Below are 72,089 nucleotides of genomic sequence, written 5' to 3' on the forward strand. Positions count from 1 at the left end.
CTTTAGCAAGGTACTTTACCTAGATTGCTCCAGTAAAAACCCAACTGTATAAATGGGTAATTGTATGTAAAAATAATGTGATATCTTTTAACAATTGTATGTTGCCCTGGATAAGGGTGTCTGCTAAGAAAGAAAGAAAGAAAGAATAATAATAATAATAATAATAATAATAATAATAATAATAATAATAATAATAATAATAATAATAATAATAGGATTCAATTGATCTAAAACAGTGGCAGTACCAGCATTCAAAAAAATACCTGGGTATCCAGATACCTAGAATAAAATGAGTTGTGTTCTTTCTGTGGAGGATTCCAGAGAGTGTTGCATTTGCTCTGCCGCTACAACAAACCCTACTGACCAGGCACCTGGTGAGCTCAAGTGGACACCTTCAGGGCTGGTCTTTGTCCTCCAGAAGCCAGTAGCTCGCTGACATCCACTCCTGAGTTGCTGGGTGTAAAGAGGCGATTCATTGTGTGATCGTTGTGGGGTTATTGGAGTGACAGAACATAATTAGACATTCCAAATTGGAGAGAAAATTGGGGGCAAAATAACTGGGTAATTGTAGCTAATAAAATAAAATGTTCTCTTCCATGCACATCCATTAATTATGTAGCTCTCAAATTTGCTGTTTAGCAAACATGTATTTTCATTTTAAATCAGTGTATGTGGTACTACACTAGGTTAAAGAAATCTCTGTTTGCAAGCTATGCTTTAGTCCCCACCATTTCACTGTCTTCCTTCCTGTATATAACCAGTCAGCTGCTTCCCCTAATGACTGACATGCTTTCAAACAGTAATATTATTCAGAAGACACTGCTGTTGTGAAAACCAAGGAAGTAAAGCAGGAACAGACTTCCTGGAAAGCAAGGCAAGCAAAGCAAAGCGAGAACCTAGAGTAGTGCCAGAAAATACCATGAACTCAAACCCCAAGATATTTTAAACCCCAATGAGTAAGCCAAGTTATAACTGGCAACATCATACATACGGCTTATTTCTTTGAGGAAAGGCTTGCTACAGCAGTTGCTAAGGCACAGATGATAGCAGAGTATGACACTTAACAACACATTATGTCCATTGCTCCATTGACAGGACCCTTTCCCAATGGCTTGCCATGTTAGAACTGTGATGCACAAAAGCTGCAGGCAGAAATCCAGAGGATTACAACACGCTACATCCAATCAGTAGTTAGTCGCATATATATTTATATATTTTTTCTTTGTAGCTGAGCTACCTCTATAAAACAACAGCCATATACCACACATCCTTGAGATTAGGAGAGTATAGGAAGCTAGAATAAGAACATAGAACATCCCAAACTGGCTGAAAAAGTGGATAGTGAATTTGGGGGGGGGGGGGGGGGGGGGGAAGAGAATACAGCTGAAACAATTAAATTCCAGATCGATTTTTCATGGAGAATTGTTTCTTTCCTTTTCTCATTCCCGTTGCCATAGAGGTCCAGAGGGGTGACAGAGAGGGGCAGCAGGCCCTGGAGAAGGTGAGGTCCAGTTGACGGCCAGCTTTGTGGGTAGTAGGGGATGGAGAGAGAGAAGTTGAAGGAGTGAAGAAGAGGAAGGAATCCGGCAGAGTGGGTGACGGATATTGATATCACCTAACAGGAAAGCTGGTAGACAGAGAGGGGAGGGAGGAGAGGAGATAGTTGAGTTCATCAAGAAAGTGAGTGAGAGGTCCAGGGGGACGGTACAGTACAATTAGCAGGAGTTGACAGGGAAAGGTTAGTTGGACAGCATGAAATTCAAAGGTGTTAACAGAGTGAGGAGGTCAGAGGGGACAGAAAAGAGTAAGGAGGGAGAGAGAAGACCAGTCCCACCTCCCCGTCCAGTGAGACGCAGATTATGGGACAGGACGTACAGAGAGGACAGGGCAGCAGGAGTTAGTGTTATCAGGAGACAGCCAGGTTTCAGTGAGAGCAAGGAAATCGAGAGGTGGGAGGCAAAGGCAGATATGAAATCAACTTTGTTAGCAGAGGAGTGACAGTTCCAGAGGGCACCAGAGAGAGGGCAGAAGGGGAGAGAGTTCAGATTGGTTCAGATTTTCTCCAACAGCCTCTCCTCACAGCTCTTTGGTAGAGAGGCTGTTCGGTTGGCTGGCGTACAAATAGGCAAGCTGTCTATTATACTAACTAGATGGATAAAAGCTGTGTGTAAACCAATCCAATTGCAAATCAACCTCTATGCAATTAAACCACACTCACCTGGTACTAATCACAAACTGTAAAGCACCTAATTAAACCACCACCTTTATAATGTTACTTAAATACAGCTAATGTTAATTACTTGAAGCAGGATCACTTACCTATCTGCCTCTGATTCTGGTTACCTGTAGACTGTATATCGCAGTCCATCTTCTACTGATGAAGATCAGTCATTTACCTGAGAGAAAAACTGTGGTGCTTTTTACTGTCCCTGAATGGTACTGCATGTAGATTGCACACAGTGATTACACACATTTGGGATATTCCCAAGCCTTGTGTTTCAGACATTTTGTGTTTTCAAATTCCAAGGGAGAAATATGCATTAAAAACAGCATGTTGGATCTATCAGGCCACGTGTATCGCTAGTCCCACCTGCAGACCAGATGTGGAAATGGGAGCCTTCTTCATCAGCAAGGCCCCTGAAGGGTTAAAGTGCCTGCCTGCACAGATGGTTAGGTTAAACGTTGAGAGCAGGAAAGGTGGGGGTATGGAAGCTGACCCTTTCCTATGGAAATTGCTTATCCAATCAATGTTAATAAAACTTGTAAATGTTTACTTATTGAAAGTATCACAGTCTAATGATGCTCCAATCCGTCCATTTGTTTAAGTGCCTACATCTTGATATCTAACTTTTGCATGAGTTCTGAAAACTATTCAACGGTTCTCTGGAATTTGGCCAGTTATCTGTTATACCTGGAGAGAGCAACCTGTGCTGATCTTAGGACCCACTTAATACGGTTACAAGAAGTTATTATTTATTATTATTATTATTATTATTATTATTTCTTTCTTAGCAGACACTCTTATCCAGGGCGACTTACAATTGTTAAAATATATCACATTATTTTTACATACAATTACCCATTTATACAGTTGGGTTTTTACTGGAGCAATCTAGGTAAAGTACCTTGCTAAAGGGTACAGCAGCAGTGTCCCCCACCTGGGACTGAACCCACGACACTCTGGTCAAGAGTCCAGAGCCCTAACCACTACAAGTTGAATTCTTTATCAAATCAGCCGGACTGTTCTAGTTTAAGTATCTCAATGCAGTTGATCTGGCCTGTGTTTTTCTTATCTAACACATAAATTAAACATTTTTTCTTTCCTTGCATGGTGGGTGTATATGCATGGGGCTTTATGTTGTCCAATTAAATAACTACTAAACTTGGGGGGGGGGGGGGGGGGAAACACATTTTGCACATATTTATTAAAAAATCACTTTAACTGGAAAAAACTGAAGATACATTTAAGTTGAAATATAAAAAAGCAGATTTTTACTTTGAAAATTGGAAAATGTATAAATGTACTTTAAAAAAAAAAAAATACACATCTAAAATGTACAAATGTCAAGCAGACAAATGTTTGTCAACTTGAGTTTCTTAATAGTTTTACCTTTGCACATTTATCTCAGTCCTGTAAACAGGCAGGGGACCCTTGGGCAATTCAGGAGCCCTATTTTCATATATTTGTGGATCAAAATCATTACACATGTATTGTGACATTGTGAAATTAGCAGTATGGAGCAGCGATCCCGGAACCCAACACACCTGAAAATTATCCTGGGGTCAAACATTTTAAATACAACTTAAGATGGATATATTATTTACAATAAGTTGTTTTAAATAAATATCTGTCTACCCTACCATTGTATTTACAGCTTTGGCAGGAGATATGTACACCACTGATCTGTTTGACACAGTGGATCATTTTACTTATTTTTTTAGACCTTATAGCAATACTAAACAAAATACATGCCACAAGGTAACAAATAAAAATACAGCAGAGCTACACTTGCATTGCAACTGTGATTGTAACTGTGTGGACAACAAGCCATCGACTTGGATCCCAGTAATAATAATAATAATAATTATAATAATAATTTCTTTCTTAGCAGACGCCCTTATCCAGGGCGACTTACAAGATATCACATTATTTTTACATACAATTACCCATTTATACAGTTGGGTTTTTACTGGAGCAATCTAGGTAAAGTACCTTGCTCAAGGGTACAGCAGCAGTGTCCCCACCGGGGATTGAACCCATGACCCTCCGGTCAAGAGTCCAGAGCCCTAACCACTACTCCACACTGCTGCCCTGTAGTTACAGTTTTGGCATCAGAATTCCGCATGGCTTCATATTGAGGTGTTGCAGTCATGTGAACCCAGCAGGCTACGCCACCATACTGGCGGTCAAAACAACCATGGTGGCTAATGCAAAAACGGTATCAGTGTTTCAGGGGTTCCTTTGAGCCAACACCCCCCCACCCCACCCCACCCCCCCAGTGTGAGAAATGAAACTATTAACATCTATCTTTCCACTACTGTTAGTTTACGCTTACACCTTAAGCGATGGCTATAGTTTAAACAAATATATTTGCAATTTGTATGAATGGATTGTAATGCTGTTCATTGTCACAGCTCTGCATTTTCTTTGTTTCTCTAGGACTCTGATGGTACAGAGGGAATAAAGAAATCTCGGAAAAGCAGCCTAACTTTCAACAAACTGGTGGTGGCTGGCTGAAAAAAAAAAAAATCTAGTCAGGCTCTCTGGCATTTAGTTACACTGGCTAGGATACAGTAGTATATATGCCAGTATCTCCTATCTAAAATGATTTGAATCATTGCTGTGTTTTTAAAAAGTTTGAGCACAGCAAGGTTCATATAAATATGTTCCCTACTAAAAACCATTTCAACTACTACTATGATGGCTTCCGACTTTTGCGAATCATTTTGTAGTTTCTTTTATTACATGATGTTAACTAAAAGATCTAGATTATGTTCATATAGTTTTTTTTTTGTGGGTGTGTTTAATTATGTCTCAATTTTAACATTCTAAGTGATGCTAAACTAATTTGATTTGTGAAGCTGCTGCTAACAAGATGCAAATTAAGTCTTATTTTATTTTTTCTTTATAAGGAAGCCTACCCAGGTGTTGGAGGTGATACTTAGAAACAAATTAGTCTTACTTTTACCTCTGGTCTTATATTGAAAAAGCCATTGCAGGGAACTAACTACAAGAAAGTTGAAATGGACTTGAGTCGAGAATATATTACTATGAACCTTGCTGAGTGCAAACCTTTTAAAAATAAGTTTCAAGGATGTAATGAAATATAGAAACAAAATAAGAAATGGAAACCAAATCCCATGATGTTTAAATCTGTACTCTATTTATTCTACCTTCACTAGTGGGCATGTATTAAAAAAATAAACAGGAGTAAACGAATAGCTAGCAGCAACTATTTTACAGGACCACTAAGGCTACACAAACATCTGTAAATATATTGCTGGGATAGAGTTCTTTTAGAAAATATTTCAAGATTCATTTTATTGCCTGTGTAGAATCACTACGATCAGTGAGTTATTGCTCTTGGGTCATTAAGAAGTCAGTAACAGCGTGCAGTCATGCCTTAACTGGATGTCTGCTAGTACTTTTCAATTCACTCCTGTAAACTATGCAGCAAGGGTCTGAACATGGACTAAAATGACAGCTTTTTTTGTTAGCATAAAAATTACAGCTACAGTGTTTCGACCGCTTAGCAAACTCGTTGAGAAGATTTGCCATGATCAATTAATCAATTCTTTTACCAATGCTTTTACCACGACCATATTATTTCCCTTGCATTGTTATTTTACATTACAAATACTGTGTGCCAATGTGAAATGCTGACAAGCCAAAGCTAAGACAGAACATTTAGTTAAAAACTTGACATCAAATATATCACTGTCCATGAATTAGGAAATAATTTGTATGTACGGGTACAGTACCCCTGCTGATATGCTTGGTATGATATGCTTTGATTCTCAAACTTTGAAGCCGCCATTTTCACTGAATAGTTACTGTATAGTAAGTTTGCCCACAAAGTTGCCAGCATTTTAATTAGCAAAATAACTGCCTCATAAAATGCATCTACTGTTGATGCTCCATGACAATTCCATAAAAGGTCTGTGAACTTAAAGACTTAATACATATCTGGTACTATATATAATGGTACACACAGGAAACGTACCTCTGCATGAATTCTCTTTATATGCCATCAGGCAGCAATAGAAGAATACCAACAATAATAATTGTGTCATATTTTTTAAGTGGCCTAATTGGGACCCTGGTCTGCGTTAGAATAATTTTTATTACATAATGGTACGTCGCGTGTGAGCTCAACGTGGTCTATTGCGCAGGTGTATATTTTTTTTACTAAAAACCTCAAGATTTACACCTACAGACTTGTGAAAAGGCCATTAATTTTAGAAAGCAATTGGAATAAGTTGAAAACATGGATCTCTTTCAATATTATTTAATGGTTTATACGCATTACCCCCCACCCCACCCCCCTTAATTAAAATCCAGCCCCAAATTCAAAACATGTGGCTCTTTATACATTAAAAGGCCAGTTTCCAGTTTGGTTTCTGTTAAAACAGAATTGATAAACGCAATCCACAAAGTGTAACCTGTTCACTTCAGGAGTCAGCCCCTACCTCCCCTTAAAAAAATAATACAAGGGATTAAAAAAAAATAAAACTCACTAATTCTAAAACCACCAACGGGTAGTCGCAAACTTTCAAAGGCAAGGGAGTAAAATGCAATTGTTCCCAAGCCTAACACTTGTGCTTAGATTTCTGAGAAACAAAAGATGTTGACTAACAACTTTTATGAAAGAAACAAACTAAATCAACATCTCAACTTCAGTTCCAGAGGAGTTCAATTGAAGATGATCATAAATAGATCTGTTTCAGTCTTTCAACCATCTTAAGCTGTTCTGATTGAAGTAATCCATCAGAATGATGGTATCTAGTTTTTCACCAGCAGCCACAGCTTCTTGATAATAAACCTCATCCTCTCTCTTTTCCTCTCTGTCTTGCACCCTAATGGATACATTTGTCTTGTCGAGAGTGGATGTTTTCATGCTGAAGGAAATGATAAACACCTGGTCGACAACTCGTTTTCTCAGCCATTTCCAACTAGAGTTTCTTTCTTTCCCCCCCCCTTCTCCTTTTTAAATTTTACTTGGACTTGAATCTTCTTTGCCAACACTGTTCAGAGCAGCAGCTCAGTTTGAAGCACTGCTATTGGAGGAGCCAGATGTCGAAGGGATGGCAGTTCCAGGGGCACCTGTGGTGGAGACAGATTTTCGGATGTGAGGCATCAAGTACGGATCGCTAGCCAACTGGTGGACGGCTATCCGATCCTCTTTCCGGTATGCCAGGCAGCGGCGGATGAATGCCTGAAAAAACAAAACAAAAAAAAAAAAAAACAATAATTTAAAAACAAATACAAGTGCTAGAGAAATGGCATTATGGGGCAAAAAGGAGCCACAACCATAACACTTTATAACTGGTTCCGCAGTATAAAGGGTCACCTAATTAAGGAGCAATGTATGGTTTTAGATACCCAAATAAAATGTAAGGGCTAAACATTGCATTCATTTTCTTTGCAAAAGGGAAATAAAACTGTTAATGTTAAACAACTTAAGTTAAATTACTTTCTGGGGTGTTAGTTGTTTTGTTACAATAAAAGCTTCATTTTTCTTTTGCAAAAAAAAAATAAAAAATACCCGTATTCACTTGACTTTTACTGGTAGATTTTAACACATATATGGAATGAAAAATGTCAATTTGTTTTTCTAAACTGTTTTTTTTAAATTGTTCTCTTCCTTAAATTGACAGGAAACAGTCTCTCTCTCTCTCAGTCTCTCTCTCTCTCTCTCTCTCTCTCTTGGAGCTTGGCAAATGAGCCAGGTGTAGAACTGCTCAATCTGCAATGTTTCTCAAAAGGTTGGCAGCCACTACACATCATTAGGTCATACTGAAATGCCTTTATACAACAGCACCACCTTCTGAATTGAATTTGTAATGCAGCCATTTTGCATTCTCATGCACGGACAATGTTAGGTCATAGACGGAATAAGGTCTGCACACAACAACTTGCTTAAATACAATTAGTATCTATTAATCTTACAAAACAAGTAACAAAACAACTTGTAAGGTTAATTTAGGGACTCAAATCTCAAACGCGTGCCTCCATTGTTTGATAGTATGTAACATTAGCAGTATTTTTCTGTTTACCAAAAATGTTATTTATTGTTAGTTTGCATTACTCAAATGAGTGACAATAAAATTACAATCTGGGTTCAGATTTAGCATGGCATGATGATGTTGAAAAAGTTTTGTGCAAACAAGAAAAAATATCTCAGTCCAAAAAAAACTCTGCTCTTATTACATTTCTTTTACCTCACCTTCTCCGATCAGCGGCTATGGACAAGCCAAACTCCACTGATCTTTGCCAAGAAGCCTAGAGGCCATAGTAGTTGTGGTGGTAGTAGTAGCAGTAGTTATAATAGTAATTATAATAATAAGAAGAATAATAACAATAATAATAGTAATAATAGTAACAACAACAACAACAACAACAACAACAACAACAATATAACTGTATAAGCAAGGCTGAAGTTTTAAACTCCAGATTTTAAAATTCCATAAAATCTTTATTAAAATAGGATGTTGGACGTGGTTAGATATCCTGGATACAGAGACACTCAGATTGGTGGATTGGCCTTTTAACCCTTTGCGGTCCATTTATTCAGCGTGTCTCAGGCTCGTCAGGTCCAATTTATTTTCACACACGCAGTTTATTTTAGAGTATTTTTTTCACAGTAAAACAGGTTTAAAAGGCACTGCATATCAACAGGACACTCAGTACTGCATCTCCAGCCCCGCCCCACCCCTTGTTCGCTGTATTTTTCACATACCTCTTCATAGTCGTGCATACCGACAAATCATCTCCTGATCACTCGTTTTATCACCAAACTCCTCAATAATGAGATCCAAGTCATTATTTTATTACTATAACATATCAAAAAGCTCTGTCCATGATATTCTTTGAGCGCTGGATGCAGAAGCAGCAATCTTGTTTGTTTATATCCGTCCGTGTTATCTCTGTGGTGCCGGGGCTATGTGTAGTGCTCAGATACGCCCCCCTTTTTTTTCAACTTCTCTCGGCTCCTATCGGACTGACTCGGCCATTGAATGGTTTTCTCGGCTTTTTCCGGAGAAAAAAACGACTAGAGACCTGTGTTTTACGTCTTTTTGATGATGTCGTACAGGGTCCGACATTGGACCGGAAAGGGAAAATTGTAATGTCGGACCTGGTCCGACTAGGACCGCAAAGGGTTAATCCCAGAACGCAGTAACCAGGGCCTGCTTGTTACCTTTGCTTCTGGGGACACAACTGGCTTTGGAGGAAACTGCACTTCTGTAGCTTTCAGGATGGTGTTCTCCTGGAGTATGTCCTGTTGGGACTGGTTGTGACCAAAAGGCTTAACAGGGAGGAGAAGAGAGAATGAACTCAGCATGCTCGAAAAATACACACTTGCAAGAAAAACAGAGAACGATCTAGTATCACATTTCCCCCTTTCCCCCTTTTGATTTATCTCAATTTCAATCTAGTTTTGGTTTGAGATATAGAGACATAAACTGAAAGCAAAACGCACCACAGGACATCTTCCTACAGTTAAAGAGTCCATAAGAATAAACACGATAAAAAGATGAAATCCTGCAATAATTCCTTCTAATTGTACCTGTTGTGCACTTCCATTTCTGATATTGATCTGAAATGTGCAGTTTTGAAATAAACATGCTATTGTAAACATGTACTTTTATCTTAAAACATGATATCTGGTACTACACTAGATTTAAGAAAGTGTGGTTGATATCAATGCTTTCAGATAGTGTTGCACTTGCTTGGACATTTCACCTGGAGGGTGTTCCCACCCCTTCAATGGCTTCTGTCCTGTCAATAACCAATCATCTGCTTTCTCTACTGATTGACATGCGTTCAGTCAGAAACATGCGATGACCTAGAAGATACTGCTGAGATGCAATGATCCTGGTAGTGCAGGTATAAGAGATTTCCTCTGAATAATGCAGAGAAAATTTTAACTTCCTTTAACCTAAAGTAGTTACAGATGTTTTAAAATGAATATGCAGGTTTGCTACAACATGTCTCTTTCAAACGTGCACACTTGAGACCTATATAGCTAATGGAATTATTACTCAGAAACAATGACTACAGATTATCTGTATGTATATCCAGGATGAAAAAAATAAATCTACTTGATCTAAAAACTTCCAACATTACGATGTACAAATTCAGACTAGGCCCAACACAACTTAACTACTGGATCCTGTGAAAAATCAGAATTACAACGGCTGTTGCTCTAGATACAATATCTAGATACAAAGCAGTATCCCCACATGTTTAAGGTTTGTAAAGCACTTCACATATCAGGCTGGACTGTCATTTACCTTCCTTCCATACAGGCCCTGGTAGAAGATTACTCCCACCGACCACACGTCCACCTTGTTGGAGATCTTCGGAGGCTCTTTCCCAACCACAAAACACTCTGGTGGAAGGTACCTGGTAGACACAGGAAGGGCACAGTTCAGGAAAATGAAACACACCCAGAATCAGTTAAGAACATCATGGGACCTTTACAACCCAAGGCAGCAGTAACAAACAGTTATACAGAGAATAGTGTATGTAGTGTGCGAAAGGGGAATACAATAACTGGTGCGCAATTTTTTTCGATGGGCTCATCCAATTGATATATTCCCCGTATTACACGGTCGTGTGATACAGGAAACATGCGCTCATTAATACCAGCAACAGAGTGCTACCACAGTGTGAGCTGTCAAACAGCAACACATCTCCACACTTCTCTAGTGTGTACTTGATAAGGTAAACACTCCAGAGCCCTCCACGTCCATTTCAATCGGCTCTACAGGCTCTCTGTATTCAATCTTGGGGCCGATTCTGAACTGCATTTTCCATGAGGGAGTCACCATAAACATCTATAAAATCTCCCAGGCTATTGCATGTGCAGAGCCAGCATCCTGCAGTGAACAGAATCAGCTTATAGTATTACACAGGCAGTCAAATTCATTATTTGCACACCCCAAACAATTAAAAGGTACAATACATTAACACAATATACTGATTTAGTATTTAAATAATGATTATTTTAGAAGCACAGGCGCTGCAAAAGGCCTTCGCGTGACTGAAGGGATGTTTAGTCTATCTGTCTGTCAAATCTCTGTGGTATTCGAGTTATGTGCCTGCCCACCTGATCGCCAAGGGTTCAATTTGAACGTGACCCCCGAGGCTCTGTTTGGGGTCAGCAAAACATTACACAGTCATCCCTTATGGAAATATTTACAATTTCTGGAGGTGAGATGCTTAAAATAAATTTTCATGCTAAAAGCCTAAAGAATGTGAATAGTAAACAAAATGAAGACAAGCTCTGTTTTGTTAAAACATCCATGCCTATAAAAACACTAACTTAAAGTCAACTTAGTACAAGACTAAAAACTAATAATACGATACTGGATTACCTCACCTCATTGTAAAACATGTCTGGTACATACACAGTAAAACTTCCTTGACTCAAACGTCTACAGCTCAAAATTCTCATCATCTTACAGTTGTATAAAATATCACGTTGTTGAAATGGGATTTTAATTTGCTCAGTCTGGGTCTGTTTCCTTTGCATTTGTGTTAAGGAATTCTTACGCCACTGTGTTTACCAGTAAGTGCCAGCTCCTTGTGATGTCAGTTCCATTCCGTCCACAGAATTATAGCTGTCATCGTCCATGATTTTAGATAATCCAAAATCTGTGATTTTAATCTCGCCACATGCTGTCCCGTTCACTAGAAGAATATTACCTGCAAATAAGGTATGTGGAGTCAGTAAACAGCATGAATATCACCTAAAACGACTGGAGACTTTATTGTTTTCAGTGGAAAACTGACTAGGCAGAGTTGCCTGATTACTCCCCCCTTTGTTTTAATTGTTTCAATGCAATCCCAGATAATGTTAGGTTATTATCATAATCCTGGGTCCCTGAAATAGAAATGTAACCAATAACGAATGGGTATTTACCTCCTCAAGACACCTGAACACTTTATAGCAAAGCTGCTCTTTGGGCCTGTGATGCAGTCATAACCCTGCCCCCGAGGGATCAAAGCACTGCAGTCACAGATCTCAGCATCATTTTTCCTTCAAGCCTGCTGTAAATGATGGACCAGCGACCTTGAAGGTTAATGGTTATATTTCTATTTCAGGGAACCAGGGTTATGATAATAACCTAAACGTAAAGTACAAAATGTAACCATTACCGAATGGGTGAGTATACTTAAGCAGTCACAAGGGCATGACTGCAAAACGACCAGAATGTTACAAGGCTAAGTCGAGAGGCTGCCTTCTGCGTTACCATACGGAACCCCAGTAACCAGTAGCTAGGGCTAAAAAACTGAGGGAGAAACTCACCTCTTTGTTTATGTTGTAAGGGTCAACTGGGAAGCTGTCCTTAACACTCTAGTTTCAAAGCCAGGGTTTTGAGGATCCATGACATTTAGCCTGTAGAATCTAGTGAAGGTATGGGGGGTAGCCCACTTTGCCGCATTGCATAAAGTCCATGAAGTTGCAAGGCTCCTGGTGGAATGGGCAGTCTTGCATGTGTCCGCTATCCATTTGGACAGCCTCTGGGACCATTGGGACCAAACGTATGCCCTGGAGTGACCAGGGCGTCCAACAGCGATGCTTTGTCCCCATCAGGAACCCATTCCTGGGAAAGCCAAAGCTGCCTGTGGGCGACTACCAGTGCAACCAGTTTTCTGCCTACAACCTGTCCATTAAGCTTGGACAAACAAAGCAGGTTTTTGTTCACTAGGTGCAGCTCATCTAGCTGTTGTGGCAAGGGCCTGTGGTTTGTGGAGAGGGGCCACAGCAAATGTGACTGGTAGGCTAATTCCCTAGCTGTGCAGCGAATGCCCCGGCTGCATAGGCCTTCTTGAGGATTATCTCAAAAACACAGCACTGTTTATTTGGGCAGGCGGTGTCCTTGGATAGCAGCACCAAATTAGGTGCCTGGACCAAGGCAGCAATGGAAGCCTCAACTGGCGGAAAATGGGCCATGCCCAGCTTTTCCTCATCATATATCCTATACCGTGCGTCTATCATACAGGAAACAGCAGGAGCTGTTGTCAGATGGTCCCAGGAGGATTGGATCTGGGGGGGGGTTACGGGAGAGGCGGTAGGCTACTTATCAAAGATGGAGTGCCTTGTTTCCCTTGCTGTAGGCCAGGGCACTTGCAAGGTTGTAGTGGCCCTCTTGATTAGCGGTATAAAGGTAGAGCTTTACCTCTGGGGATGTGCCATCCGACTGAACATCAGCTCCTGTTCGCCCACCTCCTCAAAGGCGGCGATGGATAATAGGTCTTCCTGAGGCCAGTCTGGGTTGCTCGCAGCCCCGTGGGGCCACAAGGGGGCAGGCGGGGCAGGTGGCGCTGAGCATTCCTGCAGCAATTCAGCAAGAATAGTTCCCAGATATTTCCCATTTGCTCAGTCTGGCAATCGACCTGGAAAGGGGGCACTCCTCTTCCTCCTCCGCTGGGAGGGAATGGAGAGGCAGAGCTTGAGGAGGATAAGGAAGACTGTGAAGACGGTTTCCTGGTTGGGCTATTTTCCCAGGTGCGTCATCTGCTCCTTCTTGGCGCAGAGCCATGGGATGAGGACTAGCAACCTCTCTAAAAGAGGGTGATGGGAAAGAATGCTGAGCAGGAGTATGGCATGGCAACGCTCCCTTGAGCTGTGGGATAACCTCTTCTCAAGCTTGTGCTTGGAGTAAGGGGCACAAAATTTGCAGAAGCTGCGATTAGTCAGTGCCTCCTTGCCATGCTTTGGCCCCGGGCAGGAAGAGCACCTGTTGGGCTGTAGTGCACACAATACTCGTAATAGAAAAACTATTTCAGCGATTCGGGATATACAGATATAAGCAATAATGTTCTTATCTGAAGAAGGCTCTCCGATCAGGTCAGTCTTGAAAGGAAAAATGGTGCAGAGATTTATGACTGCGGTGGGGTCACAACTGCATCACAGGCTCAAAGAGCAGCTTTGGTATAAAATATTCAGGATTCAGGGGTCTTTAGGAGGTAAATACCCATTCGGTCATGGTTACATTTCGTATTTGAAAAGGAACCACCACGAACATTACATCTCATTACTATCACAACACTTCCTCAATGGCAAATTGCAAACAAGAACACACTGTACTGCAGTGCAAGTAAATGTTTAAGTAGAATACTGTCTGTATCAGAAAGCCTGTCTCTCCCCACAACAGCCACAAACTTATTTTCATACAATAAAGGAAAACACCAAATTCAAGTAGCTGTTTTATGTACAGTATATTGTCTGCAAGTACCACAAAGTCTGTCTTGTCGCAACAGTGAACATGTACAAAAGAAGTTTCTAGAAATTTATAGAATTTCCTGGGACCCCCCCGGGCAACCTTTGCAGAGCCGTTTGAGAGCTGTTGCTCTAAGTAAACGTTGATTTTCTGTCAAGTGAATATATTTATATGTTCCTAGGTGATCTACAGCAGCCACACGCCATGATTCTAATCAGATACCTGAGAGGTCAGAATCAGATCCCTGAGAGGTCAGAATCAGATCTCTCCTTCAAAAGGTTTGGCAATATATTCTTGAACCATCTATCAATTTGCCTTCATTCAAACAATTCTTTGTTCAGACAAAAATCAGTCCAGGTATGTGAAGGACCTTCCATAACATCACACGCAGATGGCTGCGACTTCTACATGATAATTAAGGTAAAATACAAATCAAATGGACCAGCAAATGCCAAACATTGCATTGCGAGCGGTGGGAAGGCAAGACAGTGGGTCGATTCCTGGGAGGCAAAGAGATCTATCTCTGCTCTCCTGAACCTCTCCCAAATGAGGCTCACCACCTCTGCAATGTGCTTTGCCTGCTCGTGTGTAACCTGGTTCCTGCTCATACCTGGCTTCAAGTCGTAATGGATGATGGGGGGCTTGATCTCATTGAGATACTTGAGCGCATTGACGATCTGCATGATGATGGAGCGAGCCTCCTTCTCTGACATCAGCTTGTGCTGTTTCAGGTAGAAATCCAGGTCGTTCCCCTCGCAGTATTCCAGAACTGTACAAAACCTGCACAACAAGCACAATGCTGTTAGTGTAGAAGAGTTCAACTTTCATTTATCACTGAAGTATTTTAAAGCAGTGGTTCTCAACAAGAAAAACACTGAATCCATCCTCCTTGCAATCTCTTATTACCAAAAAACAATAAAAAGGGAAGCTGTGAGAGGAATCAGAATTACAGCCTCCCAAACCTTAACAGCAATGACATGTACTAAATGAAAACTGCATTTCAGTTACCGTTACCCAATTAGTTTTAAGGTATGTGGCACTTACAAGGTAGTCGGGGAAATTGTATTATAGTTTCAAAAAAACCAACTACGTTTTAATAAAAAAAAAATCCTTAAAAAGAGAAAACTTAAGTAGTAAATATTTATTTTAAGCCATGTCATTTAGCTTTAACTGAAACCTATTTAACAAATTTAATAACTAAAAGTAGAAGCTATAGTGTAAATGAAATTAAGAACAGTCTATTCCTTAATTACCTTTTTATACGGGATTGTACATATGACTGTAGCAATAATATGTGTTATTTATTCTGCCAGTTCATGTGTCTGTTGCGGGAGCTAGCAAAACTTACAGGGTTTCAATACCCCTTTTATTAATATCATTGACGTGTGTTTGCATACTTACGTTTTTAGGTTATCCCATTAGTCTTTCTACTTTCAAACAAATCAGTTAAGTCGAATGAAAAAAGACTACCATTAAAAAAAAATTTAAAATTTTTTTTATATATAGATATATATAAAAAAAAAAATAATTTTTTTATATATATATATATATATATATATATATATATATATATATATATATATATATATATATTTATACACACACACACACACACATACATACAGTGCCTTGCAAAAGTATTCAGACCCCTGACCAATTCTCTCATATTACTGAATTACAAATGGTACATTGAAATTTCGTTCTGTTTGATATTTTATTTTAAAACACAAACTCAAAATCAATTATTGTAAGGTGACATTGGTTTTATGTTGGGAAATATTTTTAAGAAAAATAAAAAAAAAACTGAAATATCTTGCTTGCATAAGTATTCAACCCCCACACATTAATATTTGGTAGCGCCAACTTTCGCTGCAATGACAGCTTTAAGTCTTTTGGGGTAAGTATGTACCAGCTTTGCACACAGTGTCGGAGTGATTTTGGCCCATTCTTCTTGGCAGATTTGCTCCAGGTTGTTCAGGTTGGTTGGACGACGCTTGTGGACCGCAATTTTCAAATAGTGACACAGATTCTCAATGGGATTGAGATCAGGACTTTGACTGGGCCACTGTAGGACATTCACCTTTTTGTTCTTGAGCCACTCCAGTGTTGCTTTGGCCTTGTGCTTGGGATCATTGTCATGCTGAAAGGTGAATTTCCTCCCAAGCTTCAGTTTTTAGCGGACTGAAGCAGGTTCTCTTGCAGTATTTCCCTGTATTTTGCTCCATCCATTCTTCCTTCAATTTTAACAAGATGCCCAGTCCCTGCTGATGAGAAGCATCCCCACAGCATGATGCTGCCACCACCATACTTCACTTTAGGGATGGTGTGTCTTGAGGCATGGGCAGTGTTAGGTTTGCGCCACACATAGCGCTTTGAGTTTTGGCCAAAAAGCTCTATCTTGGTCTCATCTGACCACAAAACCTTTTCCCACATCGCAGCTGGGTCACTCTCATGCTTTCTGGCAAACTCCAGACGTGCTTTCAGATGGTACTTTTTGAGTAACGGCTTCTTTCTTGCCACCCTCCCATACAGGCCAGTGTTATGCAGAGCTCTTGATATGGTTGACTGGTGCACCATTACTCCACTCCCAGCCACTGAACTCTGTAGCTCCTTCAAAGTGATTGTTGGCCTCTCTGTGGCTGCTCTCAAGTCTCCTTCTTGTTTGAGCGCTGAGTTTTGAGGGACGGCCTTTTCTTGGTAGTGCCTGGGTGGTGTGATGCAGCTTCCACTTCCTGATTATTGATCCAACTGTGCTCACTGGGATATCCAAACACTTGGATATTATTTTGTACCCTTTCCCTAATCTATGCATTTGTATTACTTTATCTAACTTATATAGAATGCTCTTTGGTCTTCATTTTCCTTTAGATTCACAGCCTGACCAATGATCCTTTAACAGTGGGGTTTTTATCCAGAAAATGTGACAGCAACTTTAATGGTTCACAGGTGGAGGCCAATGGTAAGGTAATTGTGTCCTTGTTAGGGCAATTTCTTTCATCGGTGTAAACTGGGAGCTTCCACAGCACAGGGGTTGAATACTTATGCAAGCAAGATATTTCAGTTTTTTTTTATTTTTCTTAAAAATATTTCCCAACATAAAACCAATGCCACCTTACAATAATTGATTTTGAGTTTCAGTGTTTTAAAATAAAATATCAAACAGAACGAAATTTCAATGTACCATTTGTAATTCAGTAATATGAGAGAATTGGTCAGGGGTCTGAATACTTTTGCAAGGCACTGTATATATATATATATATATATATATATATATATATATATATATACGCAATGTAATCGATGTAGTTATAAAAAATAAAATAAAGCAAATAAAACAAAAAATGATAGTTAAGTAATCAGTAGTCGAGATTATGAAACTGACACCATTGTGGCTCCAACATAGAGAGTCATAGAGAGTGCAACATGTACTAAACTGGAGCACTAAACTAGAGCCAACATGGCAGATTTGGGATTAAGTTTCATAACTTTCTCAACAATACGATCTAAACCCACCCGGTTGCCCAGTTACAATGAATCAGAGACGAGAAAAGCAACTGTCTATGAAACCCCGACTATGAAATTTGCAGCACTCAGCACACACCATGCACGCTTCAAAATAATACATAAACATCTGACAAATAGACATGTACATTTAAACAAATACAATTTGGGTTTTTCAGTTAGCTAGATGGCACATATGAAAGAATGCAGCTCATGTCCCCAGCTGCTCTAATACTAATAAATAAATAATAATATGAAGTACAATATTACACATTTGCACTAAATCTTGGAAAACCACAACATTTGTCTGGTGATAAGAGGTTAGTTTATTGGTACTCGTGTATAATAATTATAACGAAAGTGTTATTTATTTATGTGGGCTCTGTGTAGAGTTGAGTTGGAAATTTCAGAATGATCAGTAGATTCAAGAGTAATTTCCGAATCATTTCATGAGTTGTTGGCTGGTAACTCAACTCATTTCATGTAGTGTGTTTGATACGGTGAATCAAATGAACTGATTCCTATGAGTCGTTCAAAAAGAACGTATTGTTCAAGGGATGTCGCCCTTACAAGGTAGTAAGGGGCACCGACCTCATTGTGAGCATAGTGCCGATGGGGGTGTCCCCTCTCCCACTGGGACATTTTTGAAAAAAGGGATTAATATGGTGCATTCTAGCGCAATTTTGGATGGTTTAAGAATGTGCTAGACTAGTTGTGGTCTGCTTGTAGTGTCTGACAAAGTACTCCATTAGTGCAATGAAGGAGCTTTATTTCAGCACTGCTCACAGCAAGGCAAAAGCAAAACAAGAGCAACAACTGACTTTTGGAGCATCAAGGCCCCTGCAATACGAGACTGGCTGAAAATGTGTGTGGAATTGGTAACCGCACCTTTGTGTACAGTAATATAGAAAACAGCATGCTGCAGCTCCCATGCTCAGTGTTATGTCAAGTCCTTATCTGACAGCATCTAACACTGACAGCTCACATAAGGTCTACACACACCAGACGCGATGCGATTTTTTAATTGACAACAAGATACTTTGGCAGCGACATGACCACACACACCAGAAGAAACACAGGCGATGTGACAGGTTTGAAAACTGCCAGATATATACAACTGTTCAAAATTGCTGATGGCAAAACTATGATCAAGACCGGTACATATTCGTAAACATGATGCAGAAAGTGTCTTCTCTGATGGTATTTCCATATATATAGCAATAAATCATACACATCAGGCTTATTCAGTTCCTTCGAATGGACTCGCATATATTATCTTTCAAATCTGTGTTTTTATAATTGCGATGACCTTTCTCATAAAGCTCTGGGTATTTTTTTCAATGACAAGTATTATTGTTTCCTCCGTCATTTTCAAGAGTATCTAGCTGCAGAACGAAGGCTCGCACAGCATACCGCTCACAGGGAGCATACATAGGGTAGTGCTGCGTGCGCAACTCGTAATTTATGTTGCGCTTCATTCACCCTCAACAACCCTACCATGTGACCATGAACAGGGTGTGGGAGGGGGAGAACACTGAACATAGTGATTACCCTGTGACAATTCATTGGTGATCCACGGCCATTACCCCACGAACCTTAGGTTTAGGGTTAGGTTATTGTTATGAAATAAACTTAGTTTTAGTACCTAAATTCATCACCCTTATCATGTGATCGTGCTGTAGCATATAATGATGAAGTCTATTACGAGTTGCGCACACAGCACTACCCTGTGAGAGCTGCCTGTGAGAGCTACGCTGTGCGAGTCTGCGTTCTGCAGCAATACCCCTCTCCTCATTTTGGTGCTGCTTCACCCTGCTGGACCACGTGCATTGAAGCTGTTCTCCGATTGCTCAATGCCCTAGTTGACGTGCGTCAAATCGCAAAAAATAGGATTCAATCCTATTTATTTTGCGTCGCTCCAGTGCTGCTCCTGTGTCACCTGTCGCGTTGTCTGTGGTGTGAAAAATACTTATCAAAAAGTATAGGTTCAATTCATTTTGACACGTTGCTGTACAGTTCCGCTTGCCGCATCGCGTCTGGTGGGTAGCAGCCTTTAAACTCCTGACAGTAAACAAGGTTGCAACTGCTAAAGAAGATGCAACAGACAAAAATAAATGTGTTCGTGGGACTCAAAACTTTAGGCACTCTACAATTTGACTGGCAAAAGATAAGTTTGGTTTATTGAAGTTAACAAAAAAACTTTGTTAAATATTGAGCTTTTTGCTGCATTACAGCCCTTCATTAAAATCATTTTCTTTATGTTAAGCTTTCAGAGCATTTTGTGAATGGCACGACATGTGCAACATGTGTATTTTTATTTTTGATTTGCTGTTCTTGTTCCAAATTTCTTGAATGCAACTGTTCATGTAAAGCTATATTTTTTACACAACAGTATTCACACACGTTTGGGCACCATCACAACTTTTGCATCAAACTGGCGTTACTGTATTCTGCTGGTGTTAATATAGCACCTCTCACTGCACTAAAGCATTTGTATATCAGTTGACAAAGGGCTCAGATGATATCCCATCATGCCTGTCGTCTTAAAGGCGTACAGCCTCTATACATGAACCGCCAATGTAACTGCGACAAGCACATGGGTATATATTTTTACGATATCACAACAAAGGAAATACAGTTTTTTTGGGGTGCATATGTATAGCTATTATGTACTATATATCTCCTTATAGTACGGTAAAATTGATTTAATGATAATTCCCAAAAATAATCTTAATATTTTTTTTAATAAAGTAGCCGGCAAAAATATAGTATTCGGCAGTGGATCGCGCCAGTCGCCGGCTTATTTTGAAAACCCTGGTTACTAGGTGTCTAGTGTGGTTGTTAGGGGTGCACCGATAATTGGTAGACTATCGGCATGGCACTGATATAAGGAAAAAAAACAATTGGCTATTGGCAGTTTGTGTTATTTCAGCCGATAACTTACACCGATATTCATGCTTGAATTTCTTCCAGCATAGAATTTAATGTTTGGTCAGGCGCGCTTACTAATGACACAAGAACACTGAGGCAGTGGGCGTGCAGAGCAGTTCAGTAAAATAATCAATTAAATGGCTTGCTCAGTTCCGCTCCTGCTGAGCTGCTCAGAGCGCTCCTGAGCATTTTTCGTCAGTGATCAGAGAGAGCGGACGGAGATGGCCACCTGCAGGAAGCAAGTGAAGGTGACAGACGGAACTGACAAATTTACTTTGTATGTCACTGATGATGAATTGGTTAGACTTAATGAAGGTATGTAGTAATACATAATATGGTAAAAATTACTGGTTTTCGAATTATCATTTAATTATTACAACATTTTTTTTCTATAGTTATTTATATAGCATTATTTTATAGTTATTAATGTATTATTATTTTTAGTAGTATTAATATTATTATTCATTTTCAAACAATCCTATGCAATGTCGGTATTCAACACAGCCAGACATGAGGCTCAGTCCAAACAGAGCACCGAGCTCAGTGAGGTACCGGGATCGGGGCAGCAACTTCACACAGGGCAAGATGCTTTGTATTTATCTCTTTATATATGGTATGGAGATTTGGATGATTTAAAATGTAGCATCTTGGCATATTAAGATTTATCGGCCGTTACATTGTAATTTGTCCGTTGGAGTAAAATACCAATACAATTAAGATTCCTTTTAAAATGAAATTAACATTTTTAATTATTAAAGTTAAACATTCTTAGTCTGCTAGACTAATGTTACCGACTTGGGGCTGTTTTACTATAATAGCCTACAGTTATTGTGTATAGAAAATGTATGCGTCATATTTTATTTAACATTTAAAAAGGGGGTTATGATATGTAATTTTTTGTTGCCTTTTTAATATATATGCCATGACAAAAATTAATACCATGTTAATATACAAAGGCCAACCTTGCTTTTCCGTTGTAGTCATTTTCAGTACCTACTGTGTGCCATTATAACTACCGGTACTGTAAAGTTTTGTAATATGGATTTACTGGTTGTAATTGTTGTTTATTTATTTATTTTTCTAGGGAGTGAACAGCACTGCTGGACACATGCTGCCACACTGCTTTTGCTAGAACAGGTCCGGATTAACAAGGAGCAGTTCCACAAACCTGGCCAGAAGAAACGTGTCTGGGACAAAATTGCATTAACTCTTTGCGGTCCTATGTCGGACCAGGCCCGACATTACAGTTTTCCCTCTCCTGTCCGACATTATCAAAAAGACGTAAAACATAGGTCTCTAGTCGTGTTTTTTCTGGAAAAAGCTGAGAAAACCATTCAATGGCCGAGTGAGATCGATAGGAGCCGAGAGAAAAAAAAAAGGGGGGGCATATCTCAGCAATACACATAGCCCCAGCACCACAAAGATAACACGGACATAAACAAACAAGATAGCTGCTTCTGCATCGAGCGCTCAAAGAATATCAGACATTTGCAGAGCTTTTTGAGATGTTATAGTAATAAAATAAATAATGACTTGGATCGCATTATTGAGGAGTTTGGTGATAAAACAAGTGATCAGGAGATGATTTACCTATGCACGACTATGAAGAGGTATGTGAAAAATACAGCGAACAAGGGGTGGGGCGGGGCTGGAGATGCAGTGCTGAGTGTCCTGTTGATATGCAGGGCCTTTTAAACCTGTTTTACTGTGAAAAAAATACTTTTATACAGCACGACTGAAATAAACTGCGCATGTGAAAATAAATTGGACCTGACGCACCTAAGACGCGCTGAATAAATTGACCGCAAAGGGTTAAACATTCAGGCGGTTGGATACAGTTTTGTAGTTCAGTAGTGTGTGACAAAAAATGGCGAAATTTAAAAATAAAACTTACAAAACCGTATCCGACAATAATAATAATAAAACCGTGGGAATATTTTGATGTAATGAATGACAATCTTGGTAGGGATCCTGCAATAACCAGTTGCTGCGTTTGAGACCCTTCAGCCGCAGTATCATCTCCTGAACCGCAGGCAGCACCTCCAGTAACATCTACATCAGCATCACCCAAAACTCCTCAAAATCTAAAAGAAGGAGATCATCACAGAGTAGCCCACCATCATGGTTTAAGAAATTCGCTAATGAAAAACATAATGAGGACAGTGACCAAAAAATGTATAAATTAATAGAAATAGGTAATAAACAATTGGATATACTAAATGAAAGAATCATTTGCTGAGGGAATTTACCCAAAAGTTGAAGGATAACATTAAGAAATATGGTTGGATTTTGTGGTTTTACTCGATTATAATAATAATAATACTACTACTACATTATAGTGCCTCTCACACCAGGTGTCTCAAGCCCGGTACAATTTTATGTCCAAGAGTGACACATTTTGGAACCAAGCATTTTAAAGTCGTCATGTATGTGTTGATAATAATCTGTAATTGTATATATTAAATTAACAGAATTTGTTAATAAAACTCATGAAATGGATACATTTATCATGTGTGTTTTTTTAAAATATATAAATCTTGATACATAAAAAAAACTGCATTTCTGTCTTTTTTTAACTTCTATTCTTAGACAATAAATTCTAAATAAAGTAGCTTAGAAATAAACTAACTAAATAAATAAACTGTACTACAGTAGTCTAACTGTAAACAAACGCAATGGTATAGGCATTTAATAAATAATTATTTTATTAAAATCAAACTTCTAAAAAGGCTACTTATGATGTATTTGGGTTGTTATCGTGGCTGAAGCAGGCAGGCAGCAGGCAGATGAGAGCAGGAATGGAGACAGAGATGCGGTTTGGGGGGCTCCCGAGTGGCGCATCCAGTAAAGGCGCTCTGCGTGGAGTGCAGGATGCGCCCTATTACCTGGAGATTGCAGGTTCAAATGCAGGCTATGTCATTGCCGACCGTGACTGGGAGTTCCCAGGGGGCGGCGCACAATTGGCCGAGCGCCGCCCGGGTAGGGAGGGCTTAGGTCGGGAGGGCAATCCACCATTCACCGCGCACCAGCTACCCCTGTGGCTGACAGGGCGCCTGCAGGTCTGCAGTGGAGCCATTCAGATCTGTGTTGTCCTCCATCACTATAGGTCTGATGGCTTCACTGTGGATCCGCAGTGCGAAAAAAGACGGCTTGCCAGGGACACGTTTCGGAGGACGCGTGTGTTTCCCTGAGTCCAGGTAAGGGCTGCTGGTAAAATATTTTCTAGATCATCGTCTATGGTTAACATTCCTGATTTTAGGAATGCAACACCAATGAGACCCTCATTTTGGGTGATTTTATCAACCATAACATCAAATACCAAAAAGCAAATAACTATTAGTCGCCATTTTAAAAGTCACTCAGCGCTCTCGTGTAGCAGAGTGTTAAGTCATTTAAATTCAGTCAGTGGGCTTTCTGAGCGTTCTCAGTCTGAGTGGCTCAGTTACTTTCCCCAGTGCTGTATAAAGCTGTATGTTGTTGAAGCTGACACACTGGGATCCTTCAAGAAGCTGCTTAATGAGATTCTGGGATCAATAAGCTACTAACAACCAAAACAAGCAAGATGGGCTGAATGACCTCCTCTCATTTGTAAACTTTATGTTCTTAATGTGCGCTCATCCTACAGTAAATATGTCTCAAAAGAGCGGTGTTTGGATTTTTGTTATTAAATATCTGAAGATAGTGAGTTATGTGCAGAACAGACTTGATGCTACATTAAATCCAACGATGAACTGTGAGATGCTTTAACAAAAAAAATAAAAAAGGTTGATTCCTAAATATCATTGATGGTTTAACTTATTTTTATTATTATTATAATTTTTATTATTATTATTACTACTACTACTGCTACTACTACAACAACACCACCACAATGTACTTCAAAATTACCTTTTGTAACTGTTGTTTGCTTAAACTACATTGGTTACGGGTGTATTCTGTGGCACTTTGAAGCAGGAATTGATTGCTGTACCATCTTTTGTAAGTAATGAATTTAAGTTTGACTGAATTTTGTAACCGGATATTTATGACATCTTTCATGTTTTTGATTAAGTGAACAATTTAAGTTGGGCTGCATTTTTAAGGAGTGTATGTTTAAAATAAGAATTTAACTTTGTTGTAGTTGACATTGCGTAGGCTACATTTCTTTTCTACTGTGCAGTACAGGTAGAAGTTATAATATGCAATGTTTGACAGTAAGTGGCTAGAAAAGTTTAATGTCACATTATATATTTTTTTCTACAGAATTGTTTTTACTGGTATAAATGGAAAATGTTATTTTTGTGTGCCTATGTTGTAAAACAAATGTATAAATTGCTGTCAAGCACACAATATAATACTACATTATTCTTTGTATTAACTTTCTAAAGTAAATGCAACAAGTAAACAATACCTGTTCATTTCTGTCATAAAATACATCAAGTAAACGATACCTGTTAATTTTTAACATTCATAATTATAAAACAGTTTAAATATAGGCCCTGTGTCTTGTTCTAGTAGTTTACAACAGCTTACCTGCACTATCTATTATTATCGGTATCGACCGATATGGGGAGATAACCATCAGCTATTGGTATCGGCCAAGAACATTTTTATCGGTGCACCCCTCGTGGTCATATTTGCATATCACTGCATTAAAATGTGTGTTCCGCATTTTCGGTTTTTATCTAATCGGGAAGTTTATTTTACATATACTGTATTAAAAAACAGGGATTATACACACTTTACATGTGAAATATGATGCATAGCAGTTCTGGTTTCTGATAAATAATGTCCCTGGCATGTATGATGAAGCAGAATCTGTGCAAATCGAAGTCACATTTACCCAAATGAGCTTGTACTTTGCGAACGTTTGGGCAATTGTAGTGATGGCTTTCTGCATGAGGTATTAATTATGTTATTAATTATAAGTTTTATATTATGTGTGCAATTTTCTTTTATAGTTAAGTTGTTTTTAATCATTATGTTTAAATTGTGTGTGTATGTGTTTTGTTTCTTGTTTTAATATGCAGTATTGTGTAAGTTTCGAGTTCTTTCATTTCCAATCGGCAAAACCAGCTACGTGCAGTTTTGCATAGCCTAACACGACTGAAAGTCACAGATAAGTGTCGGAGCTAAACACCAAAAGGCAGGATATTAGCAGAGATAGTGTGAGATGGGGGAGGGGAACTGAAAGACAGGATGGATACACCCTGCTAGGTACAATGTGGTATTCGAACCCCCCCCCCCCTTTTCCCCCTATCATTGGACAGAAGTAAGACAAATGGGAGTGGAGTAAACAATTGCTTACAAAGGTGTAAATCCCAAACATTGTAAAGTTTTGTCAGTCTTTTCATCTCTTTCGAATTGACTCCATGGATATCCGTGCTTTCTAATACAAACATATGCACTGAGCTGTATTGAGACCTTGTCCAAAGTCAGTTTAAATCTCGTGCTTATATGATTGTATTGGAGGTATACCTTTCTTGTACATAAAGTGTTTTTGAATCAAAAACCATTTGTCAGCTTAATTTCTTCAATACACAATCGCTGTGCTGACGGAACTAGTATCTACAGAAGGTATTATTATTATTTATTTCTTAGCTGACGCCCTTATCCAGGGCGACTTACAATTGTTACAAGATATCACATTATTTTTGCATACAATTACCCATTTATACAGTTGGGTTTTTACTGGAGCAATCTAGGTAAAGTACCTTGCTCAAGGGTACAGCAGCAGTGTCCCCACCGGGGATTGAACCCACAACCCTCCGTTCAAGAGTCCAGAGCCCTAACCACTACTCCACACTGCTGCCCCCTGTTTTGTGCTGATGTCATGTATAAACATGACATCAGCACAAAACAAGCCAGGTTTATTCACCTTGAAATCATAAAAAAGAAAAGAAATTGACAGAATTGGGCAGTGCAAGCCATCGGGAGACGCATCAAAAATCACACTGGACATTTACATCAACGCGTTCCATAAGTTTACAAACTAAAGCATCACCATTTTCTGTCAAATATTTACGATTAAGATTGTTGGCATTAGGCAGTGTTTTAGCTGATTGACAGTACTGTCGCACGAAATCACCAATACACACCTCTCTGCAATAAACAGTGGTTGTCCAGCAAAGCACAGTGCTCGGACAAACTATCTAGATAAAAAGTATCTGCAACGATATGCCTCATCTGATCCACTTCTGCTGTATTTGCTTTTTGAATACTTCAAAACATTTGTTTTCTTTTGAATATTCATAAAGTGATTTACGTTTTCTCCCCATTCCTCATACACTAAAAATATTATATTTCTGTGTAAGTATTTCAATTTAGTTTTTGATCAAGCTAGTAGTTAATATGCCCAGCAATTGCCACAATAATCAAACTTTGATTGGCCAGCATAATCAAGTGATAATGTATTTGTGAAGTGACAGAGCGCCACATTTTGATCCTCTGATGTCTAAACTGTATCCTAGGATACAGCGTAGGGCTGCTTAGTAGAATGTCAGTGTCAAAATAAAACAACATTTTAATCAAAATATTGTGTATTTGTTAGAAAATAGTACCGGGAAAACATTGAATAATAGACAAAAATCGTGTATAAATCAGTAAAAACCGACCGACCAGTTAAAAAAGAATCCTGTGAAGTTTTGGTAAAATTCAGAAACCGGAAATGCGGAACACTAATTAAAATGTATAAATCCACCAGATAAACACACACATATATGCACATATACAGAATATAAATGTAAAAAAATAGGATTGTAATTTTCAAATATTAACAATCAAATATTGTATTGCATATTATTTATTTCTAAAATGTCATGAGCAAACTAGACACGATTGGTTCTTAGCACTGCAAGAATTTAGCACTACCGCACAGTTCAGACCTAATTTTGTAATGAGTGTGTACTGAAATGTTAGGATTTTTTAACTGCCCATTTCAGAATTAATTAAACAAACTCTTTATGAGTGCAGCAGTTATCAATTCATAATTCAATATAAATCAATATTGGCCTCCCGAGTGGCGCATCCAGTAAAGGCGCTCCGTGCGGAGTGCAGGATGTGCCCTATAGCCTGGAGATTGCAAGTTCGAAACCAGGCTATGTCACAGCCGACCGTGACCGGGAGTTCCTAGCGGGCAGTGCACAATTGGCCGAGCGCTGCCTGGGTAGGGAGGGCTTAGGTCGGCAGGGGAATCCACGGCTCACCGCGCATCAGCGACCCCTGTGGCTGATAGGGTGCCTGTGGTTCTGCAGTGGAGCTGCCAGATCTGTATTGTCCTCCGGGACTATAGGTCTGATGGCATCGCTGTGGACCCGCAGTGCGAAAAATGACGGCTTGGCAGGAGCAAGTTTTGGAGGACGCATGCTACAGCCGCCGTTTCCCGAGTCGGTGGGGGGGTTGCGAGCGGCAAGCTCAGGATACAGATAATAATTGGGCATACTAAATTGGGGAGAAAACCGGGGGAAAAAATTGGCGATGACAATATAAATCAATATTGTATATTTCATCAGTAATGTTTTGAAATTGGATTTAAAACCATTACATGTAAAAAGTCTAACTGACTTCAGTTCTTTTCAGCAGGTATTTAAAATTTTATGTTCACAATTGAAAACTTGCAAGGCTCTACCGAAGCTCATCTAAGACAGTAGGAACCTTTTACATTGAATCTGCATTGTGTTTCTCACAAACTAAATATTATTAAACTACATTTAAAAACAAATAAGTTCAGACAGCAGTCACTTACGAGTCTGTGTCGAGGGAGAAGTAGTCGTACAGTTTGACTATCCGGGGGTGATCCAGCTCCTTGTGGATTCTGTACTCCCTGCAGGCATGTCTGAAAACACAACACAACTGCTCAGGACAAAAAATTAAAACTAACTGGGAAGAGTACATTGCAAATATAAACTTGATATTTATCTTAGGCTGTTTTACAGTATTTTTAAGATGTGATCCCAGGTGGCCCTATCATGTCCTCGTATTTAACATCACTTAAATGGGGTCAAACACAGAATTTGTCTTTGCTTGAAATCTGACTCCCTTTGTTCGAAATCTGACTCCCTCAGTAAAACTGGAGATAATCGACGCCACTCATATGTGGCTTCTTTGCAATTTTAAAACTGGATGATTTAGTGGTTTCTAGTCTCCATATAACCATTTGACCACTTTGCTTCTTCAATGACAAAAGCTTTTAGATACTATAACACATTCTCCCAAAAGCCTACCCAAAAAAACAAACACACACATAAGGTTAACATACTTGTGGTAGTTCTCTTTCTTCTCATCTCTCCAATTCTTATTTAACTGGTGAATTTTTACAGCTACGTATCTCTGTTCTGTTAAGTCGAAAGCCTGTAACAAAGAAAGAAACAAGTGAGATAAAACTCCAGATGAAAGGGAGGACGGCCAAGGCAAACCGAGAACTCTGATTGGATGAAAAGTGCTGCACAGGCCCAGGACCTCATTAGTCACAACACACCACATTTTTATTTTAATATATTTAACATTTTAATATAATGTTATAAGTAAAAGGAAGAATATCTTCACTCCTACTCCTGTGTTTTTGCTTATGTGTATGTTATGTCAACACAGAGTTGTTGAATCAAATTTGCTGCTGTAATTATTTGTACTAACAAATAAAACTCAACATTACAAAACATTGAAATCCTTTACGGACAGGAGAAGATTTATCACTTTGCTGACAGGCCCTCCTTAGGGCTTTTCAAAGGTTAGGCAACACTGTATGATGGTCTGAATGAAAGCAGCAAGGCTCCTTTATAACCTATAAGGAATGGACGATAGATGGGCTACCTCACATGATAAAAGCTCTTTTAGTGGAATTGTAAATATTTGATCTGCTTTCAACTCCCAGAGAGATCATTTGATTAAAGAATATCTTGCATTTTTTTTTTTAATCACTGAAATGGACGCAGCAGTGTTTATTGAGAATATTAGCATTATTCATTTCTTAAAAAAAAAATGTGATTATGTGGATCACGGACCTACCAAAAACATGACCTTTTTGTACCACGTCACATGTGACATTTCAAAAGGGAAGCAGTTCTTAACCTGTATGTCTGGCCTACAGGTTTGTGAGATAAACTAAAATAAATAAATAATATGGTGAATATGTGCGTGTGCGGGGGTTGCACGAACTCCAACCTGTCAGGGCTTCGGGTGCATCCCTTTCCAGGGAAAAGGAGTGCTGTATTTCGCTTCTGGGTGTGGTCTGTACAAGTCAAAAGAGGGGACTTCACCGTGAAATCTGTTCACCAAAGAATTCTGTTTGTGGCGTGCACTTTCTCAACAGCGATGATCTGGAGGACGAATTACTTGAATAAAGCACGGGATTTAGAAGCAAGCAATGAGGTTGAGTCAGATGACTCAGGTTGAGTCAGATGTGGTACCTTCAGTGTACGTAAAATTTATTAAATATATCATTGAATTTTTATAGGAAACCACCATGAACACGCACTCACTCCAGGGATATATATATTATATACATACATACATACATACATACATACATACATACATATATATATACACACACACATATACACACACACACACATACATACAGTGCCTTGCAAAAGTATGAGACCCCTGACCAATTCTCTCATATTTCTGAATTACAAATGGTACACTGAAATTTCGTTCTGTTTGATATTTTATTTTAAAACACTGAAACTCAAAATCAATTATTGTAAGGTGACATTGGTTTTATGTTGGGAAATATTTTTAAGAAAAATAAAAAACTGAAATATCTTGCTTGCATAAGTATTCAACCCCCACATATTAATATTTGGTAGAGCCACCTTTCGCTGCAATAACAGCTTTAAGTCTTTTGGGGTAAGTATGTACCAGCTTTGCACACAGTGTCGGAGTGATTTTGGCCCATTCTTCTTGGAAGATTTGCACCAGGTTGTTCAGGTTGGTTGGACAACGCTTGTGGACCGCAATTTTCAAATAGTGCCACAGAATCTCAATGGGATTGAGATCAGGACTTTGACTGGGCCACTGTAGGACAGTCACCTTTTTGTTCTTGAGCCACTCCAGTGTTGCTTTGGCCTTGTGCTTGGGATCATTGTCCTGCTGAAAGGTGAATTTCCTCCCAAGCTTCAGTTTTTTAGCGGACTGTGTGTACGTGAAGAATATGTATATAAATATATAAGCAGTCAAAAAAATGTCAGCGAATAGTGCATGGATAGTACAAAAGCACTCTCTTATAGAATATTGGTATTTCTGTTGGTATCTGTGCAAACGCTGTGTCTGGGTTTTTTGTTTTGTTTTCCCTCACAATTAGGTTGCTTTACTTGCAGTTCTTCAGCACAACCCCAGTTTAAATGCTAATTGCCTGAAAGGTACTAACAAAATAGTGTGACAAAAAAGGTGAGACTTATTTTTATTTTTGCATGTAAACCAAGCCATTGATGACAAGAAGTAAAACCAGTTTTATATGTGGAAAACATTTTTTTTTATATACTATTTTAATTGACGGCACCATTAAAAACTGAATATGCATAAATAAAACTCAACCTAGGTTCAGTCCCTCATCAGATTGACTGCACTCTATTTACTGTAGCATCAAAGATCTAAGAAAAAGCTTATTCTTTAAATAATACAAGCTAAAACCACTATGAAAGAAGAAAACAAAAACAGCAAAAGTAACATTTACATTCTAGAAACAGTCTAGTCTTTGTAAGATCATAAAAAAAAATATTACGAATTAGGAGGAGGCCATCTATGCCCATCTGGATAACCGACTGGTCTCAAAACTTTGTCAAGTTGGGTCTTAAAAGGATCCAAGTGATTCAGAAATCAACAACATGACTAGGTGACCCATTCCATACCCTCACCACACATTTAAAATGTGGCGTACTATTCAACATTTGAAACATCCTACCTTGTACACTTCACTGAATCCACCTCTTCCCAGTAAATGTAACAACAGGTACCTGTCATTCAGTGTGGGGTGATCTTTGAACCTAAAAAAGACAACAAAACGTGTTAATGCATTATCCACTAGACATGCTAACATTGTGAACTCGGGATTGAGAAGACAGACTGACGTACTGAGAGTTGTCTTCGTTGTGTATCCTCTTGAGTTCTCGGATGTGCAGATTTCGTACTCTCTCTAAGCGTTCCAGCTCAGCCTGGATCTCAGCTTCCTCCTGCAAGAACATTCGTTATGAAACAAAAACAGCTTTACACATTCGTAAACACAATAGTACAGGCACAATATAGAATGCAAGTTACAAAAGTCTTAATCAACATGTAGAAAATGTCCAGATATTATTGAGCTCCACTACAAATGACTCCATGTCACAACATATTGACAGCACCTCACAATACAGTAGCATTGGTTTCATATATTAAGAGGCAGTATTTGCTGTAACTCACAAGAAAGATTGCTATTCATTGAAAGTAGGAACTATATTGAAAATGTGAATCATAATGGATAACCTAGTCAGTAAACCAGAGAACAGTTTAAAAGACAACATCAAGATTAAAACAAGTCTGTTTGTCCAATCTGAACAAACTGCATTTCACAATAATGTTTTCACATTGCGTTGATAAATGCAATTTAAGTAGTCTAAAGGGCTGCATTATGTATTGATAAAACAGGATTTTTATTGTATTTCTGTTGCCGAATGCTAGCTGAAATTACCTTTTTAAGATGCCCAAGCCTAAGTTTGAAAATCTCCTCCTGTTCGTGATACTCTGCTAAAGTTAACCTGCAAGAAAACAAATAATTACCATATAGGTAAAATGGGTCCAAAGAGTGCTCTGTGTTGTATAGATGAGCTATACAGGGTGCTTCATAATTCACACAACATTGTTCTTTTGCATTGCTTTCAACTCCACTTAAATAATTTAATATATTTATTTTTATACAGTGCCTTTCATAGTGGACCACCATCACAAAGCGCTTTACAGAGGTAGGCTGTGAACTGTGCATTATATGCAAAGTCACTTACAATAGGACACTGATTTAACATCTCATCCGCAGGATGGAGCACAGGCAGGTTAAGTGACTTGCTCAGGGTCACACAATGAGTCAGTCAGTGGCAGGGGGGATTTGAACCAGTGACCGTCTGGTTACAAGCCCTGGACTTTAACCACTGGACCACACTGCTTTCTAAATATTAACTGAACAACCCTTTGGTGGCCAAACAATACATCAGAGTCTGTCAGACATTTTTCTTTAGCATTTCATCCTTCACGTACCCTGCAGTGTTAATGATGCTCCAACACGGGTTTCGAATCACCCTGTAGAAGTTGGAAGAATGCAACCCTCACGACTGAAGTTCACTTAAGGCTCCATAGACATCTGATTGATTAATTTTGCATAAGCGGCTTACCTGTTTACTACACAGCCACAAGTATAGAAGGTATTTTTGAATATCCCTATTAAACACCACAGTAAACTAGTATCACTACTGGCCACAGCGACATAGACCTACGTTTCGTTTTCAGCACCGTTGGTTTTGTTTTTCCGTTGTTTCTGCTCTATATTTAGGGGTGGCATCTGGACCATAGCTGGTGGTTTCCGCTTTGCTAGCATCTTCCTCTGTCTCTCAATCTCCTCTCTCTGGGAGTTTATTCGCTCCTGTTGTCTGAAGAAAAAAACAACAAAAATGACACATAGATGTAAATGGTGGGGTGCATACCACGTACAAGGACTAGTAGGTACGAGTTAGCTCACCTATGCATAGAATTACAGTATGTACGAGTCCCAACTACCAGTGGAGTTGCACTGATTATTGGAATTAAATCTGGCACATTTGATTCAGCAAACAATTATCAATCATGATAAACTAGACGATAATTTTTTTAATTTTAGTTGAAATAATCTACCACAAAAGTTTAACAACATGATTTATTTAGAATGTTTATTACTTGTGGCAGCAGGGGCATGTTGTATATACACAGATTAACATGAAATTGAGATCACATGCATTTGTTAAAGGAACTGTCTGAATGAAACAAAAAGGACAATACAGAGCATATTAAAACTGCAATCCCGAAACACCTATACGAAAATATACAATGAAGCGATTAATCAGTACATTATTAGTTTCCAGTGTATTTTCTTCCTGCAGCATGTCAGAATCTGGTAAGCACATTAAATAAAGAGGCTTGCAGTACAACAGCAGTCTCCGGTGGTAATTTCACTGGATAAATAAGACCAACAGATGACCAGTATTTTGGTTAGTTTACAGATATAATCTACGGATTACAATTGCCAAATAAATTACAACAAAAAAGTTTGTTAAACAAGTACATAAGTTGCTGTTTAGTCAAATACTGAACAACCAGAGTAATAAATACCCTAATTAATAATTATAAATATTAGGTATTTAAATCAATAAAATATGAAACATTCAACACAAAAAGACAATTTTAAATGTGGCAAGAAAATTAAATGGCACCCTGTGACAGAGCGAATGAAACAGTATGCCTCGTACTGGATGGTCTGGCAGTTCATTCCAGGTTCAGTCAGAAGCCAGCCATCCAGGAAGGGGGCGGAGTCACAATGCCCGAAGTCATCGTCCTAATGCGGTACGCGAAGTGTCAGTCATGGATTGAAGGAGACGTGATTGAACTAGCTATCGCAGGGGGCGTGACTGAAGGTATAATAGGGGATGTGACTCTGTAATCTGTTCCTTCGTTATGGTTACTGAAAGGGCCCGTTTGGGAAATGGAAGTAATTCAGTACTGTGAGTGTTAAACCACTGTAGCTAAACCAGCAGCAATTAAACCCGGACACGAATAAACCTGTAAAATCACCACTTTCACTAACAGCACTCACTCTGGACTTGTGACCGTGTTGTGTTTGTGTGTGTCTTGTTTAGTGTATTATTATTTCGGGACTGAACCCCGTGGTTTGCCTGAGCGATACACCGTTGTGTAGAGCCAGGTATTATTATTTGAAAGCAAAAAAAGAGCTGATTTTTCACCGTGAACTGTCTTGTGTCGATCATTCCTGAGCACCGCATCACCACTGCACCTGTGCACTACAAACCACTTTGCCATAGACCCCTAAAAAATACATTTTTTTGTTTTCATCTGCTTTTCTTTTAAGGTATTTGTCTCCCCCTGAAGATATTTTAGCATGATGTTACAGGCATGTGTTAATAAAATTGTATGAGCCATTCATGATAAGTCAGAATATATCAATTTTTAATTTATTTTTTAAATTAGGGAACTGAAGCTGCAAAGACGTTGCTAGTTGTGTTGTACTCGCATTGTACTGAAAGAGTTACAACACTGCCACAAGTCTTTGAGACTTTGTCTCCTTACTTGATGAGGTTCTGAAAGGCGTATCCATCTGTCCACTGCTCTGTGAAGGAGGCTCCGTGTCTGACTGTAGTGAAATGCCCCAGCCTGAGACGGTCCTGCATGCTCTTGTCTCGACATGCCATCTTCTCCTGCTTGGACTGAACAAGAAAACCAACACGTCACATCTTCTAAGAGCTCTTTATCAATATCATTGGCAGATGATACATTGTGACTAATTCGCATCGTCCTCCTGGTGTGTTACAGATGCCCTTACAACAAAATCTCTTTTTGGGGTTAACTGTAATTCTACCAACTTTCCAGAAAATGTATTGTATTTTACTGTAACAATACTTGCATTTTTACAGTAGAAATAAAATATGTAAATGACTGAGGATTTCCAACTTCTCTTCCAGCTACCCAAGCATTGTTAAGTACGTATCTTTAAATATCACAGAGTGCGATCCTCAGGGACAAGTATTGACTTCAGATTAACAGTCAGGTTAGCATCCTGGATTTAGCAGTGTGTTCCTTCTATAGCAGTTAGCTTCAAATGTCATTTGAATAGTTTTTTTTTTTACATTCATCATTCTGATTCTGATTTTAGGTTATGTTGCGTAATCATTTTTCTTTAAAACTGCTTTTATCTGGCTTGCATCGCATTTGAGTTTGTATGGAGAATCCTATGTGCCAGGACTAAAGAGACTTCTACATTCCTGTTATTATTATTATTTTTTTTTATTACTATTAGTTTATTTTGCAGATACTTTTATCCAAATCATGTGCCACTGTGGCCTTTCACCTTCCAACCATACAATCTGCATTAATATACATAGAGAGTATGGGGGGGGGCTTGCAGAGTTGAAAAGTCACATTGGATATTTTCCCAAAAAGTCATAACTTTGGAAACCATGCAGTTTGAACTTGTAAATAAAATTAGGATTCAAAAGCTTATAGCCTTCATAGCTTATGCTAATGTCGACAGAGAGCAGGAAATACAATACCATTTTTTTTAGGTATCTGACAAAAAAACAGGACTGTAGTCTTAAATACCTTTTCCTCCAGAATTCAAAAGGTTCCTTACCTTCTCTATTAGCAGCTTTTTACTCATGGTCACACAATTGTTTAACCTTTCTTTGTACTTCTCCAGCATCTTCTGCTGCTCAGTAATCTGTTGCCTCAAGTCGCAGTTCGTCTGAGGATACAATGTTGGGAATCAGTGAAGATCACTACAGTCCTTAGTAAATAAATCAATACATCGGAGCACCAATAGCAAGTTCATATTCGAATTGGAGAAAATACAACACATACAACAAAACCAAGCAGCTACTGAAGACAGAAGAGTTGAGGATAAAGCCTTGATGACAGGATTTTTAAAAAACAGGTATCACTACTATGGGAATGTCTGAAATGTTGGAATTGGCACAGGACTCTGTTTATAAAAACATACATACATATACATTGCTTGCCTCTTGGTTCTCAACCTACAGCACACAGCGGTGTGTACCAAATGCTTAACAGGAAGCATCATTCTTACCCGTAATAAATCATCTATCCTGCCCTCTTTCTTCTCCAGGTCAGAGTTCTTGTTGTTTTCCAGGGCAGTGAGCTTCTCTATTGTGAGATCTGACTGCAAGTACACCAACACACAGGTTCTCAATAACTTAATTTAACTTTCTTTAACAAGTCACATAAACAGGACTTGTTCATTATCTAGGTGTACAATAATATATATTTAAGAACATCTGGTTTCATATCTTGTTTACTTTCATATTAACCCTTATGAAGCACCACTTAATTGTAGATTAAGTATAAAAAAATAACTTTACAAGGTTTACAGTCCCAAGACTGCATCAGGTTGGTTTGACAACCCATTCTTTTTTTGCATTTATAGTCTGATTAATTCAACGGCAATCACACTACTTCAATATACTCTTAAAAGACAGTAAATGAGAACTATGATGAACAATTAGAAAATGGTCTTGTTTCATAGTTATGTCGCTTTGACAGGAAAAACAAGAGATGCGCGTGTTCTTTACCTGTGTGGATTTGTGCAGGACAGAGATGGGTTTCTGGGAGCTGCAGGAATGGTCAGTGTTTGACGAGCCTGTAGATGAAGGGCTGCCTTGCTGTACCTGGAGATTAACAATGTTTAAGCTTAAACATATTGGGAATGTTTGTAATTAAATCAGAAAAGCCATTATATTAGGCCCTCGTCACTTTTTCAAAATGACTTCAACATGTAATTGATTATTAGACAAAGTGTACAGCACGTAATGGCATAGGGTAATTCCATGACAAATCACAGAAAAAAAATGATTTAACACCCTACCCCCACAGATTTACACCACACTGTGTGGTTAGGGTTTTTCTAAGTGGGAAAAAAGTGTGACAGGATAGTGTCACGGCCCAAGATTTACCGGCAGAAATTAGAGACTCAGAGACAGAAACTGCAGTGAAGCGCTGTTACTCACATTTATTAACCAAACAGACAGATAAACAGGAACAAACAAACTGCAGAACGAGGGCCAAAATAAAAAGTCAAACAAAACAATCAAATGTAGGCTGGGCATTCGCCTTCACTACTTTCACCAACAAAACACAGTTCCACACGGTTCCACTTACCTAACTCCCTCTCCAACACAAAAGATTTCTCCTTCCTTATATACAGGTGGCCACTCCACAATTATCACTCAATTACCTAACTGGGGAATGGCCACACCTGTGACTGTTGGCAGAGACAGATTTAACCCCATCCCTGCCAACCTTACACTTATTTACACTGGCAGGGAATTGGGTGGGGGGGGGTGTTGAATTTGTTCACATACAAATGTGCAAATGGAATGTAGCTATAGCTGTAGTCATCAGCAGATGAGCAAGTGGTTATGGAAGCTGTGGCAGGGGGAGGGTGAATACTTACAGAAGGAGGGGGGTTGGATAAGGAATGTTGTGGTGAAGACCGAGCCACAGGAGGGGCACTCCTGCCAGGGCTTGTTCCAGGGCCACTGCCACCTGCAAACTGGCACAGAGAAAACCCAGGGTTACCTACCAGGCGAGTCAAACACGTCAGCATGTCCAAAACAACAAACAGCAATATGTTTACAGTAGTACACACCAAATGACAACATTGGTCAGTGTTGGGACAAATATTTGAATATTTCAAACTGCTTGAAATTGTTATTTGTTCAAATAACATTTTTTATGATTGTATAAAACTATATATCATCCAAAGGAAACCAATGCATAAATCATGTCTGAAATAAATGTAGATTATTTTTACTGTAATACAAATTATACTTTTGTTTTTTGTCTAATTCAAACAAAAAATATTGAAATATATTTAAAATTTTGATTGAATATTTGATGATGAAAACCCCAACACTGCAGGGTTTTAACAGCTTGCATTCTTTTGATTGCAGAACCTGTGTCCAGTATCAGAAACAGACTACTGATTGAGAAGATTATAAGCAAATCTGGCATTTCCCATGCTTAAATGTTTGTTGAAAGTGTAAATTAATATTTAGATATTCATGTATTATAAAATAAAATACAAATCTCTCCATCCCTAGTGTAATGCATTTCTATTTTGGTCCCCCTGTGAAACAAAAAAGAAAGTTTAAAAAATATATATATATTTTTCTCACCTCAAAGTAATCACTGATTTTATGCCCTCTTGTTGTGCCTTTCCCTAGAAAGGGAAAAACATATTTATTCTGGAATGCGGACAGGAATATATAAACAGTGCGCCAAAAGCAACGGCACCGTGCTCTCTGCTGGTATAATCAATGCTGTTACCACAACCACTGTCAGTTTGCCAGGAATGGAGAAACATTGCTATCTGTGTGTAGGCATTGGGGAATGAAGAGGCATAAGAGACACAAGTACCTTAAACATAACATACACATTGGACCCTAACATCTGAATCTAACTATAATACACAAGAATCAGTGTGGTCTCGCTGCAAAGGGCTGTATCCAGAAAGCATTAACTTGGCACAAATTTCTTTATGTCCTTTCAGCATACTCGTCTGTAACCCTTTCCCAAATAACGTATTAGAAGGTAAATGTACTGGTATTTCCTGCACTAAAGCAGGAGGTGATTAGGGAGGAGTCAGCTAACTAAGCAGTGTTCTCGGTTTGTATTGCCGCTTGTTTGATAAGTCGCAAGATCCTTTTAGCACGTTTGCTTGGCGATATTAAAAATGCCTGTGGACAAGGTGAAACAAAAGATAGCACAGGGTTTATATCATGTAGTGGATAATAGTTTGACAGTTAAATCAGAAGTGTGGAATTCTTTTGGAATCATAGCAAATGAAAATAATGAACGTCCGACTGGATTTGTTGCTTGTAAAACGTGTCATGTTCTTTTGGACGACAGCCACAAAACTGGTACATCTCTGCGAAAACACAGGTGTAGCTCCCTTTCAACTGGTGGCACGAAAGGAACAGAGAGGTATTTTATAGTATAGTAAGTAGAGATAGTTATTATGTTACAATGTTAAAATATATCCAGATCACTAGAGAAAGCGACCACACTGTATAGACTATTGTATAAACTCAATCTGTGCAGAATGGTAGATATATCTGCGTGTGAATGTGAGCAAGTCAGTCGACGCAGGAAGTAGGTAAAGGACAAACACTTATGGTTTCAGGTCGAGCTTCAGGTCTTATTAAAGTGGGTCGGGTTACAGGTTCGAGTTGGGTCCTGTAGTAGCAAGTCATACAAAATGGTCCCACGCAGGACTCTGTTCTGTGCTTTTATCCAATCTACTCTTCCTGTTCCCACAACAGGGCCGCTTGTAGAGGGAGTTTTAACGTACTATAAATCCAGTAAAGAGGCATAGGATCTAAATAGCACTGGTTACATAATTAAAAAGCCAATCCTTCCTGGTATTTTACATACTTTAGGACATACATATAAGGTTATAAATCCGCCAGTGCATGGAATGTATTACCAAGACTTCTTGTTGCTGTTGAATTATTGAGATTCTTTAAGAACCATCCATAACAGTGCTGAATTTAAAAAAATATATATTATAAAGAAACGTAACACATTTCAAAGTTCTGGGATCAACTAGGAGGAAGTATTCATGTATTACCTTATTTTGATTATAACTTTTCTATGTTCTTAATGTGTGACAAATCTTATAACACAGAAACCAAAGACTTGATTGACAAAGACTTTTATCAAAACATGCTGTCTAATTCTATTATGTAGCTTCTACTCACATTCACACAACTACTGTACATTCATCTTGTGCTAAAAGGCAACAACATACTTGTTAAGACTTAACCATGGGTGTGGTTTTACATCACCTATGATAACGCAATGTAAGCCAAATGTGCTCTACATAAGATATGCTCACAGAAAAAAGAGCCTTTACCTTGACTGGTGTCATACGGCTCTACTTTCCGCTTCCTGTTCCTCTGTTCATTCGGTTTTTTCTCCGGAGTCTATTGAATAAAAAAATATTCAAATGTTTTATTATGACAAATCTGTGATGTTTCTGGGCTTACTTGATGACCAGGGTCTGAAACAAATTATAGTACCTTACCAGTAAATCAAATCCCCCCCCCCCCCCCCCCCCACACACACACCCAGCACAAGATACCTACATCTCAGGCACTCGATCTTGACATATCCTGCATTGCTGACCAGCCAGATCTGCTGCTTGTACCGTGATAATAATGTGGATGAGTTTTGACTTCAGTAACATTTCAAGGTGTCATGGAGTCACTAACCGATTTGTTTTTATTATGTATTCTGCTTAGAGATACATGTATAAAAATGTGTTATTCTATGACCCGAGGGACCTTATAATACTTCCTGAAAGTTTTGCTGAAAAATATTGATGTTTGGGCAAATTACATGACATTGTTTCACCTGAGTGATTGCAATGACATAATACACGTTTATTCTTTAAAAGCAATAATGGACACTACTCTCGATTTATTTTCTCAAAATAAATAAAATAAGTTATTCATTCCATTATTATCAGTAATAAGGGGGAAAAAAACATACCTGATACATTTAGTTCATTAAATAGTATCTGCTGAATGACCTCCTCTCGTTTGTAAACTTTCTTATGTTCTTATGTTCTTATGTTCTCGTTTTTTGATATTTAAAAACATATATATTAAAACACATGAGACAGAATAAATGTTCTAATATAATTATAAGTCAAATACATCAGATTTACATTGTTTCCCCCTTTTTTTATTAGCTCTAAACATGTTCCTGTGATGTTTTGTTTCTGCTTTTGTCTCTGCCGGGCTGCTGCAAACTGTCTCCGCACTTTAGACACTAAATGCCCCTCTCAGTGACTATCAGGAAGTGAACGTCAGTCTCTCCCCTATCCATGGATATGTGTTTTAAGCCTGTACTGCAAAGTACAATGGCTCAGTAAGTCATCAAAATGAAGTGATTTTTTTATCGTGTTACACCATCGCGGTCCTGGAAGCCCACTTCAGCATTATCGTGTTAATCCCTGTCCTTAAAGGGTTAAATGTGATTATTGTGGTGGCTGAATTACGGAACTGCAGCAACGATCTTAAAAGTGAAACCCTCATTTTCTGCACATTATTTTTTCTTGCAAAATACGAAATAACCCAGTTCTTCTCAGATTCTACTGCAACCTTAATTAGACACCAAAAACAAAGGATCCCAAGTAGCATAGTCTTAGGGGTATGTCATATCTAGGGGTAAATTGCAGTAAATGTACGTATTTTTCGCGGGTAGGTTATGGAATAAAATTAGGATTTCGCAGACCTGTTTAAAACATTAAATAAACCTATTTCCTAATACCTAGTAAACAGTATTTCAGAGCACTATAAAAGCCTAAAATTAGTGGTACTTGCTTCCTTACTAAAACAGAGTGCTGTCATTTGTTACAGGCAAGCATGAAACATCCCCCAGCAGTTGCTGCCGACATTCTCTGTCTGGTGTGGACTTGCCCATATATTGAGACTGCACGTTCTGCATCCTCTGTATTGGTTGGAAGTTTAAGACAAAGCTTTGCCAAGTTATACAGATGTGGAAATCGAGTGGAAACAGTCCAAAAACTCAGTTACCCAAGGGCATCTGGCACACTTTAATATAGGCAATATATGCAGTACATTCGCTGTCATATTTATTTTATTAGCTATGAGTTAAAACAAAGAAAATGTGCCTATTCCGGTCTAAAATTCAAACTGCATTTAAAAAGTAAGCAGAGGGTTGTTTGATGCGAGGTGGCTGTGCTAGATGGTACCTGTAGTACTGATTTAACTTGGCTACAACCGACAGGAATACTTTTTGCCTGCACTGACTTTCCAGTTTGTTTTCTGAAAGCGGTTTATTTTACGTTCTGTTCAGCAGCCTCTGTAGTAGCCTTTAGTTTAATGTGCGATTCTGAAGCTAAACAGCAAATCGATCGTATTTTCTCCAAAGACACATTAAAAGATGTGCAAAAACAATGACCTCCATCTGCATGTACAGTTTCTTTGGGAAATATCTTTACACGATCAATCACCAAAATATACTTTGCTTTTTTTGCTTTGACGCCCATTTCTGGTAATTTTACCTCCAATGCTGAAAACTAGATTTTAGCAACTTAAATCAAAACAATGCAGCACTGACTTTGTCTCACCCCCTACTGTACAGTACAGGTCACAGAAAAGCCAGTACAGACACAGGGATAGGCTGATTAAAACACTGTTGTCATTTGAACAGTAAACAAGAACGTTAACCGCTTTGGAGTATTTTTTTGTAAATGTTATTTGCCTAAGTGCAATACACACCGGATGGCGAAGGAATTAAAAAAAAGCCCATCTACAGAAGGAAGATACGTAGTTTGCGTCGCTTGCGTTGTGCAGCAGTTCATTTAAAACAAGGTTTCTTTTTTTTTATTTTCTCTGTACTTGTCCGGTATACATTGGCCCCTAAAAGAGGTGAATTTTGCGGTGTTCCCTCAATTTCCCAATTTCTATGAAATCGCAAATTAGGTAGACCCCTAGTCATATCAGATCAAATCATTTTTAAACTGGGGTTAAAAACAATGTGACAGTGAAAAGGTTAAACTGCGCCCCACCTGTAATGGAACTTTATTGAGAGAACCATACCTTTTCATACCTCTTTGGTATGCACACTGTGGTGGTTTGCAACAAAACTGGAGGTCGTGGGTGCAGTATTATCATAAACAATTCCTGATTGACGTTTACATGGCAGGATTTCCGAATCTGATTACTCTGTAATCGGATTTGAAGTGCCATGTAAACGCAGTGACGTTGTGTCCTTGTAAATCATATGTGCACCTATTCATTACCAAATACAAAAACACAGTGCGTTTACATGGCACTTCAAATCCTGTTCAAATCCGATATACAGAGTAATATGATTCTGAAATCCTGCCATGTAAACTCTGCAATCAGATTTGGGAATCGGATTTCTCTCCGTAATCCGATTCCAGGTAATCGGATTTGCGGACATGGGTTAACCGATTCAAATCCTTTACAAATCCGATCTCGCTGCCTTGTAAACGCGGTGATCGGATTACAATATTATTTCGGCAGTGCGCATGTGTACTAAAAATCCTGCGCATGAGTGGTTGCGTGTGTTTGGGATGATGAGCATGATGCCTCGTCAGAAGGAAGCAGCTTACTACTGCAGTGACAAGGAAACTGTTTTTTTAATAAAATGTTTTGACGAATTAAATGGGATGGGGTCTCTGACACACAGGTGTATATCCTATAGGCTCATAAATGGCTTTACCATTTCGCAGAGCTTTTCAAAGGACACTCGTGTCATACAGAAATTCTCTCTCCAACCTGCATCTGTAAATTTTGCAAGTACAGTTGTGTACCACCAATCCCTACCTCTTTCTTTGACCCATACAGTAAAGGACTGGGCTCACTGAAAGCAACAGCTGTACGTAACAAAATTGGGGTGTAATCGTCAGTATGGCCCGGTTTGTCTTGCTCTAGAGACAAACACTGATTCGCATTAATGATTTATTGCATCAACATCATAAATGTTGAAATGCACATTAGGAAAAATGTGTAATCGATCTGCATCCTGACTGGAAAGAAGTTGTGAAATAAAACAGAAGAGAGAATAGCTGTAGCCTCTGAGGCATATCTGTGGTGGCTTGACTAGTGGCTCTGTGCCTGCAGTTTCTAAAAACGTCATCGGTAGCATTTAACCCCTATCAGGTAAGAAAATGAATCAAGAATCCTTACCCTAAATTTGGCAATTTATAAGTAGGGAAATCCAATTACATCAACACCATGTATGTAAGGGATACACACGACAGGGTGTGTGTTATGTTGCATTAACATACGGCTGGGATTGAGTTAGAGGCACAAAGCAAAGCTGTAAGAGCTGTACTGAGCGTGCTCTGAATCAAAATTTAAAATCCCTATAACTCAAGAACAGATTATTTTTTCACCAAACCAGAAAAAGGCACCATTCTGAGCAAGTCCCCTTGTACCCTAAAATTGTCATACAAAAATTACAAACTGTTTTGGAGCTGGAAAACCAGCAAAAAAACAAACAAAAAACCCCCACATTTGTTTACATCGTTTGATTTTTTTGAATTTCATAAAGTGAGAAAACAGTGACAGTGACGTTTTAATCAGTAGTTTAGTGTTTGGAGCTGTAGTAATGGCTTTCTGCAGGTATTAATTTTAAGTTTTGCATTATGTGTATATGTGTGTCTTTTATAGTTAAGTTGTTTAAATTGTGTGTGAATGTGTTGTTTATAGTCGTTTTAATGTGCTTACTAATTCAGTTGCTTTAATAGGCTTTCATCATATTAAGTTTTTATACAGTATTGTGTAAATTTCAAGTTCTTTCATTTCTCATCGGCAGAACTAGCTATGCGCAGTTTTGCACAGCCTAGCACGACTCAAAGTCACAGATGGGTGTCTGAGCTAAACGCCAAAAGGCAGGAAAGTAGCAGAGATAGTGCGAGATGGGGGGAAGGTGCATTAAGAGACAAAATGGATGCGCCCTGCTCAATGTAGCACATGACGGACCATAAGGCCAGAGAGCACACCCCCTTTCTCACAGAGGATGTATGTGGTAGGCTCGCTGTGTGGGTTGAGAGAACGACTACCTCAATTATTGGACAGAAACCAGTCGGGTTGAAGGGGAGTCAACAACTGTTACTTACAAAAGGTATAAATATCAAATATTGTAAAGTTTTGTCAGTCTTTTCATCTCTTTTGAATTGACTCCATGGATATCCGTGCTTTCTGATACAAACATATCATGCACTGAGCTGTACTGAGTCCATGTCCAAAGTCAGTTTAAGTCTCATGCTTATGTGATTGTATTGGAGGTATACCTTTCTTGTATATTGAAATCAAAATCTATTTGTCAGCTTAATTTTTTCACTACAGAGCACCTTTCTTGTGTAGTATTTTTGTAATTCATTTTCTGTTAACTCTCAGAATCAGTGTTCAGCCATTTTCTCTTGTGAAGAGTGCAGGGGAGAAAGGCGTTCCTTTGAAAAGGGGCGGGACTGACAGTGATGTGAACCAATCACATGACAGATCGGGACTATTGACCGGTGGCGTAAGGATGTTAGGGCAATAGTTCAATCTATTTTATCTCCTAGGATGATGTTTTGACCAATCACAGGCCAGGATTTTCAATCACTGATTCTCATATATAGATACACAGGATGATTAGAAAGTAAGTTTACCACATCGCTGCACCAGATCTATATATATTAGAGCTGTCAATCGATTACAATTTTTGATTGGTTCATTTATGGGCATTAGTTGATTAATTAGTAGATTAATCCATGCACATTTTTAATAAAGGTAATGCTATTATAGCAGCTGTCCTGCATAGTAATACTAAAAGAATCAATAGAATCTAAAAAAAAAAAAAAAAGCCCAATGGTAATTTGGTCTTTTTAAACCATTTTTACTATTATTTTTATTTTAGTAAATGTAACACATTTTCACAGAACATCGGTTGTTTACATTGCTATGTACTTGACTTCCTTCTGTACTTCTGCATCTAGCAGAACCTGAGGAAGCAAAGAGATTAAGCCGTTCAGAATCTTGTTACAGGTACCCGAGAATACTGTGGCTATTGACGAGTGATTACTTAACACGCTGTCGTAGTCAGAAATCAGAGAAAGTAATTCCACATAATTACCTCTATTTGAAGAATTGGTGCCTTCATGATCAGTTCAGGTATTTCTGGTGTATACCTCCATTTTTTTTTAGCAAGTTCTTGAAAATTGATTCGTAACCAAATCGACTACAATCATGGGGCAGTTTACACGTGAAATGGCGATGCGTGTGCACGTTTGGGAGAATTACTCAGGTAAATCAGGTTTGTGGCCGAAAAAAACGGCCAAAGAGAGGGATAGGGTAAATCTCATTTACTTGTGTAAATGACAAAAAACATGGGAAAATCCACGCCCAGTTTCGCATGGAAACCCGCATTTCACGTGTAAATGTTAGTGAGCTTGTTTATCCTTAAGTGACATCCAATATATATATTGCAAGGGAGCAGGTAGTTACTGTGGATTCCAAGATGGTAGAAAGTAAGTGGCTGATGGGCGGTTTTATGGTTAGCAGTGGTGTAGTTCACCGTAATGATAATGCGGGAGGCTTTATTTTTTGTTATTGTTTTTGCTGTGTCTGGACTGCCATGTTGCATGTCTCTTGTGGGTTTACAGTTCTGTATAAAACTACTTACCATGAGCTGCGGTGTACACTTGTTATAGCAGCTGTTTGAGAATACCCTTGCTGCAAAAACTACGCTAAAGTTAAACACGAACAGCAAGTGAGCTGCTTACTAAATGTATGTAACTGAATTCCCTTGCTTTTGATCCCAGCTATGTCCAAAGACAACGCGTGTCCACCCTCCACTCAAAATCACTGGAGCAAGGAGGAAACCCGGGCATAAATAACTAACTATAGTTAGTGACTTGGATGTGTTGAGCCAGCTCGATCGCCCGAAACAGCTAAACAAGCATGTGTACCAACAAGTGGCTGATGCTCTCAGAAAGAGGAATAGAGCACACAGTCCCACAAGCTACAGACAAATTTTAAAAAATTGAAACAGTCATACCTGCAGGAATGAGCAAGGCGGTGCTGTTCGGGAGAAGCAGGACGGTCCCACAGAGCAATGCTTTTTGCTTCAGTTACATCTGGCATAGCTATGTACGTGTTGCAGTGCCTCTGAACATGGGAGTTGACAAACTTGTAAATACAGCGATGAACTGTGGTTTTATGCACCCCAAACACATTGCCAGCTACCCTGTACTCAGCTGAGGATGCCAGCCTATACAGAGCAATCACCACTCTTTTTTCCACTAGCACAGGAGGTCTTACGTAATTCCCTTTTGGCTGCATATCTTCCTTTACCAGTTCCACTATAATGCGGAATGTTGCCGTGGTGACGCGAAAGGACTCTATCCACTGCAGATCTCTGAAAGAGTGATGCAGCACAACCTCTTCCCAACTGCAAGACGGACGAGTATGTGTCCAAACCGACCTTTCGCTAGTCATTGGCATTAGATAACAAGGCATAAGGATTTGCTGGTAGAGGATGTTTGGAGGTTCAAGCTCCCGAAACAAAGGGAAAACACCCACTGTTCCCAATCCAGACAGCCTTGGCAGCATACGTGGAAGATGTGTGGCACAGAGCTTTAGAATCCTACATCTACGTGATCAATCTTTTAATTGGAGCAGCCGTAAAATTATATATATATATATATATATATATATATATATATAATATCTTACCTGTTTTGCACTTTCATTGGCTACATAGATCTCAAATATGCAGTTTTGAAAGAACCACATGTTACAGCCAGCATTTTCATTAAAAAAAATAATATCTGGTACTACTTTAGGTTAAAGAAAGCTCTCTGTTTCTAGACCATATTATCAGGATATCTGCTATGCTTGCACTTTCAGTCATTTCACCTCAGCAGTTTCTTCTAGGTCATGTTACTGTCTGAAAGCATGTCAGTAAATACAGGAAACAGCAGTCTGATTAATGACAGCCTTGGAGATAATTTTACACTGACCAAGCAAGTGCAACACTCACAAAGCATGGCTCGCAAACTGAGATTTCTTTAAATAAGTGTAGTCCCAGATATCATGTTTAAAAAAAAAACAAAAAAAAAAAAAACACACCACATCTTTACTATAACTAGGTTTCTTCCAAAATCAGATATTTGAGACCTATATAACAATGGAAGAGGACAACAGGTAAGATTAATGGAATTATTTTGTTACCTACAAACACTTGAACTCCTACGTGGGGACATACTAACCTCCAGCTCCTTGTCACTGAGAGACCCCACGCTGCACAAACTCTGGTTGGAAGACTCGTTATTAACTGGACCCTGAAAGAAACAACAGAGGAATCACATGAGAAGGAGCAGCTAAAAACAGCGGTGAAGTTAGCATTAGATCTGTATTGTTTAAAGCTGTTACTCATAACAAATCACACTCCCCTGTAAACCCACTGCTTGACTTTGTGCCAGATGTGAAGCAGTGTTTCAGACAAAAGTTAAATCAATAACTGGTGAACTATTTATTGCAGTGTGATGTCAATGAATACCAGAGGAAAGTCTGGACAACACCCTGAGTGTTGATTTTCAAACACAACTACCAGTCAAGTCTGATATATTAACTCACAATAACTCAGAGAAAATCATAAACCAAACGTTTACTTTAAGCAAGCTGAAGTAAGCAAACATTAAAACTAGTGCCTTTGTCAGTGTACTAATGATTCTCAGTAACCTGTTCCATAGAATGTCAAAACCAAGTTTGAATAAGTGTTTCTCTTGATATGTAAAATGTAAGAGTGTAGTAGAGACAGACAGAAAGGATGCTCCATTTACCCCCCCCCCCCCGAAATTTTCATACTGTAACTTGTGCTAAAGAATATCCTCTTCAAGTTTAATCAAAACTGGATAAGCAGTTCTCTAGTTATGTACAAATCTAAGAGTGACAACTGTACAAACTAATGGTAGGACTGGCAGGCAACCACCACATACCCATGGCTTATGATACATTCAATAACTTGTGCCATACCTGGGTATATGTTTATACACGAGACAAACAGTAGCCATCAAGCTTCCTCCCTGTGACTATTGTATTATTTAAAATACGTTCACTGTTCTGTATTCCAGTAAAGCTATGCAGTGTCATGTCACTTTGATTTCTGCACTAGTGGTATATTTTTATTGTATTTATTTCACCTTTTTAAAGCCGTGTTTGGGATCTCCCTACAGTACTTGAAGCTCCTTTGAAGGTCATTGCTTCACCCAGGTATTAATGCACCCCTAATGGATTATTGTCCTTTTGTAATCCATGTAATAGGAACATCTTTAAACTAAACCCTTCTTGTGTGCATGATTCCTATCTTCCCAGGTATATTCTGCATTTTTTAACAAAAAATATGTTATTTGTATAGAAATTCAAGCTACAAATTACAAGTGAGACTTGCCATGTATTGCTAGCAGGTGACAGCCTCACCCACCTAGTATGCTGTTGTATAAAGTAAACCGCAGGTTTGTTAAAAAGGGTAATACAATTGAACATTACATGTTCTGAATTAAAAATGCCCTTCTTTACTCCCCCTAAACATGTGAAGGTTAGGCTACCAAATACAAATATTTTACGTAAAAAATTATGTCCTTTTTCAGGAAACACAAATATGACAGCCATGTTAGGTCACAGTTTTTGTAACATTGACAATGTGAAGTCAATTGAACTGGTTAATGAGACACTAGTACTAGATGCAGCAGCAGATTTGCAACCTCATACAAGCACCCCTTAATTAGAACTGTAGTAACACAGTTTCACATGAGAAATCCATCTGGCTGCCCATCCAGAATGGACTATTTTTTATGAATCTATACCAATAGAAAAATAGCTGACTGTGCTACCATACCGTTTCATAAAGGTTTTTGAATTTTGACTTTATGCTTTTTAATCTAGCAATGGAATAGCAGATACATTTTAATTTTGGCACACAATATTAGAGTAAGATCCATCATGTTTACTATAAACTATGACTCGTAAACCAAATAATAGTGACTGCCTGTAATCACGCTGTGGCAAATGCTAGTTTATACTGTAGGACACACCCATATAAAATGATTACATTTGTTCTCACTCAGACCATCGATACCTGAACATGTTATTTGCAGGCTTTTACAGCTTGAAGTGTTACAGAACACCCTACAAAGTTCACAATAAATGCATTACGTTAACTTTGCTGTGTCCCATGTTGTTCGTATAGCAGCATTATATTTTAAACATATTGCTGACTCTTTAAATTTCAATCACGCATCATGGGTCAAAAATTAACTGGACAATATTTTTCAGCATTTACTCGGCAATGTTCACCAAGAGAAAAATAAATGTCTAAGGATTGCTGTGTACCCATATTATGCTCCCTCCTGCAACAATGCTGTTTTCAGTTACCCCAACATGCCAATCATTTCAACAAGGGCACCAGAAATATTGTAGGAGGGAGCATGAACTTGATACACTTTTAAAAAAAAAAAAAAAAAAAAAAAAAGAAAAAAAAAAAATTCTCTCTTTCCACCCGAGTAAAAGTTGAAAAATAAGTAATTCCCTAGTTTGTGTACTTATGATGTGAGAATAAAGAAAAATATCTCAATTATCGGAAATATGTTGATAAATATTTTGCTGTGATATGGACAACACAGGATACAGCAAAGGTAAAGTAACATGCTTCTTTAACACTGTAGGGGGTTCAGCGAGGTTTAAAACAACTGCAAATATTGCACACAAAAGAAATAGCCTATTCTGGTGATCTGAAGCACACTGAAAAGCATGCAACAGCCGGCAATGCCCTGTCATTCAACAAAGACAGCACCTTTTAACACTAGAAGCTCCGCGGCGGTCATTTCGGCGGTTTTTGGTTTTAAAATGTAATTTTATCCAGGTCGTATAACACATATGGGGCTGTGCGTTTGTGTACCTTTCTGTCCGTATGTATTAAATATTCTCACAAAGCAAGAAACACGGGAGTGCAGAAATAAAGGAGATATATTACATTATACCTAAAAGCCCCGGGAGCAGTCACATTGATGGCCACACAGAAAATAATTGTATTTTCATTATACAGAACGGTATTCTACTTTATTATTTTTATTTACCAGCCAGCACTGTGTTTAGCTGTAATTAGATTAGTCTCTACTCTCTGCCTGAGTGAATGACTGACAGTCTATTGTTTTTCAATCAGCCTTTTGAAAGGCTAGCGCCTTCTTGCCAGCTGCGCTGCTTTGGTCAGTCAATTAGTATCGGGACTAATGAAAATAAATACCAGAGACCACGGAGTTTTACAACGCAACAAAATATGAAATTGATGTTTGGATCAGATGGCCCAGAAGTATTCTGTGAAAGCTGGCTCCCGACGGTGGCCTATTCAGGTGTTTTATAATGTATTGGACCTAGCAGCCATCAACTCCTGGGTACTTTACAAAAAATGCATGGAGAACAATTTACCAAGGAGAGAATATATTTTACAGTTATTATTATTATGATTATTTATTCTTAGCAGACGCCCTTATCCAGGGCGACTTACAGTCACACATTGAAAAATAAATTTCAAGAAACACAGTACAAGTAATAATACAGTTAAGAGCAAGATAAATACAATAACTTTAGTTCTAGCAAGTACAAGTATGACAAAATATGATTCAATAACAGAGCAGATAACAGTGTCAGTGATAGTTACATCAGGATATAATTAAATACAAAATACTACAGATTACAGTACTCTAAAGTACAGGATTAAATGCAGAAATATAGGGGGCAGATAAGAGCAAGTAAAGCACATTTAAGGAAGAGTGGTAAGTGTCCAGAGGGAAAAAAAGAGGAGTTCTACAGGTGCTGTCTGAAGAGGTGAGTCTTCAGGAGGAGCTGGAAGGTGGTCAGAGACTGTAGGAAGGTCATTCCACCACTGCGGGTTGAGGGTGGAGAAGGAGCGGGCTCTGGAGGCAGGGGAGCGTAGAGGAGGTAGAGCCAGTCTTCTAGTGCAGGAGAAGCAGAGAGGTCAAGTGGAGGTGTAGGGAGAGATGAGGGTCTGGAGGTAGCTGGGTGCAGTCTGGTCAAGGCATCTGTAGGCTAGTACAAGAGTCTTGAACTGGATGCGAGCGGTGATTGTGAGCCAGTGGAGTGAGCGGAGTAGTGGAGTTGCGTGGGAGAAGCGAGGCAGAGAGAACACCAGGCGAGCAGCGGAGTTCTGGATGAGTTGGAGCGGATGGGTGGTGGATGCAGGGAGGCCAGCCAGGAGGGAGTTGCAGTAGTCTAGGCGGGAGAGTACCACGGCCTGGACCAGGAGCTGGGTGGCATAGTTGGTGAGGAAGGGTCAGATTCTTCATATGTTGCTCAGGAAGAATCGGCAAGTGCGTGCCAGAGTGGAGATGTGCTGGGAATAAGAGAGCCAGGGTTCCAGGGTGACTCAGAGGTTCTTAGCTGAGGAAGAGGGAGAGAGTGTGGTAGATTCCAGAGGAACGGAGGAGGAGAGATCAGAGGGAAAGAACAGGAGGTCAGATTTAGAGAGGTTGAGTTTGAGGTGATGCGAGTGCATCCAGGAGGAAATAGCAGACAGACAGGTAGAGATACGGGAGGAGATGGTGGAGTCAGAGGTGGGGAAGGAGAGGAAAATCTGAGCATCATCAGCATAGAAATGGTATGAGAAACCATAGGATGCGATGAGGGGGCCCAGGGAGCGGGTGTAGAGAGAGAACAGGAGAGGACCCAAGACTGACCCTTGGGGGACTCCAGTTAAGAGAGGGTGAGGTGTGGAGGTTGCTCCACGCCAGGTTACCTGGTAAGTGCGGTTGGAGAGGTAGGAGGAGAACCAGGCCAGAGCAGTGCCAGAGATCCCCAGGTCAGCAAGAGATGATAGTAGAATAGAGTGATCAACAGTGTCAAAGGCAGCAGAGAGGTCGAGGAGAATTAGGACAGGGGAGAGAGAGGCAGCTCGGGCACACTTAAGTGAGTTGGTGACAGACAGGAGGGCGGTTTCAATGGAGTGGGCAGAGCGGAAGCCAGATTGTACTCTGATACAAAAATCAGATGTTCGTATTCACTAGAAATGAAAAAATACCTTGCACTTATTTACAGCCTCACCAGAAGTTGCAGGACAGTTTAAAAAATGGCAAATGAAAAAGAGTTCCATGTGATATGTGAGATTTAATATATATAAAAATAAATAAATAAATAAATAAATAAATAAATAAATAAATAAAAACACAGGATCAACACAGCAGCTCGAGCCTCTAATTAAAAAAAGTTTTAGACAGCAAAAAGTAAAAAAAACAGATTATGCGCACACATAGTGATCTCTATGGAAAGCCATATAGGTCAAAAATGCATTGTGCTGCTTTAGAGCGAGTCAGAATCTCATGGGACAGAACATCATTCTGAAATGCCTCACTTACAGTGCCCAACTTGCTGGAAATGTTGTGTAGTGATATTTGTATATATTGTATATATTATATATTTTTTGTTGCGACTTTGTTATTTGGAATGCTATAAACAAGAACCAAAATGGTGAGTTTTTCCCCCTTTGTTTTACAATGCCATTTCCACGTTTGTTTTATTTGATGTGTTTAAAGTTCAATTTCAGTTTTTGTTTGCTTGTTCAGCTATAAAAGGCACAAGTAAACCTCATGTGATTACTGTATGAAAATGTGTCTATGGCCACTGTTTACTGTGAAGGAACGACAATGGCAAGTAATGAAAAAAAGTATAAAAAGAAATAAAACGCGTTGTCAACTTTATTTACCATTTATTTCGGGAATAAACAAAACAGTGTTTAACCTGAACGGCTATTTGGCACCCTTTGTTTTGTAATTAATTCACGGGGGATAATGTAGGGGGATATTTTTTTTACTTTAACGTGTTTCATAGTGTAACGTCTTGCTGTAAAATAAAGGCACACACACAGGGGCAATGCCCCCTACACCTGCTGCTATGCTGTCTCTGCCTGCATTCTGAGCAATTTAATGGCTTTTATTACTTTTTGAAAACGAATGAATATCTGAACATGAAAACCTTGTGTTTGTCCCAGCACTAAATGCTATACATTAAAGATGTGCAGATCTCAGTTTTTTTCAGAAAATCTGAAATCGGGTTTCATAAATCTTCATAAAAATATAAGAGATTCCACATGGGCTCTCCCCTGATTAGACCATTGAAGTCCTCCTGTATTACTTCAGCATAGTTTTTAAATCTCAGTTTGTAACTGTTCTGTTTATTTTAAATGTAATATAAGCGCAAATCCAATACACCTTAAGTGTCCTCTTGGTATTCTACAGGCATTTCAGTAACTTGCACAGACATGCATGTACAATTACCATCTTTGAAACATTTGTATTGCCTCTTCTTAACATTAAACCACGCTTTCACATATCTCTTATTTCGTTTTTCAGACTTGCATGAAAGCTTTGTATTCTAATCAGGGTTGGCGATTTTTTTTTTTTTTTTTTTTTTTAATCAGATTTATTTGATTTGAAATCAGATTTTTTTTTATGTTTTTTTTTTTTGTAGTACCGTAGTTGTAGCTCTATAGTACCTCCAAACTGTACATTTTAGGATGTTGGAAATTGTGGTTTGTGAATAGTTACATACCAAACTAAATTACTCAATCTTAAATGAATACATAAATAAAGGAAATGTTATCATTGTTGCATCCTCTAAATGTGAACTACAATACGTGAACTACAAGAATTTAGTGATGGAGTACACCAGAGAAAAATGCCCCTCACTCATCCTAGTCATTCTTTTCTTTAACTTTCTTTGATTTCCTCTTTCTGTGTCAGTCCAAACACATGCAGTTGTTACTTACGACTACTTAGTTTTTTATAGCGTGTTCAATTGTTAAAGTTCCTGATTGCACCACTAAATAAACCTGGTTTCAGCGGGTCTTAACACAGTGCTCAATTGTCTATTTGGGACCCCACTGCACGGTCATCAGAATCGCTTCAGTGAATATGTTAATGATGGGGAAGGCGCTCTATAAAGGGGCAAGACAAGGCAAGTCTTCAGAATACCATTTCAGTACAGTATTTTTTTTTTATGTCTTCACTCCATTTATGCGTCACAGAATCGTGGGCAAGCGCCATTCGTGCTTGCACACGCATTTGCTCTGTGATCAGGTCAGACAGTAAGAGTTTAAGATGTTTGTGTTAATAAAAGATTTTTAAAACATACTTTTCATGTCTCTTCCTTGAGAAACTATATAAAATAGGTAGTAAATGAATGACTTGAAATCATTGACTTTTTTTTTTTTTTTTATCAAGCGATTTAAATCAGTGATTTAAATCGACTTGATTTAAAATCGGCCAACATCGATTCTAATGTGCTTTGTGGTTGTGCATCTGTAACGTGCAAAGCATTTGCAAGTGCAGATCTCAATCTTTCTGTATAGTTAATGAAACCAACGGTAACCAAGAGATCAATGAGTTTACAGATGGCACAAGATGTGAAAAGCCAACACAAAAGTGAATATGCAAAAATGTCGTCATTTTTACAGCCCTTATTCTAAAAATGGGAATCCTTATGCACTGATTGTGCCAGTCCATCCATCTGCCTGTCATACTCTATATAGTGAACATAATAAAAACTGCAGCCAATCTACCAATATCTTACACTGTCATTATCCTTATACTGTCGTTATGTGTATACAAAGCATGCACTACTTTTAAAAATGCTCAGGAACCAAGTTTGTATCTGACGTTGTAATTGAGCAGATTTTTATCCAGCATTGTTTCTGCTCCTAATCGGAATAAGTATAACATAGAGGACGGGCCCCATTTTGTTGGCTCTCATACCTGGATAGGCTACCAGGTTTAGGAGTAGGATGGTGTGCTAACGTGATAATGTATCCATAGGTAGCAAGTCAGCAGGTGGCTCATCTGGTAAAAGCACTGACATCTGGAGAGCACAGTGAGTCACGTGAGCATGTGCTACTTCAAGGAATGTTGAAAACAAATGATTGACCTCATATTCCGTGACCTTGACCATAAGGTCAGAGGTTGAATATTTACCACTATTCTTATATCAGTTTAGCCTAAGTGCCATTCAGCCTACAGAATTTATATGTAAAAATTTTCAGTATTCAAAAAAGCAGGTGCAGGATAAAAGCTGCAAATTGCAAGACAGAAGTTTAACCCAGGTGTGATAGAATTTACATTTATATATCGAGATGCCAGGACAGTTTGACCCACATCAAAGTAACTGATAAACAACTCTATAAATAGAATCTAACTTTGAGCTGTATGTTTCCAGCAAGAACTGTAATGGGGTAACGTTTCATATATCACCATTTTCTATACAGAAGCTGGCCTCCACTTTATTTTGCACACAAGAGAGAGATCATCTGACTTTGATCTTTTTGTGAACATAAACAAAGAATCCCCCAGTCAAATTGATTTACTCCACAGTGTCATTGGGCAGAGGATTGTAGATGGCACACTACGAAAATAAAAAAAAATATTTATATATATATATATATATTTGTGCTCACATCTACAGTACCAGGTATTACCTGAATGGCTAATAATGAGGGGTTCAAAAAATAATAATAGTATGTTCTCATATGAAGACCAGTAGAAATGCTTTGGCGTTCATGGAAAGATTTTGTAAGGCTATACAGTTTAACTTACATGGCTGACTTTCTTTATAGTCCAAGTGTGAACTTATTAACCAACGTAGCAATTTAAAATAAGTCATATGAACGACAGTTGTATACAGTTGCTAATATCATTCCTTTTATTTTTACTTTTTAAGGAACAGTACATTTAAAGTTTTGCTATATCGGGTGTACAACACAAACACATCACTTCAGAATTCAAGTAGCAGTATGTTGATGAAAGAATAAAGGTAACAACTTCATTCTATGAATGTATAAATTGAGTATCAAACTAAATATTAAACTGAGGTAGCATTTCAGAAAGGGACAGAAGATTGAACATAGGATTAAAATGACAGTGAGTAAATTTGAGTAAAAGTGAGTAAAGTTTCAAACTTAGTAATTTGTAGATTTGCTGTTTACCTGACACATGTTTCTACCAATAGTAAAGTAGGAAGGACACTTTGTAAAAACAACTCGGCCCTCAATCGAACTTTCCAGCGCTTTCAGTTAAGATTTCTACTTTTAAAAACAGTTTGAACTGATCACAGGACTAGTTCCATGGCTGCCATCTGCTGTGTTTTACAAGTGACACAAACAGATACTGCCCAATGCAAGCATTTGGAAGCATACTCTATTCTGATCGGTTACCACCATGCGGCGTAAAGTCTATTAATATAAAATATAATTTTCTTTTTTTATTTGGCTGGCGCCTTTACCCAAGGTGACTTACAGGTGTTACAGGGCAGTACAGGGTTACAATGGAAGCTTAATATACAAAGCATCAGTAGAGGGAAATGTCCCCGCAATGGGCATATAGTGGAGCCAATCACCGGTGTCACACGTTACATTTTATATTTTATATATATATATATATATATATATATATATATATATATATCTAGAAAACCGTTTCTCCAATTGTGATTAAATCTGGCATTAACATTATTTAGCAGAAGTTATTGAGAGTATTAGATTCTGGGAATGTACTGGGGCATCTGTCCATCTATGTCACACTTGCATTTTTACATGTATCTTGAGAACACAAGAGAATCCTTTACCATGATACTACACCTCATTTTCTTAACTCTAGGTCTTAAATACCACATCCAATTTTCATTCAATTATTCATTGCCATGTATTGCTCTGTTCTGTGCACACTGTTGATGTACACCAAGTGATTAACTTTTTCTCCACGCCAGTTGCTCTAATTGTAAATGTACAGTCGTTGCGGGGAACGTATGTTTCTGACATACTTGATTTGCTTGCCAAACTTCAACTTTTCTGACACTACCATATATTAAAATGTAAAAAAGGAACCTGCTGCAGGTTTTGACTCACTTTGCTGGCCCCAGCTCCCATGAATCTGGCCTCCAGAAGCTCCTGGCGTCGGGGGTCCAGACTATGCAGTTCTTCCATCATTTCTACGGGGGTAAAGAAATCAACTGAGATCATGGAAAAATCACAGGGCACAAAAAAGGGAAGGGGTATATTTACCTTGGTGGATAGAATCGTTCACTGATGAGATATAAACTTTAGGCCCCCATGCATGTGATCTGGGTAGATTCCACGCCAAAGCAGCTCTACAGGCTTCCTTATTCATAATGACTGGGTCTTTTAAACAAGCATAAATGCTTTAACAGCTATCTCCATTTCTCTGAAATGCTTACCATTCGTATGTTATTGCAGGGCAGTACATTTGGCATGCCTGCATTTAAAAAATAAATTAAAAAAGTAAAGTCCCCATTTGTGACTCAGTTTCATCAAATAAATCCTAATCCACTCCCACAGTTCTGCAAAACTTTCTTTAATAGCAGCTGATTTCTTCTCTTGGTACAAGCACATGGCAGATAAAAAACATATACAATTTTGCTAATCTGACATCTGCAGGTTTATCAATTTGTATTAGGTTGCTTATTACAAAACATCTTCGTTCCCAGGAAACATAAGAAATGAAAACAATCTGGCGTGCTTCATCAGCTACCAGTTTCTGTTACTGTTGAAGGAAAACAACAGAACAGGCAACAGAAATAGCTATGACTTCATGAAATCCATTTTCCTAATGACCAGGTCTAATTAGTGGTGTCTAGCCAGTTGCCAGGCATCCATAGTATGGATGCTTAAATGCCTAAATTACAAACTCACTTTGAAATGTTTACTTCCCCTATTACCCTTCCTTTTAATTTAATAGTTTAATGTAACTAGAATGTTCTTGCAGTACATTTATTAAACTGATATTTTAATATTTTAACCAGGATAATTGCAAATACTGGTTCGCCATAATGAAAGTTGCCAACTAAAGCAATGTTTAGACACCATTTTGTTGAATCTGCAAAACTTATTATATGTATATTTTAATGAATGTTGCCAAGGCACCACTGATCTCGACTGTCTGTGCTGCGCCAGTTCTGCCAGTTTTTCCCAAACCAGCTGTCTGATTAGGACTCCACATCAGTTCGGGGATTCAACATGCTACCCCAGCCATATCCCCTCAAAAATGTCACGAGTTTAAAATGTATTATAGTAATAAAATCTTGTGATAAAATAATGAATCATCCCAGCCCCACAAATATATCCCTGCTGTCAGAACCATAAATGATAAAATGAAAATGAATGTATTCCCATACTGTAAATCCGACACCCCATCTTTACTTACTTGACTGTACAGTCCCCCAAAACACGAACGATGGTTATCAATCGTTTAACTGATTTACTATCAATATAACTGATTATAATTTTGACGACGAATAACACATTTCGATAACAATATTTTAGACCTCTGTCTCGTGTTTTTCAGCCCCTTTCTACAACCCTGGTGGATGTTGTTTAAACCCTCTCGTGTTTACCTGCGCCGGTTTCGTCTTTCTCGGATCCCGGGACTGGGGTCTGACCGATAACTGATTATCCTCTTTCCGTTCTCGGCCCCCCGACACTCCCAAACCACGAGGAGGCCTCGCTTCGATCCCCGTCCTCACCCCCTGTAAGGTTCAGGCTAGATGCACTAGCCTAACGAACCCAGCGGCCCTGAGTTACTGTTGTGGGGGTTTCGCTCGGGCGGCCTGAAGATCCTCGGGTTTTCCTGATCCGTATTTGCGCTTCTAAGTGCGGGATGCACGTGATGTTGTTTTGTTGTAACCCCTTTCTCCCGGCCTACAGACACACTACGCTCGCTCAGACAGGCACTGCCCCGTTCTCCTGGTGGTTTATTTCACGCTCATTATTAAAAACTGCAGACTTTTGTTGTTTTATCACGGGGAGAGTCAGGATCTGTCTCCCAATCCAAGACTGAGAGAACCCCTTATATTAGGCTCGACTTTTGACTCCGTCTCTCTGCGACCACTCTGCTCACAAGCAGGGACGGTTCGGTTCGTGTTAATCCGGATCGGTTCAGTTCGGTTCTGTTTTTTCAATAGTGTAAACAATAATCGAAAAACCATATTTTTTTCTCGCGAGACCATATTCTCTAGGTTGTTTTTTTCACCCCGCCTTCTCTTTCTCAACCAACCAAAACGTTTAAAAGCACAAATTTGGTCCCGAAATGTTGAAAGTAGTTTGTTTCATTTTGATTACACCTGAAACTGAGCAGGAAATCAATGTGCAACATATATGTTTACTCCACGTAGATCAAATGCATTATTAATAACATATCTATGTAGTAATATGTACAGTATGCACTGTATTTATTAATATTTGTATTGGTATAAACTGCTATGCAGACCCTCTGTGTTCCCCTTGTCTGTGTCTTCTGTTTTCTCAATGTTGTAGAAAGGTTAGCTTCTGGCAAAGATAGTAAACAGAAAAGCTGTAAATAAGCCCTTTGTGCGCCAGACTGAATAATCATAGAACAGTTGCTCAGAATGTAACCCTTTGAACTCCACTATGAACTGCAACTCTCCAGTACTATAATCTCTCTGCTCGGGCTGCCTCCCTCTCCTCCATTCTAATTCTCCTTGACCTCTCCTCTGCCTTCCACACTGTCGATCATGCTATTCTCCTCCCCTCTCTCTCTGACCTGGGGCTCTCAGGCACTGCTCTTGCCTGGTTTTCCTCCTATCTCTAACCGTTCCTTCCAGGTTTCCTGGCGTTGCTCTCTCTTCTCCTCACCTCTCTACAGGTGTACCTCAAGGATCTGTCTTGGAACCCCTCCTCTTCTCACTATACCCGTTAGGTATTCTTATCTCCTCTTTTGGCTTCTACTACCACCTTTACCCCATATCCTCTCCTTTCCCTTCCTTTGACTGCTGCATCTCAGAATGCCTCGCGGCTATCTCAACTTGGACGCATTCTCACCACCTCAAACTCAACCTCTCTAAATCTGATCTCTACTTTACTTCTGCTTTCTCTCCCTCCTCTGACTTCTCCATCTCACTCCCTTGACCTTATCACTATCTCCCTCTCCTTCTCCTAAAAACCTAGGTGTTACTCTTGACCCCCTTTTCCTTCTCTCAGCACATCTCTTCCCCGACACACACTTGCCGCTTCTTTCTTAGCAACATCTACAGAATCTGTCCTTTTCTCACTACTTATTCCACCCAATAATAATAATAATAATAATAATAATAATAATAATAATAATAATAATAATATACCAAGTACAAATGTGAAGATATTATTATTTACTGCAGGGGTTGGATGAGTTATAGTGGAGGCGGTCGTGGATAGATCACGCTTTACATTTTTCCAATGGAAACCCACTTATCCAATTGTGATGAAACTTGGTACTAACATTATTAAGCAGTTGTTGATAGCGGTTGATTCTGGGGGATATATGGGGGTGTCTGTCAGTTATACATTTGTCCATCTGTATCACACTTTTTTGGGGGGAGAACCTCTTATAATATTGTGATGAAACTTGGTACTAACATTATTAAGCATAAATTGCTGAGAGTATTAGATTCTAGGGATATGTGTAGGGGTCTCTCTGTATGTACATACGTCTGTCTGTATGTCACACTTCCATTTATACATATAACTTGAGAACACAATAAGTTATTGATCATACTGTAAATCAGTTATTTAACTTTACCATGCTACTAACACCCCTACCCTAACATCAAACTATTGTTTTCTGACAAGTAAGAACATGTCTAGCTTTTATCAAGTTTTAAGTTTCCTGGTATTCAAATGTAATGTTTTTCTACTTTGGCTTGGATTGTTACAGCACAGAGTCTATGATTGTTTTTGAAGTTCCCCTGCAATAATACTACTGATATACTTAGTAGGACTCTTAAGAGATTTGTTTGTAAGCTGAAGAATCATTTCTTTTTTTGTACAGGTGAATTTTGCACCATATAATTAAAGCAGCAGATATCCCACAGTCGTATTTAATTTTGTACTCAAATATAATTAAATGGGGTTCCTAATATTACTGTTTCTCCTAGATATACAAAAGGGTTTCTTTTGAGGTTTTAACCAATAAACACTGATAAAACTCCCCCCAAACAAAGAAGAACCATTAAAGAACATGGGAGGCGACTACTTATTTTGTGTTCACTTCCAGGTGCAGTTTACTGGGTTCATTGTGATTAGTTGCTGTTTGATTTGAGCAGTCCCCTATCAAATATGAAATGTAACCATTACATAATGGGTATTTATCTCCTGAAGACCCTTAAACCTGAATAGATATATCAAAGCTGCTCATCAGAGTCAGTGAAGCAGTCATGCCCGCCCCCGAGGGCATATATGGAGTGCACACACAGATCTCGTCATCATTTTCCCTTTCACCTGAGCCTGATGGGAGAGCCATGGACAGATAAGTAACACGCTTTTGTGTAATTACACTTTAAATGTGATATTATTATTTACGTGGCATTAGTATTTACTATTTACAAGTAATTTCTGCACTCAGCCTGTTGTCTTAGAACATAAGAACATAAGAAAGGTTACAAACGAGAGGAGGCCATTCGGCCCTTGCTCATTTGGTTGTTAGTAGCTTATTGATCCCAGAATCTCATCAAGCAGCTTCTTGAAGGATCCCAGGGTGTCAGCTTCAACAACATTACTGGGGAGTTAGTTCCAGACTCCCACAAATCAAATGTAAAAAAGTGCCTCCTATTTTCTGTTCTAAATGCCCCTTTATCTAATCTCCATTTGTGACCCCTGGTCCTTGTTTCTTTTTTCAGGTCGACAAAGTCCCCTGTGTCGACATTGTTATTACCTTTTAGAATTTTGAATGCTTGAATCAAATTGCCACGTAGTCTTCTTTTTTCAAAACTGAATAGTTCAATTATTTTAGCGTGTCTGCATACGACATGCCTTTTAAACCCGGGATAATTCTGGTTGCTCTTCTTTGCACTCTTTCTAGAGTAACAATACCCTTTTTGTAGCGAGGTGACCAGAACTGAACACAATATTCTAGATGAGGTCTTACTAATAATGCATTGTAAAGTTTTAACATTACTTCCCTTGGTTTAAATTCAACACTTTTCACTATATATCCGAGCATTACTTCCTGCAGCCAGTGGCTCCTGTCACCCCTTACTCTTTTCTCTCCCCTCTGACCTCTCCTCACTCTGTTAACACCTTTGAATTTCACGCTGTCCAACTAACCTCTCCCTGTCAACTCCTGCTAATTGTACTGTACCGTCCCCCTGGACCTCTCACTCACTTTCTCGATAAACTCGACTATCTCCTCTCCTCCCTCCCCTCTCTGTCTACCCTAACTGTCCTGTTAGGTGATTTCAATATCCATTCGCATCCAGTTCAAAACTCTTGCACTCACCTCCCAATACATTGACCAGACTGCACCCAGCTGCCTCCAGATCCTCATCTCTCCCATCACCCCCACCCTTTCCTCTACACTCCGCCTGCACTAGAAGACTGGCTGCACCTCCTCTATGCTCCCCTGCCACCAGAGCCCGCTCCTTCTCCACCCTCACCCCACAGTGGTGGATCGACCTTCCTATGGATGTCAGGACTGCCCAGTAACTGACCACCTTCCGGCGCCTCCTCAAGACACACCTCTTCAGACAACACCTGTAAAACTCAACTCTTCCCTTCTGGACTGTATATCACTCTGCCTTTAATGCACTTTAACTTGCACTTATCTGCTCCCTATTGTACTGTATTTAATTGTGCACTTAACCCAATCTGTAGTATTTAGTATTTCACTTGCACTCGTATCTAACCCTGATGTAACTATCAACACTCTTCTCTGCTCTTGAACTGCCTGTTTTGCATTTGCTCTTATTAGGACTGAAGTCATTGTATTTTGTATCTTGCTCTTAATTGTACTGTAATTCTTGATATGTAATTTTTGTATACAACTGTAAGTCACCCTAAGTAAGGGTGTCTGCTAATAAATAAATAAATAAATAAATAAATAAATAAATAATAAAGTTCAATTAGTTCTGTTGAAGAGGAAAAAAGAAGGTTTTAAAAATATGGGTTGCCAAAGATATCCCGTTTAAGGATAGTTGTTGTTTTTTGGAGAATTGTTTTTTGTTTGGGTGCTTAAAAAGTATGTGTGGCACAGCTGTATTTTGTTTTACTATATTTTTTTACTATTTACTTTTCTCTTATCACACTCGCTGTCCGCCATGTTGTTTGTTGTTTGTCTTTGTGGAGTGTACTGACTGATGTAACATAATGATGAAAATCCAACCCCACCCTTGGCTCGGCTCGCAGCCAGATTCAGATATCTTGTGAGGCCAGAGTTTCACAGTTTGGTTCTCACTGGACTCAACAAATAGCCAGTGGAGAACCACCCATACCCATACTGTACCGAGCCCTCACGAGTCGGATGTGCCAGTGGAGAAATTGCCCACCGACAATCAGCAAAAATTATAACTAAAATAAATAAATGAAAAGAAACAAAAACAGTAACATCGTAAATCAATTTATGATTAATATGTGTCTTATTTTTGTATCCAGCAAAGCAGCGCACACATCACACCACCCCAAAAACAAAAACAGTTTATTTGTTTTAAGTGGCATACTATAGTATATATTATAGCATAACAGTTATACTATTAATATGTCAAATACATTTTAAAATGTTTGTAATGATACTCCGTTAAATGTTCACACTGTTCTATTATTAAAGTGCTATTCATATGGTAATATTTGTAAGTCTTGTTCAAGATACAAACATTACTTTATATAATATTTATTATATTGCTTAAAAATGTGCAGAGTAAAATACTTCTGGCCTGCCTTCTCCTAACTTTTTTTCCAATCTGGCCCCCTTAAAAAACTAGTTGAAGAGCCCTGGTCCATCAGGCAGCCATTCAGCTTGCCATGTAAATTTGACTTAAAAATCTTAAAAGTGGTTCGGCGGCTTCGGCCTCCTATGAAGGACTTTGTTCCTCACTTGATGTTAAACGTGGTGCTCAATGCACTCTTGAAGCCTCCATTTGAGCCCGCGCATTTAGCTGAGCTGAAATGTTATCGCTCAAGCGACTGTTTGCTTCACAAAGTGGTTGAGTGAGATGCAGGGTTTCTCCTTAGTTAGAACCTGCTTCATTTTTACATAGGCCAGGATAAGGGTTATGCTCCGTACCAATCCTGCCTTCTGCAGAACACTATTTCTGCATTCCATGTCAACCAGTCTGTGGAACTGGAGGCTTCTTTCCACCTCCTTCCAGTCTGAAAGGGAGCTACAGCTCCATACACTCTGTCCAGTGCAGGCCCTGGTGTACTATGTTGACAGGACAAAAAGTCTAGGCAGAGGCATTCCAAATGGATAGCAGACTCATGCAGGACTGCCTATGAGCTGGCCAACTTGCCCCCTCCAGAAAGCTCACTGTGCATTCCTTCAGGGGCATGGTAACTTCGTGGGCTTTATTCCAGGGTGCATCTGTCAATGACATTTGCAAAGCAGTGGTGTGGGCTACTCCCCATACATTTACAAATAAACACAGAGGTGAGTTTCTCCCTCAATTGTTTAGCCCTAGCTACTTGTTACTGGGGTTCCTAATGGTAACGCGCAAGGTAGTTTTTGGCTTAGCCTTGTGGTATTACAGTTGGTCTGCAATATTGCCTTGCGACAGCTTTAGTATTCATACCCATTAGTTAGGTTATTATCCTAACCCTAGTTACTTGAAATAGAAATGTAACCATTAACCTTCAATTTACGTCCATTCTTGAAGGAAAAAAGATCTGTGTGTGCAGTCCATATATACCCTCGGGGGGTATATGATGTCACATGCTCTGACGAGCAGCTTTGATATATCTATTCAGACTTCAGGGTCTTTAGGAGGTAAACATCCATTAGGTGATGGTTACATTTCTATTTCAGGCAACCAGGGTTATGATAATAACCTAATGTTCTCAAACTCAAGCGTTATCTAGCTATATGTTAAAAAATGGAAGTGTGACAGACAGATGGACAGACAGACAGTCTATATATAAATCTTGATTTTAATTTGTGCTAGATGAGGTTATTAGCAATTTGGATGAGCAGTTTAAAAAATATATACTGTATATCCAAAACTCTAAAAGAGGCAGTCGGACAGTGTGACAAACACGAGCTTATGATATATAGTGCTCCCCTTTTATTACACTGTAGTCGGGAGCCATAGTTAAGAGACTGTGCTGTTTGTGTTCTGCCTTATTGTTAGTGTTAGTGTAATGGTATTATGGGGCAAATGGGAGCCATGACTGTACCACCTTATAACCTGTTGCGCAGTATGAAGGGCAGTATAAAAGGCCACCTTATTAAGGAGGAGCACTGTATTAACTTGTGCTAAAGAAGGTCCTAGTGAGTTGCAATTAATATATATTCCATATGACATCTACACAATTTGAAACCCACAAAAATACTTTTCAAAAGGAAAATGCTCAAAATTAAAACCAACTCGTTGATGTTTATCATTTTTCTTTTGACACTATTGAAAACCTGCCATGTTAAAAAAAAAAAAAACACTTGACCAGGATGCCCTTGACAATACTTGGCTCGCACATAAAGCTGTAAGTCGTAATGTGGCAAAACCCCATTGAGTCAATATTACTTAGTCAAACTGGGTAAATATTGTACATCAGTGTGTGGGATTTTATTTGGCAACGTTGACAAATCTGTCATTTATTTGTTTAATTATTGGTAGATACAGTGGTACATTAACATTGGCACTCTTATTAATTAATGTCACTTTAAATGTTCATTTGGAATAGATGTTTTGACATTGTGGTGGAAAATGGTTGAAATTGGTGAAAATCAGCCCATAGCCCATCTCCAGTTCTGAACCCCAAAATTTTTCACTTTGATTTAGCTGTCACATTGTGGTCATGAGACTTAGCATTTTTTTAAGACTTTACATGAACATAAGAATATGATTCAGAAAAAGTACTGCAGACTGTACCGAGACCTGTTTGTTCCCAGCCTACTCACTACTGCATATGCGCAAATGCTCCGCTTTTCCTAAAGTGTTTTGTTTGTTTTGCCAGCTGTCTGTGTTTGTCTTTGTAGACGGATAAATATCCGGGAGCTGTCGCTATTCAGCCAGCATCAAACCCAGACTGCACTGCACTGTTACTCACTGTTCACTGTTCAAAACACCACTTGCACCCGGAGCACTCACTGTCGGACTGTTGATCATGTAGGTGTTTTAAAGTGGGTGTTATTGTATTATTATTTATGAACCCAGTGGTATTAACTGGCTGTACACATTGTTGTATATAGTCAGTCATATTATTTAAAAGCAACAATAAAGCTTCATTTTGACCATTGAACTGTTGTTGGACTGCTGTTTATAATCACTGCCTCACCTCTACACCTGTGCACTACCAACCACACATTCACAGTACTGTATCAGGCATGAAGCCAATATCGATTATCTAGGTCAAGTCCAATCATATGTATCAAAACAATAAAAATTTATACATTTGTGGCATTCATTTTACAAAACTGAGACAGTATGCTTTAGATACAGACGTGCTCAAATTTGTTGGTACCCCTCCACAAAAAACGAAGAATGCACAATTTTCTCTGAAATAACTTGAAACTGACAAAAGTAATTGGCATCCCCCATTGTTTATTCCATATTTAATAGAAATCAGACTTTGCTTTTGATTTTTTATTCAACATAATATTGTAAATAATAAAACAAATGAAAATGGCATGGACAAAAATGATGGGACCGCTAACCTAATATTTTGTTGCACAACCTTTAGAGGCAATCACTGCAATCAAACGTTTTCTGTAGCTCTCAATGAGACTTCTGCACCTGTTAACAGGTAGTTTGGCCCACTCTTCCTGAGCAAACTGCTCCAGCTGTCTCAGGTTTGATGGGTGCCTTCTCCAGACTGCAAGTTTCAGCTCTTTCCATAGATGTTCGATAGGATTCAGATCAGGACTCATAGAAGGCCACTTCAGAATAGTCCAATGTTTTGTTCTTATCCATTCTTGGGTGCTTTTAGCTGTGTGTTTTGGGTCATTATCCTGTTGGAGGACCCATGACCTGCGACTGAGACAGAGCATTCTGACACTGGGCAGTACGTTTCGCTCCAGAATGCCTTGATAGTCTTGAGATTTCATTGTGCCCTGCACAGATTCAAGGCACCCTGTGCCAGGCGCAGCAAAGCAGCCCCAAAACATAACCAAGCCTCCTCCATGTTTCACTGTAGGTATGGTGTTCTTTTCTTTGAAAGCTTCATTTTTTCGTCTGTGAACATAGAGCTGATGTGACTTGCCAAAAAGCTCCAGTTTTGACTCATCTGTCCAAAGGACATTCTCCCAGAAGGATTGTGGCTTGTCAATATGCATTTTAGCAAATTCCAGTCTGGCTTTTTTATGTTTTTCTTTCAAAAGTGGAGTCCTCCTGGGTCTTCTTCCATGGAGCCCACTTTCGCTCAAAAAGCGACGGATGGTGCGATCAGAAACTGACGTACCTTCACCTTGGAGTTCAGCTTGTATCTCTTTGGCAGTTATCCTTGGTTCTTTTTCTACCATTCGCACTATCCTTCTGTTCAATCTGGGGTCGATTTTCCTCTTGTGGCTGCACCCAGGGAGGTTGGCTACAGTACCATGGACCTTAAACTTCTTAATAATATTTGCAACTGTTGTCACAGGAACATCAAGCTGCTTAGAGATGGTCTTGTAGCCTTTACATTACCATGCTTCTCTATTATTTTCTTTCTGATCTCCTCAGACAACTCTCTCCTTTGCTTTCTCTGGTCCATGTTCAGTGTGGTGCACACAATGATACCAAACAGCACAGTGACTACTTTTCTCCATTTAAATAGGCTGAATGACTGATTACAAGATTGGAGACATGTGTGATACTAATTAAAGAAACTAATTAGTTTGAAATATCACTATAATCCAATTATTTATTATCTTTTCTAAGGGGTACCAACAAATGTGTCCAGGCCATTTTAGAATATCTTTGTATAATAAGAAATAATTCATCTCTTTTCACAGCTTTTTATTCTATGACATACCAAAGGCAAGTATACATGATAAAATAGCTTTTAATTTTCATCACTTTTCAGGAGGAATGAAGAATTATTTCAATGAGCTGTAAGGGTACCAACAAATTTGAGCACGTCTGTAAGTATTCATATTTGGGATTACTTTCTCTGTCAAGTTTCATTACCAGGGTTGTCAAGTGCCACAGCCACATTTTTTTTGGCCTCTAGCCATGTTAATTATACTGACCATTTTTCACATATCTGCTTGGTGGGCGTTACTATTCAGCGATGCTTTGTTTTTAGTTTGGACTCAAGATAAAACATGTATTATCAAGTTAAAATGGCTCTCAATGGAAGTCCACCGCTGTTCCACATGTTTTTGTTTTTTTTTAAGTAATAGTAGGTAACAAAATAGTACAATACATTTTTCTCTGCCATGCACATCAATTCACAGTATAGGTCTCAAATGTGCAGTTTAAAAACAAAAACATGTTATTGCAAACACAGATTTTCCTTTTAAATCATGACATCTGGCACTACACTAGGTTAAAAGGCATTTGTATTTGCAAGCCATACTTTTAGACTGTCTTGTACTTTCTTGGTCATTTCACCTGTAGAGTGAAAGTGTCCTCACCCCTTCAGAGCCTTCTTTCATGTCAGTAACCAACCATCTGCTTCCACTAATGACTGACATGCATTGCAGCCAATTAGATGCACAGCTGGTGTAAAATGATGAAGTAAAGCAGTAACAGACTTCCTGGAAAGCAAGACAAGCAAACCGCTCGCTTTTTTTAACCTAGTGTAGTACCAGACGTCTTGTTTTATAACATGTATAACGTGTTTCTTTCGAACTGCACATTAGAGATCAACACAGTGAATGGAAGTACACGACAGGTAGGATTTAGGGTTATGCAATTATTTTGTTAGCTACAACCACTTTAAGTGGTATAATTGTTAACAGATTAACATCACAAGATTGAAAACTTTTTGTTACCCATTTTTTCTTTCTTATGAAAAAGTGATATCAGGCCTTAATCACAAAACTAAGGACTGCTTTAAGGAATGTTTTGTTTTAAAGCCCATTTTAACTATTTTTTATCCAGTTTTCAGTTCACAAAACTCCTTTATTCAACTGTTTTAGAGTTAAACATTTTTAAGGTATACGTTAATAAAAGAAAATTATCTAGATTGTCAAAGCTAATTACTCCAAATTGTCATTAGCGCAATTGTTTTCTGTAATGAGAAAATACAAATTACTATAGTAAAACAAATAAATTATTTTTTTAAAAAAAACAGCTTAAAACTACTTATAAGCCCCAGAATTATACCTTGTTTCCATGGACAACCAACTCGAGTTGACTCACATGCACTCGAATTGGTCTGAATTCTCCCAGAACTCGAGTTGATGAAAAAGGAACCGTTTCCATGCTTTTCCGAGTTACCCCTAATTATCACGAGTTGGGCAGGAAATACTTGCAAGTTAAAGGTCAGGACGTGCATTCGCTGCAGTCAAATTGCCAATCATTTAACAAATAAATCCATCTAGATATTCTTTCGCATTTGCTTCATGCAGTGCATATACCTCTGGCTGACTGGTATGCAAAACAGGGAAAGAAGCGCTGGACAAGGGAAATAATGTGTCAGATGTCAAGTGGATATGAGAATGGCAGTGATGAAGCCAATTTGCTTGAAAACGTTAAAAGTAGACCATTCCATCAAAGGATTTACAAAAGAAACCCAGAGGCAGTGTAAACTGCGCCTGCTACTGTAGGACTGTTCTTTTTTATGTTAAGCATTTTTCGTGTTTATTTAGGAACAGACAAAATTGTTTATGCCAGAAAGTCTGTAACAAAATGGTTGATATTGTCAATACGTTGTAGATGTTAAGAAGAACATAAGAACATAAGAAAGTTTACAAACGAGAGGAGGCCTTTCAGCCCATCTTGCTCGTTTGGTTGTTAGTAGCTTATTGATCCCAGAATCTCATCAAGCAGCTTCTTGAAGGATCCCAGGGTGTCAGCTTCAACAACATTACTGGGGAGTTGGTTCCAGACCCTCACAATTCTCTCTATGTAAAAAAGTGCCTCCTATTTTCTGTTCTGAATGCCCCTTTATCTAATCTCCTTTTGTGACCCCTGGTCCTTGTTTCTTTTTTCAGGTCAAAAAAGTCCCCTGGGTCAACATTGTCTATACCTTTTAGGATTTTGAATGTTTGAATCAGATCGCCGCATAGTCTTCTTTGTTCAAGACTGAATAGATTCAATTCTTTTAGCCTGTCTGCATATGACATGCCTTTTAAACCCGGGATAATTCTGGTTGCTCTTCTTTGCACTCTTTCTAGAGCAGCAATATCCTTTTTGTAACGAGGTGACCAGAACTGAACACAATATTCTAGGTGAGGTCTTACTAATGCATTGTAAAGTTTTAACATTACTTCCCTTGATTTAAATTCAACACTTCTCACAATATATCCGAGCATCTTGTTGGCCTTTTTTATAGCTTCCCCATATTGTCTAGATGAAGACATTTCTGAGTCAACATAAACTCCTAGGTCTTTTTCATATTACTTTTATGTTACTAAAGACACTCACCGTGCAGGTATCGTAAAGTCCATAAATGTTAAAATAAATTAGTTCTGCACCGTATAAAATGGAGCTGATTTTACCAGTGCTTGCTAATCTAACTCATTAGAAGGCCTTTGTTGTTCTCCAAGTTGCTGCAGTGACATTGATTGTAGATGCTAGTATAACGAGTTTGTGTAAATGAGATCCTGTTTTAGCGACAGATTACATTAAGTAAACATTTATTTGAATCTTTTTGGAATTAAAAGTATAAATGCAAAACTGCGTATCATTTTTCTTTGTGACCGTGCTAAGTGAAAAACAGCAATTCAGTCAAAATCCCCCAAAGTATCAAATCCGCTGAATTTAATACCAGACAAAATGTCCTGTTATACGGTA

General features: G+C 38.8%; 1 protein-coding gene across 3 annotated transcripts; it reads right to left on the bottom strand.

Moving 5' to 3' along the window:
• Window positions 1–4,737: 4,737 nt before the first annotated feature.
• tlk2 (tousled-like kinase 2) lies at window positions 4,738–60,286 on the bottom strand. 3 transcript variants are annotated; one of them, XM_034909358.2, is made up of 21 exons: window positions 59,628–60,286; window positions 58,123–58,205; window positions 48,431–48,502; window positions 40,529–40,598; window positions 38,790–38,833; window positions 38,066–38,164; window positions 37,185–37,280; window positions 36,683–36,775; window positions 36,230–36,340; window positions 35,170–35,306; window positions 33,330–33,482; window positions 32,534–32,600; window positions 31,939–32,036; window positions 31,769–31,850; window positions 29,123–29,214; window positions 28,610–28,699; window positions 15,065–15,234; window positions 11,794–11,932; window positions 10,516–10,627; window positions 9,420–9,527; window positions 4,738–7,436 (listed from the first exon to the last, which is right to left on the bottom strand). In XM_034909358.2, exons 2-21 carry the CDS (start codon window positions 58,201–58,203, stop codon window positions 7,263–7,265), a joined length of 2,088 nt encoding a protein of 695 aa, XP_034765249.1. In that variant the 5' UTR covers window positions 58,204–58,205; window positions 59,628–60,286; the 3' UTR covers window positions 4,738–7,262. The 3 variants fall into 3 exon arrangements, with proteins under 3 accessions (XP_034765249.1, XP_058862559.1, XP_034765250.1); XM_059006576.1 differs by lacking the exon at window positions 59,628–60,286 and adding an exon at window positions 59,438–59,555; XM_034909359.2 differs by lacking the exon at window positions 38,790–38,833 and having other exon boundaries at window positions 38,066–38,157.
• Window positions 60,287–72,089: the final 11,803 nt, after the last annotated feature.

This window comes from Acipenser ruthenus, chromosome 33, assembly GCF_902713425.1.
Source record: "Acipenser ruthenus chromosome 33, fAciRut3.2 maternal haplotype, whole genome shotgun sequence".
Taxonomy (NCBI): domain Eukaryota; kingdom Metazoa; phylum Chordata; class Actinopteri; order Acipenseriformes; family Acipenseridae; genus Acipenser; species Acipenser ruthenus.

Coding starts and splice junctions, on each gene's coding strand:
- tlk2 (XM_034909358.2), bottom strand. CDS start 58,203: ATGATGGAAGAACTGCATAGTCTGGACCCCCGACGCCAGGAGCTTCTG. Junction 29,215..31,768: donor GATTCAGTGAAGTGTACAAG/GTAGGATGTTTC, acceptor TCTTTGTTACAG/GCTTTCGACTTAACAGAACA. Junction 7,437..9,419: donor TTGTGTCCCCAGAAGCAAAG/GTAACAAGCAGG, acceptor TTGTTTTTTCAG/GCATTCATCCGCCGCTGCCT.